This window comes from Glycine max, chromosome 1, assembly GCF_000004515.6.
Source record: "Glycine max cultivar Williams 82 chromosome 1, Glycine_max_v4.0, whole genome shotgun sequence".
Taxonomy (NCBI): domain Eukaryota; kingdom Viridiplantae; phylum Streptophyta; class Magnoliopsida; order Fabales; family Fabaceae; genus Glycine; species Glycine max.
In genome coordinates, this window is record NC_016088.4 from 29,308,212 (window position 1) to 29,380,300 (window position 72,089).

General features: G+C 36.3%; 3 protein-coding genes across 3 annotated transcripts in view; all 3 read left to right on the forward strand.

Moving 5' to 3' along the window:
• Positions 1 to 6,320, forward strand: part of LOC100816562 (phosphatidylinositol 4-phosphate 5-kinase 4) — a 16,921-nt gene extending 10,601 nt beyond the window's left edge. The window contains exon 4 of the mRNA XM_003517865.5: positions 5,640 to 6,320. Within this exon, the coding sequence (XP_003517913.1) occupies positions 5,640 to 5,816 (177 nt within the window). The 3' untranslated portion in view covers positions 5,817 to 6,320. The remainder of the gene's footprint in view (positions 1 to 5,639) is intronic.
• A 24,310-nt stretch (positions 6,321 to 30,630) lies between these two features.
• LOC100788737 (metacaspase-1) lies at positions 30,631 to 36,979 on the forward strand. Its single transcript, XM_003516742.5, has 5 exons — positions 30,631 to 31,291; positions 34,780 to 35,113; positions 36,072 to 36,192; positions 36,272 to 36,502; positions 36,701 to 36,979. Exons 1-5 carry the CDS (start codon positions 30,943 to 30,945, stop codon positions 36,758 to 36,760), a joined length of 1,095 nt encoding a protein of 364 aa, XP_003516790.1. The 5' UTR covers positions 30,631 to 30,942; the 3' UTR covers positions 36,761 to 36,979.
• A 10,948-nt stretch (positions 36,980 to 47,927) lies between these two features.
• KTI1 (Kunitz-type trypsin inhibitor KTI1) lies at positions 47,928 to 48,899 on the forward strand. The gene has a single exon (NM_001250776.3). It carries the CDS (start codon positions 48,145 to 48,147, stop codon positions 48,754 to 48,756), a length of 612 nt encoding a protein of 203 aa, NP_001237705.1. The 5' UTR covers positions 47,928 to 48,144; the 3' UTR covers positions 48,757 to 48,899.
• The last annotated feature ends 23,190 nt before the right edge of the window (positions 48,900 to 72,089 follow it).

Below are 72,089 nucleotides of genomic sequence, written 5' to 3' on the forward strand. Positions count from 1 at the left end.
CTCGGAATTCACAAGGATCCATGTCTACAGTGGCCAAACCAAGTTTCTCTAGAAGTAGGGGAACTCAAACCATTCCTTATGCTGAATATGTCAAGAGGAGTGACGAAGAAAGGTGTTATCATTGTGGAAATGCTTTTGGACCAGGTCACCGCTGTCCCCAAAAAACCATGAGGGTGTTAATCTTGGCTGAGGATGAACAGATAGATGATAATGGAGAGATTTCAAGAATGGAAGAGGAGAACGAACATGAGGAAAAGAGAAAGGAAGCTCCTGATGTGGAATGTCAATGGATGGATTTTTTAGTATGTTCAGCAGGAGGATTGACACAACCTCAAATTATAAAGTTAAAAGGTGAATTGCAAGGGCAAGAAGTGTTGATTTTGATAGACAGCGAAGCAAGTCACAATTTTATATCCAGCAAATTGGTACAAAAATTGGGACTCAAGCGCAAATCAACCAAACCCTATTATGTAAGATTAGGGGATGGGAATATAAAATCCACTCAATGTTGCTGCAAGAACCTGAAGGTGCATCTGGGGCCATATATGATGGAAGGATATTTCTTTTTGTTTAACTTAGGAGGAGTTGACTTGATTCTTGGCGTGGCCTGGCTGGCCACTTTGGGGAAATTAAAGCAAATTGGCAGACCCTAAGCATGTCCTTCATTCATCAAGGACAGAATATGATCATACAAGGAGATCCGGACTGTCCAAGGCAATAACTTCTTCCAAGGCACTTAAGAAAGTTGTCAAGGCAGAAGTAGACATAATGTCTATGCTCTGGGTTGTAGAGAAAAGTAATATAGAAAAGGAAGGACTGACAACAGACCAAACCAGACAATTACAGGGGGTATTATCTGAATTTGCAACAGTTTTTCATGAACCAAAAGGGTTGCCACCACCTAGAGGGATAGATCACCGAATTCCAATTAAAGCCGGGACAGCTCCAGTTAATGTAAGACCTTATCGTTATCATCCCCACTTGCAGAAAAATGAAATAGAAACCCAGGTAGCTGAGATGCTGGCTTCAGGAGTCATTAGACCCAGCAACAGTCCATATTCCAATCCAGTTATCTTGGTGAAGAAGAAGGATGGAAGTTGGAGATTTTGCGTGGGCTACCGGGCTCTAAACAAAGCTACAATACCAGACAAATTCCTCATTCCAGTGATAGAGGAATTGTTGGATGAACTAAGTAGAGCTGTGTATTTCTCCAAAATAGATTTAAGGGCTGGATATCACCAAATAAGAATGCACAAGCTAGACATTCCAAAAACAGCTTTCAAAACTCATCAAGGGCATTACAAATCTCTAGTTATGTCTTGGTTTTCTTTGATGATATTTTGGTTTACAATAAAACATGGGAGGATCATTTAAAGCACTTGAGACAAGTGCTGGTCAGACTATCAGAACACTCTTTCTTTATCAATCAAAAGAAGTGTACTTTTGGAAAAACTAAGATAGGATACCTTGGGCATATTATCTCTAAGGATGGGGTATCAATGGATCCCCAAAAGATTGAAGCCATTCTGCGGTGGCCCTTACCCAAGACTCTTAAAGCTTTGAGAGGGTTTTTGGGACTTACCGGGTACTATAGAAGATTCATTTGCAACTATGGACAAATAGCTCGATCCCTAACTGATTTATTGAAGAAGGAAAATTTCAAGTAGACTAGTAAAAGTACTAAGGCCTTTACCCAGTTGCAGCAGGCTGTCACCATAGCTCCTGTACTATCAATGCCAAATTTCTCAAAAAAATTCTCCATAGAATGTGATGCATCGGGAAAGGGAGTAAGGGTTGTGTTAACTCAAGAAAAAAGGCCTATTGCTTATTTCAGTAAGGCTTTGGCAGATTCAACACTCACTAAATCAGTTTATGAAAAGAAATTGATGGCCCTAGTTCTTGCAATTCAACACTGGAGGCCTTATCTCTTAGGTCAGAAATTCACTGTGTTTACTGATCATAAGTGTCTAAGGTACCTCTTGGAGCAAAGAATAACAACTCAGAACCAACAAAACTGATTGGCAAAATTGTTGGGGTATGAGTTTGAAATTGTGTACAAGGTTGGAGCTTCAAATAGAGTTGCTAATGCATCGTCTAGGAGGGATGAAGATAAAGAACTGCAAGGAATATCAAGGCCCTTCTGGCCTGACATTGCAGAAATTGATGAAGAAGTTAAGAAGGATCCTGTCTTAGCCAAAATTCTAGAGGACTTAAAAGTAGACCCTGACTCACATCCTCAATATACCTTGGAGCATGACAGACTATACTATAAAGGCAAGTTAGTTTTATCACCAGATTCAACATGGATCCCTAAACTCCTCTAGGAATTCCATACTTCTCCTATAGGTGGGCATTCAGGTATCTACAAAACTTATAGAAGGATGGCTCAATCCCTTTTCTGGATTGGCATGAAGGGGACAATCACTAATTTTTAGCAGCCTGTCATGTGTGTCAAAGGAGTAAATATCTGGCTTCTTCTTTAGCAGGGTTACTGCAACCTTTACCCATTCCTAAGGCCATATGGGAAGAAATCAGCATGGATTTCATTGTGGGACTTCCTAAATCAAAAGGCTTTGATGTTGTGCTTGTAGTAGTGGATAGGTTGAGGAAATATGGACATTTCATTTTGACCAAACACCCATATACTGCTAGGTCCATAGCTGAGATTTTTGTTAAAGAAATCATCAGATTACATGGAGTGCCAATCTCTATTATTAGTGACAGGGATCCCACCTTCATGAGTCATTTTTGGCAGGAACTTTTCAGATTACGGGGAACTACTTTGAACATGAGTACAGCCTACCACCTTGAGTCTGATGGACAAACAGAGGTCCTTAACAGAACCTTGGAGACTTATCTCTGGTGTTTTTGTTCCGAGCAGCCAAAATCCTGGACAGGATTCATACCTTGGGCTGAATACTGGTATAATACCAGCTTCCAAGGGGCTGCATGCTGCACACCATTTGAAGTGGTTTATGGGAGGCCACCACCTTCTTTGGCTAGGTTTGTTCCTGGAGAAACACTAGTGGAAGCTGTTGCACAAGACCTCATGGACAGAGATGAGACTTTGAAGTAGCTTAAATTCCATTTATAGAAAGCACAAAATCAGATGGCTCATTATGCAAATGTGCATAGGAAAATCTCTCAAATTCAGCTAGGAGATTGGATTTATCTCAGAATCAGGCCTCATAGACAAATTTCCATGCCTACCAAGATACATCCTAAACTAGCAGCCAAGAATTATGGACCTTATTTGGTATTAAAACAAATTGGAGCTGTAGCCTTCAAATTACAACTTCCAGAGCAGGCTCGGATACACCCAGTATTCCATGTATCCTAGCTTAAGAAGGCAGCAGGGCACCATCTAGTTGAACCTGAACTTCCAACAGAATTGCAGGGCACAACAGAGATTTACCAGCCTTTCCAAATTTTGGGTACTAGAACAGTCAATCTCTCAGGAATAGAAGTCCCCCAGGTGCTGGTCCATTGGCAAGGAAAGCTCCCGGAGGAAGCTACTTGGAAAGACACCTTCTCCATCGGTGTCAACCTTGAGGACAAGGTTGTTTATGAGGAAGGGAGTATTGTTGGGAATGATTTTGGGATGCACTATAACTAGTATAAACCTCTATAGGTTTATTATAGAAGGAAGAAAGGGTCCAATATAGGATATAAAGGGGCAAACACTTGTAATTGACTAACTGATTAGGAGTTTGTTATATCTGTTATTAGTTTGTTATTTAGCTTTTGATAGGAATTTGTTACAGTTTGTTATTAGGTCTGTTAGGAAGTATGTTTTCCTTTATATAGTCCTTTTGTTGTAGATGGGAGGGGATCTTTTTGGAAAATCTTTGTAACTGGGAGTTCCAGTGAGAAAAGGAGAGTGCTCCTTTTGGGGGTAAACTTGTTTACCTTGGTTCTATTGTGTTCTTGGTTCTTTGTTCAATATAGATGAAGTTTAAGTATTCTATTCTTCTGTGAGAGAGAGTTTTCTTTGTTAGGATTTCAGTATTCCAATCTCAGAAGGAGATTCCTAACAAAGAGGAACTCATCTAGACCTCCATGGACTTGAGCTTTCAACAATGGAGGAAGAGAAGAAAGGAAAAGCAAAGAACTCCCTCGCTTTCCTTGGACAGCCAACACACAACTAGCGGGAAAATGGAGATGGGCATGAGAAAAGGGACTTACCTACACCTCCAAGGACTTCAGCTTTCAACAATGGAGGAAGAGAAGAAAGAAAAAGCAAAGAACTCCCTCTCTCTCTCTCTCTCTCTCCTTGGACAGCCAACACACAACAAGAGGCGGGGTTGCTTTCTCTTTTATAGAGGGTCCCCTAGGTTTTTCCCTCTCTTTTTCCTATTCAGACAACCTAAACTTAAGGACTTAAGCTCTCCATTAGTCTCTAATTAATTCTCACTTATAAATTAATTCTAGACTGATAAGTTCATTTATTAATCTCTTCTATTAATCTTGACCTAAAATAATTAAAGTGAATGAGAAATTAATTCTCCTCCTCCTTAATTATTTAAACTAATAGTTTCTCACATCTAGACACATTCATGTTCTAAACTTTCATGTATTAGTCTAAATCTCTCACATTAGCCTAAAAGTCTTTAATTACTAAATTGTCATTAATGAAGAATTCTTACTTTAATTTTCTAAACTGCAGTTGACTTTTGTTGATTGATGGTTTGACCAATGGTTTCTACATCTAAACTACTTATTTCTAGACTTGATACTTACATCTTGGTCACTTAACTGTCTAATGATGGTTCTATCTCTTGTATTCACGATTTCACTAAGAATAATACTACCACACTACATATAAAAAAGCACAATGTATTTCTATACAAAACTTCCTAATGTAAGAAAATTGGGATGTTACACTAGTGGTTGCTGAAACATCAAATACTCCAGCTTAATAAGCACTATTTGCCAATGCATCAGCGTAACTATTTCCTTATCTATGAATATGAGAGATGTTAACTAAAGCAAAACCATTCATCAGAATTTCTAATTGTTGAATATTTTATCTTCTTTGTCTACATGGTGTCCTAGGAATATCAGTCTGGAATGAGTTGAGTCTGTCATTTCTGGTTGCTATGAATTTTATTCCAAAGATTAGGATGATGTCCCAGTTTTTCTCTGTACTAACTTGCTTGGGTAGTATTCTTAATTATGATTATTACATGATTCATTCCATTTGCTTGTTTTAACAATGAGTTATTAGAAATTCAGGTTTTGGTTATCCCTTGCGTTCTGCTTTTGAACTCTGTAATAAAATTACTTCATTTTATATTTAGCCCTTGAGTTTGAGTAGCGAGGAATTGATCATGGTTGAGGTTTAAGGCATAAATATTTGGTGCCATTAGCTTATGTTTCACTTAGAATAGGTATTAGTTAAATATTTATTTCAATTTGAGTCTTTACTCTTTATCTTTGAAATTGCTTGAAGAAAACAAAATTTTATTGAAGTCAAGGATACAGTCTACATGCAGAATTTTGGATGTCTTGTCTTTTGTGCATAAAATTAGCTCAACCTTGTAATGGAGGAGAAGAAAAGAATTGCAGACAGTTAGATATTTTACAGCATTATGAGTCAATTTTCATTATAAAATTGTGTTTATTTGTTTAAAAAATAGGAAGCAAGACAAGCCGCAGAGAAAGCCTATGATATGGCCAAGGTAGATGAAGGGGTGAACAGAGCTGTAGCAGCTTCTAATAGAGCAGCCAATGCAGCTAGAGTAGCTGCTGTAAAAGCTGTGCAAAAACAGAATTATCATGTTAACAGTGAAAGCTTCTCAATTCCTGTTGTGTAAAGAGTATCTCAGCTGCTTTTATATTAGAAGAGAAGCTTGAGATTGTAGAAGAAAGCAGCTTCACTAGGTGGCTACACTAGTTTAAGCAGCTTCATGTCCACAGCAATAGTTGCTTTTGGCATTATGCTTTCTTTGATTTGATCTTTTTGATTATTTTCTCCTAGCACCTTACCATCAGGTAGCTGGCTGAAAAAAAGGCAGATTTGTTATCTATATCTGCTGCGGTCCTTGTATAGAGGGAGGAAGGGTGATGGCTTCCATATGGTGAAAGTATTCTATGGATAACTTTTCATTTTCCCACTTTTTGTAAATTTATTTAAATGCAGGTGTGCAGGTGAAACCTACAACCGGCTACTGTTGTATAATCGCTTGGTAAAATAAGGAGAGGAGGAACGTATACAATAAAACTTTTTTTTTTCCTAACTTAAAAAGTTGTTTGGGTTAGATTTGGGAATGATGTGTTGTAAATTTAATTAACTGAGAAAAACAGTTTACCAGTCTTAATAAATAAGTTCAATGGTACAGATAAATAGTTAAGTACTCTTTATATGGATAATTTTCTACTTGATTGGAAAGTTGGATGTTCTTGATTGTTGATTCTTCTGGGTTGCCTTGAAGCACATCACTAATTTAAGTGTTAAGAGTGTCACACTGTGCTAAGAGAGCATGTCACGAGATAATTGAAATTTTATGAAAAAGGGGTAGTTGTCACCAATTTTATTAGAAGTAAGGAAAAATAGAAAGTTGTGCTTTTGAAAAATAGGTTTTAGAAAACGATTCTAGATTAAAAAAATCTGATTATACATCATAAGAAAGGTAATTGAATTTCATTGTACTTTTAATATATTAATTGAAATTAGTTACATTATAATTAATAATGCAGTTAATTAGTATTATTTTTTTATAAAGCAAACTATAGAAATAAAAGATAAGTTTAAAATATTGTTCAAAACAAATGACTGGTTATATTTTGCCAAGTAATTGAGTTAAATGATAGAATATATGTAAAAATGACCCATAGATAAATAAAATAACTAATTACATATAGATGTTATATGACGATATACATTCCCCAACTGGTACATGAACCCGAGATTATATTTATACTCTTAAGGGGTTTATTTTTTGTAGACCTCAAAATGATTGTTTTGCTCTGGAGGATGGAGGATGGGAATGGGAACACAAACTTTAGGATTTGTTGTGTAAGTAGGATACTGTACATCTTGTACACCCAAATATATCTACTGATTTGGTTCAATACTAATATATAAGTATTATTTGCCTTAAAAAAATGATAATATACATAAAATGAAATAATATTTAAGTTGAGAATTATGATAACAATATTTTAATTTATAGTAAAATTATATACCTTGAAGCAAAAAAATCTATAATATATATCTTTGCGAGGGTTAATAATCTTATATTTAGTTCTGTAATAATAAATCTTAATAGTCTTAATTTTTTAAAATATTATATATTTTATAACATATAGTAAAAATTATTATATAGGTGTTTTATATTAATTGTGTATAATATAAATATTAATACAATTTTAAATGAATTTACCATTTTAATATTATATAATACTAAAATCATATAGTATATATCATTATTAATATATTTAATAAAAAATATAGCTTTATATTTAATGAGAATTTATTCAAATTAATTATAAAATAGATTTAATTTAAAAGGACTCTTCCTTTGATTAAAAAAGTTCTCTTTCTAATTGTTTTATATAATTTTATAAAATAATAATGTTAACAACACATTAAAAAAGGAAAATGTGTATAACAAGATGAATATAAAAATGAAAATGTGTCTAAGAAGAATGGCATAAAAGAAAATGCAATATGCAATGAATAATTTAACTTCTTAAATATAACATACCTTAATAGTATATTAGAAGCTAAAGATATTAAAATGAACAAATTAACTTTTCATGATGATTCCCAAACTCATATATTATAGGTATAAATATTTACATAAAAAGGTATAGATATTAAAAATGTTATAGATTTTGTATTATATAGTCGAAATTACTATGCACATGAGTTTAATATTGATTGTGCTTTAATATAAATATTCATACAACTTTAAATGAGTTTACCATCTCAATAATATATAAATATTAAAACTATATAGTATATATCATTATTAATATATTTAATAACTAAAGTTCACAATTAGCGGAAAATTATTTAAATAATTATAAAATAACTTTATTTTTAAAATACTCTTTATGTGTTTTATATTATTTTTAATTAATAATTTTAACAAACATATTAAAAAAGAAAATTGTACTTGCCAAAATTTGGAGCCGGTTTGATGTCATAGTTGACTGTCGTCAGTGCTTACTCCAGTGATCTTTGGGGGGTGAATCTGTCGGTATCCTCTGCATGAGGAATGGGGAAGGGGTACCTGCAAAAAGGAATTATGAAGCTCAAGTAAGTGTTTGAGTGAGCAGTATACGAGTAAAAGGTTGAGTCAAAGTGAATAAAGAACTTGATTATTTATAGTGATGGGTGGAAACCTTAGATCATTACCTAAGAGGTTGTTGCAACAATAGAACAACCTCATTAGTCAAGTGTAACAACTTCGTAACAAAGTAACTACCTTGACAGCCAGATACTCGCGTATCGGAATCATAACGGCCTGAATACCTAGCCGCGCGATGCTAACGTTGGCTATCTAGAAACATCCGTGCTCAGGGTCCAGGGTTAGGATGGAGGGCTGATGAGGACTACTCAATGCCATGTCAGTTGCAACGTCATTTGTGGACCCTGAACAGTACACAAGCCCCCGCAAGCTCTGAGTCCAATCTGTTGATGAAAGAGATTATCCAGTGTTGAGGGTAGTAACCTTGACAAATTTGACGGTCACAGGCCTAACAAGCCCCCCCAGCCTGGACAAGCATTGTCTGGGCTATGGTTGACAGGTTATCTAGTATGAGCATGATTTATGTCCCTTTAGGTAGAGTCAAGTATTGGAATGTCTTATGAGAAAGTTCTCTGACTTTGACCATTTTGACAGTTAGGCACAACATCTAGAAGAGGCGTTTCGTTTCATCCAAAGTAGGCATGTATTATGCACATGTGTCATTTCTTGACACGTGTTGCTTTGTGAAAGGACACATCTTAAAGATGTGTTACGTGGTTTGTGGGAGTTACATTGTGGCATGAATTTTCAGGGAGTTGTTTCCGCCCCCGTCAGTTTTTGAAAGGTTGTGGTTTCTCTCCTTATTTAAAAGAAATTCATGTTACCAAATTAGGTTTTCACCGTTTTCAATCTTGAGCACCACATTTCGCAATTTATCTCGAGTCATCACTTTAATCTCGCCTTTTGATGACTTCCGACTGCTGTGACTTTTCCATTTCTGGATATTTCCAGGTGTGACACTTTGTGATTTATGAGTTTTCTTCAATTTTTCCTCTTCCTTTTTCGATTGCTACTTCACTCCAGGTACCCCCCCTTTTCCCTACTATGTCTTTTTTTTATTCTGCGTTAGGCATGAGAGGAAGTGACTCTAGGGGTTCTGTTCGACAACCCATGGTAGAGCGGGAAGTGGTTCCCATCGAAGATTCTTCATCGGAAGAGGTTCCTCATGAGGTCTCTGATAATGGGTCCTCCCCTTTTGAGAGGTTGATAAGCTTTGACAATGTGGGTGAGGGTAGTTACGAGCTACACACGGGGATAGAATCTCCCACGGCTCTTACGGAGGATTAACCTTCCCCTGATATGATGATCATGCCCTCACCGGTGTTTACCGTCAGTGCTTAGAGTGTTTCCTAGATGATAGTATTAAGGTGTCCAATCTTCTTGGTACTTGCAAGCTTGGAGATCAAGTTTGTCCTAGTGTTGTCTTCCTTCAGCATGTGATGCATTTCAAAACAATTGAAGTCATTGATAAGAGCCTTGGCGACATGATAGTACCTAAGGAGAATTGTTTCCTAGGTCTGATATTTGTTTGCCACTTGTCCTTGGACTAGTTGTGAGTCGCTATAGCACCTGAGCTTTCTTGCTCCTAGCTCCTTTGCTAATTTTAGGCCTGCTATGAGTGCCTTATACTCATCCTGGTTATTTTATGTTTTAAAATCAAATTTGAGGGTCTGCTCCAAGGTAACATTATTGGGTCCTTCTAGGATGACGTCTGCCCCGCTTCCTTTCATATTAGATGCGCCATCTACATATAAGATCCACCAATCAAGGTTGGGTTGGACATTACCAGTGAACTCTACTAAAAATTCTACCATAAACTGGGATTTCATAGGGCCACGAGGCTTGTATTGTAGGTCAAACTTGGACAACTCTATGGACCATGCTATCATTCTTCCTGTCAGCTTAGGTTTTCTGAGCACTTGCTTGATGGGGTGGTCCGTCTTGACAATGATTTGGTGGCTCTGAAAGTAGGGCCTAAGGCGCCGAGCAGAGGTTATGGGTGTTAGTGCCACTTTCTCAATCATTTGGTATCTCTTTTTAGCATCATGAAGGATGCAAATGACAAAGTAGATGGGTGTTTGGTGCTTTCTATCTTCTTAGATGAGGGTTGAACTAATGGTTTCTTCTACCATTGAAAGGTACAAGAGTAGGGGTGATCCAGGCTTAGGTTGATTTAGAACTTGTGGTGTTGCAATAACTTTCTTGAAAGCTAGGAAAGCTTGTTCACATGCTTTGTCCGATGAGAACGGCTTGATTTTCCTGAGTAGCTTGAAGAAAGGCTTCATTTTTCTATGAGTTTTGGAAGGAACCTGGACAAAGACACCAATCTACCATTCAGCTTCTAGATTTCTTTGACATTGGTAGGACTCTGCATTTCTAATATCGCCATACACTTATCAGGGTTGGCTTTGAAGGTGCATTTTTCAGGGTTGAGGCGCATGTCGAATTTATGAATTTCCCCAAATACTTCCTCCAAATTTGCTACATCTTGGGCCATGCAATATGTCTTGACGACCATGTCGTTCATGTAGACTTTGACGTTCCGACCTATTTGATGCTTGAAGACCTGGTCCATGAGCCTCTAATATGTAGCTCCAACATTTTTGAGTCCAAAAGGCATCACCTTGTGACAGAAGTTGGTGTCTTCAATGATGAAGGTGGTATTTTTCCTCATTTGGGGGGTGCATCCTAATTTGGTTGTACCCTGAGTAAGCATCTAGAAAGCTCAACAGTTGGAAGCCGGACGCATCGTCCACTAGCTTGTCGATGCTAGGTAAGGGATACACGCCTTTGGGATACGCTTTGTTCAGGTTGGTGTATTTTGTGCACATGTGCCATTTTCCATTAGCCTTCCTCACCATGACAATGTTAGCCTAACAAGTCGAGTATTTGACTTCTCTGATGAATTGGGAATTGAGTAGCTTGTCGATCTCTCCCCTAATTGTTTTACGTAGTTCTTCTCCCATCTTCCTTTTCTTTTGTGAGATTTGTTTGGCCTAAGGGCAGACAACCAATTTTTGGCATACAATGCTGGGGTGGATTCTCGGCATGTTAGATGGCTGCCAGGCGAACAAATCTATGTTCCTTCATAGGACTTCAGCTATATGTTTGTGCTCATGGCTAGTGAGGTCTCTGCTGAGCTGAGTACATTTCTTGGGCTTAGGCCCAAGTTGTAGCTTAACAAGCTTTTCTATTGGTTTAGGGCCTTTTTTGACGGTGTTTTCTCGAGGGTTAATGTTGAATGTGTCACCAGGGTTTTGCATGATTGTCTCATAGACGATCAAGGTCCTTATTAGGAATTCTTCGACAATGCTCATGACTTGACTGCTTATAACTTGATTGTTGCTACCACCAAAGAGGGGATGAGGTTTGCCCGATTCTCTGACAGGAGGATAAGAGGCAACCTTCAAGCTCTCTACATAGCATTGTCGGACTTGCTTCTGGTATGCCATGACAGTGACAATTTCTCCCGTCAAGGTAGGGAACTTCATTTTGAGGTGTGGTGTCAAGACTATGGCTCCGAGCTCATTCAATGTTTTCTTGCCAATAAGAGCAAAATAAAAAGTGTCTACATCAACAATTAAATATCTTATTGTGAAACTCCTTGAGAGATTTCCCTAACAAAAGTTGGTCATCAGGTCCACGTAATCTCTAGTTTCCACCCTCTCTCTCTGGCAAAGCCTAAGAGTGGTTTGTAATGTGGTTGAATCATGGTGGGTGAGATTTCAAGCCTTTGAAATGTCTTCCAATAGAGTATGTCTAGGGAACTTCCTTGGTCAATAAGGACTTTGGCCACCATAAAGTTGGTAATGACAATAGAGATGACCATAGGGTCATCCTTGTTGATGGGGTTGTTGCCTTTGAAATCATTGTCAATGAAGGTTATAAGAGGAAGAATTCTCGGCGGCTTGACGTCAACAACGTTGACATCGAGATCTTTGATGGCATGGAGACAATGCTTTTGGGACTGGTTGGATAGTCCTCCATGGGAAAATCCGTCTGCGATAATGTTGATGGCGCCTCTAATCTATTGAGCAGGTTCATCTTCCTGCTCTTGTTAGGGTTGGTGCTCACGTCTTTGTTGGTGATGCCTCAATCTCCCTTTATCCTTTCTTTTGTCTCCCCTTCTATCTTGTCTATGACCTCTTCTTTTGCGATGGTCCTCATTGTGCCCTTCGGGTCGTCCTCCGGCCTAGTTGTTATTGGGTCTTTTCATGAACTGGGCTAGGTAACCTGCTTGTATAAGTTCCTCAATCTTGTCCTTGAGGGCCCAACAGTCTTCGGTGTTGTGACCATGGTTGTGGTGGTACCTACAATGCTTAGTTCTATCCAGACCAGGTCTGGGGGGAGGTACGGGGGGTAATTGTATGGGAACCTCAGCATTGATTGCTTGCTCAAGGATGGTGGCCCAATTTTCCGTCAAGGGTGTATAACATTCATACCTTGGTCCCCTTTGAAGGGTTGACGCTTGTCCAGTTTGTGTCGCTTGTCTGACTTGTGTGGGTTGGTCCTTGCGCTATTTTCTCCTTTCTCGCTCCTTTTTTCCAGCTTGTTGAACTTTGTTTTGGAATCTCTACATTTCTTTCATCTAAATGTAGCCCTTTGCTCGCTCTCGTAACTCGTCCATGTTGCTAAGAGGCTTCTTGCACAAACTGTCTGCAAATTTGCCAAGTTGTAGGGCCAGCAACATAGAATGCAATGCCACCTCTAGATTAAGGTTCCTAATTTGGACAACAAGTTGACCAAATCTATCAATAAATTTAAGGAGTGGTGCGTCGTTTGCCTGGCGTAGACTAGCTAGGGCGGCAAAAGTCACATTGTGCAAACGAATTGTCGCATATTGTGAGCTAAAACGACCGACGAGGGTATTGAAACTCTCAATAGACCGAAGAGGGATTCCTCTATACCACTACAATGTGGCTCCCTTGAAGGACTTAAGGAAGACTTGACATAAGATTGTGTTGTCATTAGTGTAGAGGTTAGCCTGAGTGAGGAACACATCTAGGTGCTCGTCAAGGTCGATGGTCCCGTCATAACACTCCAGGTTGAGTGGTTTCCAACCTAGAGATAGGTCGACCTTCATGATTTGGTCAGTGGAAGTAAGTCATCGAGTCATCTACCGTGTCAGTGTGCATGAAAGTTGTTGTCATCGTCCATGGTATTGCTAGTTTCTCAGGGCTGCGACTCTCCCTGGGTATGTTCGTCAATCATGTGAATAGAGTGCTCGTCTCCTTGGGGACTTCTGATGCGACCTCCAATTCGTCGTGATTGGCCTTCGGTTTTTTGAGTTCTTCCCCATGGCGTTCTTCTATTTCTGTGATGCGGGCTTGGAGTTGTCAAAGTGGATCATTATCCGTCATGGTGGTCGTTAGAGTAGGGTTGGAATTTTATGGGGGTGTCTCTCTCTTGAGTTCGGGTCGTGTGTTGGCCATATGTGCAGGTGGTATTAGAGATAAGGGGAGCAACATGGTGAATAGCCTAAAGGCTAAAGCTTGAAGCTCAAGGAAAAGCGTGAAGAAGTTTTGACTTTTACATGCCTAACTCCCTTGTGTGGTATTTGTATTGGTTGTTATCTTGTGTGTTGCATCTTAGTACATATGATATCTATATTGCATCATGTATCATCATGGTTTGTGTGAAGAAAAGTTTCTAAGTCAGAAACGTTTCTTGAAGAGGCAAAAACTCTCTGTTTAATCGATTACATGGTTGTCGTAATCGATTACAACAAGCTTTATGAAGCTTGAAGAGTTGGGTCTTGTATCATTTTAATCGATTACAGTAGTCTCATAATCGATTGCACTATTGTTTGAGACAATGCCTAATTTATTCAGGAGTCTCTGCTTTAATCGATTACCAATTGGGTTAATCGATTATTTCTCTCACATTTAGTTGTTTAGAAGTGATCAAGAACACTTTAATCGATTACTTAGAGCATCTAGTCGATTACATTTTTCTTGAGTTGTTTCCAGATGTTGGGAATAACACTTTAATCGATTACTTAGATAATCTAATCGATTACTTTGTTGAATTAATCTATTACTTTGTAGATTTAATCGATTATAGGCAGTTATAATTGTTTTCTCTATAAATAATCAACTTGTGTTTACTCAAACATAGATCAACACATCAAGAGAATACTCAACATCTCAAAAATAAACCATCAGCCTCTAAATGAAAAAGAGAAGAGAATAGCTTTATAGTAACTCACAACTTCTTAATCATTTGGTTATGAAGATCTTTTCTTGGAAGTGAGTTGTGTCTTTTGAGTTGAAGAAGAACACCTTCTCATCCAACAAATTTTTTGTGGAAAGATTGATCAGGTTATATGTTACTCATTTTTTTGTGTATGGTTTTACATGGTCTTTTTGGTTATGCATGAATCGCTAAGGGCATGCTAGAATATGGTTTTCTAGTTTGGGCTAAGAGTAGGGTTCTCTTAGGCTTATATTAACAAAGGACCCTAGTGTTGGGTGCCTTAGTCTTTTTTTCTGGGGTGTCAATTGTAGATTGGGTGTGATTGCTTGTAAGGATTCTTGATGGATAGTGAAAATCTAATTCTGGTTTCGGATTAGATAACTGGATTAGCTTCTCTGGCAATAGAGAGTGAAACAGTATAAAAAGATTGTGTCTTTCTTCTCTTGATCTGATCTTTTTCTCTCATTCAAGTATTAATCAAGTTTTTCGTAAAGATTCCAATTTTATATTTGTGAAAGAAAAGATGTTAATGAAGGATCATGTTTAAGGATGGATTGATTACGTTTGATTCATATATGTGTTTTTGATATGATCCGTACAAAAGATTTTTAACTCTAAGTTTTTTTTTTAAAAGGTACATTTTGTTTTGAAAACCAATTCACCCCCTTCTTGGTTTATTGAGTTCCATCATCTTTTTTCAGGTGGTCGTAGGGGGAGTTTTATTGCGGCCCCACGGTGGGCGCCAAATGTACTTTCCAAAATTTGGAGTTTGTCTGACGCCAAAGTTGACTGTCGTTAGTGCTGACTCCGGTGATCTTCGGGGTGTGAATTCGTCGGTATCCTCCGCTTGAGAAATAAGGAATGGGTACCTGCAAAAAGGAACTCCGATGCTCAAGTAAGTGTTTGAGTGAACAGTATACTAGTTAAAATGAATATATAACTTAGTTATTTATAGTGATGGGTGGAAACCTTAGATCGTTACCTAAGAGGTTGTTGCAACTTTATAACAACCTCATTAGTCAGGTGTAATTGCATTGTAATAACTTTGTAATAAAGTACCTACCTTGACAGTTAGATACTTGCATATCATAATCATAATGGCCAAACTACCTAGTTGTACGATGCTAGGGTAGGCTATCTAGAGAACATTCGTGCTTAAGGTCCAAGGCTGACGAGGACTTCTCAATGTCGTGTCACTCGCCACATCACTCGTGGACCTCAGGAAGTACAAAAATGTGTATAAAAAGAAAGATATAAAATAGAAGAGGACCTATCATATGAGAATAATCATCTTATACGAGAATGAGAATGATTAATCTCAACTGTTAGATTAAAATGAATGTTCGAGACAAATATTTTAAACTCAAATTAAAAACTCATTTAGCCATAAAATTCCTCTAAGATTTATCAAACAAAAAAAAATCAAATATCTTAAAGATTTAATTTATCTCAAGATCATCATCACAACCATCACCATCACCATCCCTGCCACCACAATCACCATGATGGTTGCGATAACCACCATCATGATTGTCGTTGTTGCTGTCACCATCATCGGCAAGGATAGTAGTGGCGACAAAAGTGGTGATTATGTTGCTAGTGATGTCGATAGTCATGGTTGCAATCATAGTATTGTTGGTGGTGGTGGTGGCAGTAATGACGATAACAATCATGTTGGTGGTGACAGTGGTAGTCATGGTAGTGGTCATGACAATTGTGGTAGAAATTGCTATGATGGTGGTCGTGGAGATGATAAGTTTGAGATGTTTTAGAACATTATAAATTAAAGTTTTAACATATTTAATTTTTTGTTTGGTAAATCTTATATAGATTTTATACTTAAATGATGTTTTAATTTGAATTTAAAATATTTTAATTTTAACTTTTCATTTTAATTTAATGGTTCAAAATAGTCATTATTATTTTCACATAAGATAATCATTTTCACATGATATATATGTACTCAAAAATAGAAAACGTGTCTAAGAAGAATGGTTTATAAGAAAATGAACTAGTAAAATTTTCTTTTTTATTTATCTCTAAATATAACATGACTTGATAGTGTATATGAGAAGCTAAAATTGACATAAGACAAAACTTTCCATTTAATGATTTTCAAATTTATATTCGATATGTATATCTGCTAACACTTTACTTTTATTTGCAAAATTATTGAATGCTATGTATTAACAAAACATGAAATTATGAAAATCTAACCTGTATTTTTATAAATAAATTTTATTTAAAATTATTCCGCGATTTAGTAAGTTTTCATTATGTAGCAATGAATTGTTTCCGTAGACAAGACTCATTTAAAGATAAAGATAAAAGTACTAATAATTTATCTCTTCCCGTTTACTCTTTCTAACTCCATTTTTAACTTAAATTTGAAAACACTACTAAAAAATATCAATAATTAAAATAACCTTTTATTACTGTAAGATAAAGGGAAATGATACTTATACGAATGCTAGAATACGAATTTGTGCACGAAAAATGTAGATTATTTCCGTCAATATTTTTTATGCTTAAAATTGGTAACTTAATTATAATTAAAAATTTAATTGGATCCATCAATTATTAAAAACTTCAATAAGATCCTCTAATTATTTAAAAATACTACAATTGTATCATACTTAACTCCTAATTAATTAGTTTGAATGACAAAAGTTGTATTAGTAGACATTTTTAAATCGATTGTATTGACCATTAATATAAAAAATATCTATTTACATTGACCATAAATCTTAATAAGGATGTCATTTTTACATCAATTATATTGACAATTAATGTAAAAAAGTCTATTCACAAGTCGTAGACCTTAACAAGGACATCATATTTACATTGATTTAATTGATAATTGATGTAAAAATATTTTATTTTACATCAGTTGTATTGAAAATTAATATCAAAATTTTTATTTCAATCAATCAAACAACAAGATTGACTGAAAGGATATGATTGTAGTATTGTTTAACAATTAGAGGTCTTAATTAAATTTTTTAATAATTAAAAAATCTAATTAAATTTTAATTTTAATTAAGTAACAATTATATAATTAAGTTATTTTTAAATGCTATTTATTTCATAGATTTCATGCTTAATCAATAAAAATTGAACTAGTAGTCTTCGTACCATATAGCAATAGTGATACTTTTATTTTTTAATTAATATATTTACTTAAAAAATAGATAACCGTCTAATTAACCGTTCGTATGTTTCATGCATGCTTTCTTTCACACCAAATAGCACTGTTGTAAGATAAAGGGAAATGATAGTCTGAATGCTACACAACAAATTTGTACACCAAACAATCTAGATGATTTTCTTCAATATTTTTTATGCTTAAAATTGATAACTTAATTATAATTAAAAGTTTAATTGGACCCATCAATTATTAAAAACTTCAAATCCTCCAATTATTTAAAAATACTACAATTGTATCATTTCTGTTGACTTCATTAGTTTGAATGGAAAAAGTTGTATAAATCAGATCCTCCAATTACTATAAAGCGTTTTGCCTTTCTTTTTTCACGTTTGTTTTGGTATGATTCCGTCTAAGTTGACATTTGTTAGGTTTTCATTTGTCTTTGTAGGTATAATGGGCGATTTTGAATGGCGACCCTTGGTGAAGCAACTTGGAATTGCTAGTGAAGACATGCCTTCTCCCCTCACTATCACTCCTGAGTCTTCAGGGGAGGAAGGAGGTCAGGCTAGAGTTGACCCTCCCCGATCTTCTGAAGCTGACGATGATGAAGTTGTCAAGGTTACGCTCGACGTTCTTCCTTCCACAACAACCAAGAGGAAGTGCAATGAAGGGGCTAGAGGGTCCGGTCAGCATAAGAAGTCAAGGGCCCCCTTCAGTCTCCGAGCTTTGAAGGAGGCTACCGAGTTGATGTCCAGTTCAAGTCGCCCTTCCCTTACCAGCTCTCTATGTTCACCTTCAGACCCTTTGACTGTTCAAGCTACTGCTACTACTACGGCTGCTGTTGATCCTTCGACTCTTCCATTTATGCCTATTTAAATGGTTCTTGCTCCTCCTTCTATTGTGCCAGTTATGTTTGCCTCATTGGTTGTTCCTGTTGCTGTTCCGGTTTCCACTCCTTTTTCTTTGGTGCTGCTACTTAGTGTTGGTGTGGCGACGACTAGTGTCTCGTCTCCTCCTCCTTCAGCCTTGCCACCCTCAGCTCCGACCGTCATGCCTTCGACTATGCCTTCTTCTTCTTTGCGTCCAAGTGTTTCGTTGGACTGTGTATATACTTCCCAGGAGGCAAACTCAATGTGAAGCATGGGCTATAGACCTGAGAGAAAAACTCCTACTGACTTTGTGTCCCTTTTTTACCAAAACCTCGTTTGGTCAGTCGGGGTACAAAACTCGACCGATGCTGCGAAGGTCTTCCTTCAACGGACTTTTGCTATCTTGGAGGAAAATGGGCAAAGACATATACAGAGGCTTTGAACAAAATTGAATCTTTAGAGGTTGACGTCATCAAATGGAAGGCTACTGTTCGAACTGTGTTGCAGCCGGAGCGTCCCAAAGTAGCCACTGCCACTGTTGCCCTTGTTGAAGCTGTCAGGTCCAACTACTAGTTGTTGTCTAGAGTCGTCTTGGCTAAATTAGCAAGCACGAGACTGGACAATGAAAAGGTGTTTGAACATTGTCAAGATTTTTTGAAGAAGAGGAATCATTTGGCAAGCAAGGTGGAGCACACTACTGAAGAGAAAGAAAAGCTTATTGTGATAGTGGCCAAATCTGCCAAGGTGATTGCTGATCTCGAAGCTCGACTGAAAGAATTAGAGCTTAATGTGTTCGGCCTCTAGACTAAGCTGAAGAAGTCTGAGCTCAAAGTGGAGAAGGAGAAAGAAGAAAACAAGGAGCTTGAGGATGAGCTCTTAATGTTTTAAAAGGAAGTCATGGAGCAGCACGAGAAAGGGTTCTTTAAGGCCATCAAGCAGGCTAGGTTCTTCATTGAGGGTCTTAACTTAGGTCTTTTTGACCCATTTAGGGATGTGAAGGATGATGAACTACTTGACGAGGAAGAGATTGATGTTGGGGAGGAGGACATCAATGAAGAAGAAAATGATGGGACCAATGTTTAGGTCGTGTTTTCTTTGATTTCTCTTTTGCTTTATTTTGTTGGTTATGTGGTCGTACTGGCCTTGTAACTTTAACAATATTTCTTCTCTTTTAATGCACTTCCTTTTTATCGTTTCGATTAACTTGCTATGTCACGATTTTACTTGCATGTTGTCATCTTGTCTTGTCACCATGTGTGGACTTTAATAAGAGTGATCCTTCATGGTAGGCACGATCTTTCCTTACTTTATGGGTTTGTATGAAATAGGGAATGAGATAATGTATGATCATCTTAAGTTTGATTTCAACATGGTTGAAGGTCTTGCTAATCAACTTGGTGATGTTCCCTTTTTGCTTTGCAGAGCTTCTTACCCTAAGCCATAAGGATTTACTTAGGTAGTACATTAAGCAAACAAGTGTTCAAGGGAATGAGTATACCAAGAATGTGTCTTAGGTTCGTGTATAGATGAAACTTCATAACAATGAAGCTCACCAAGGGTGGACCTTGGGTTTGTCGAGCCTCTAGAGATTTAACCAGGGATGCGTTCATCTTGGGTTTGGTGAGACTCACCAAGGACAAACCTTGGGTTTGATGAGCCTTGAAGATTCGACCAGGGACATGTTCGTCCTGGGTTTGATGAGACTCAAAAAGGATGAACCTTGGGTTTGGCAACTCTTTGGAGATTCGACAAGACTCACCAAGGGTGGACCATGGGTTTTACAAGCCTTGGAGATTTGACAAGACTCACCCAGGGCGGACCTTAGGTTTGACGAGCCTTGGAGATTCGACTAGGGATGCGTTCATTCTAGATTTGGCGAGATTCACCAGGATGGACCTTGGGTTTGATGAGCCTTTAAAGATTCAACAAGACTCACCAAGGGCGGACTTTGCGTTTGACGAGCCTTTGTGAATTCAGTATATGCGCAAGGAAAATAATAAAGACTTAAGGGAAAGGGATTTTTATTTAATTTAATCATTTGAGTACAAGTCTGCTCCATTCCTCGGTGTGCCTCATTAAAACCTCTTAAGCCAAAACCTTGATTTTTCTCTTTTGGGAAAAAAGACTTGAGTAGGAAAAAGAGTACAACACATGTCTTTGTTGTAGATAAACTAAAATAGAATTATAGATGAGTAGGATTCCATGTTCTTGGAATTGCTTTTCCATCTAGTTCTTGTAGTTTCTATGCTTCGTTGTCTAAACTTGCCACGACCCTGAATGAGCCTTCCCAATTGGTCCCTAGCTTTCCTGTTCGTGGGTCCTTCCTTGCTTCACCTTGGACTCGCCACACTAGGTCACCAGGTTGAAAGGCTCAAGGTTTGACCTTGGTATTGTATCTTCTTGATTCTCGGAGCTTGGTGGCCTCTTCCTTGATTCTGGCCATCTCTTGGACTTCGTCCTTCATCTCTAATCCCCCTCATCATATTTTCTTCGTTCTATTGTGCCTAGCTAAACAACCTTGTTGTTGATGGTTCCTTAAGTTTGACAAGGATCGTGACATCTGTGTCGTATGTAAGGCGAAAAGGGGTCTCGTTGGTTGTCGTCTAGAGTGAACAGTGATAAGCCTGAAGTATGTTGGGGAGTTTCTCCTTCCATAGACCCTTGGACTTGTCAAGTCTTGTGTGTAGTGCTTTCAAGATAACCCTATTTGTGAACTCCACCTGGCTGTTTATCTGGGGATGTTCGACAAAAGTCACAAGGTGCTTGACTCCTAGCCTTCACAGGAATTCTTTATAGGTTTGAACTTTGAATTGGGTATCATTGTCAATGACAATGGTGTAAGGAAGACCATATTTTCATATGAGGTGTTTCTAGGTAAACTTCTCTACCTTGCTGGCTCAAATTTCTTGCAATGGCCTTGCCTCGATCTACTTAGTGAAATAGTCAATGGAAACCAACAAGAACTTGACTTGCCTTAGGGCTTTTGGCAATGGTCCTATTATGTTCATCCCCTAGATGGTAAAAGGCCAAGGGTAGCTCAAGCTATGGAGGTCGTTTGCACCTCCTCATGAAGTTGAGAGTGTCTGCCTTGAGTGTCGGCCAATAGTAGCTGACGCGCACTACCTTGGTTGCCAAGGAGCGTCCTGCTAGTTGTTATTCATGAGTTATTATTGTATTGGAAATTTGCAAGAAAATAGCAACGTGCCCCAAATTTATGGTTCTTTTGTGGAAATTGTATATATTTTCTTTCTTGTGTGATTTTATAGAGTAGAAACTCCATTTTTGTGACCTAATGTTGATTTCAACTCAGTTTGTAGGCCAAAGAAGAGAAGGTGCAAAAAGCTGCTAATGAACTTGCTTAGCGAGGCAAATTGGACATGTGATCTCAATAACTTAAGAGGGGGTGAATTAAGTTTTAAAATTTCCCACTAACAAACTTTTAACCCCCTTCTAAATGATAGGTTCAGAATGCAGAAGAAGAAGCAACAATCAATTTAATAATGTTCTTTAAACATGCAAGACAAAATTGATTGCAATAACATAAATGAGATAAGGGAAGAGAGAAATGCAAACTTGATTTATACTGGTTCGGCCACTTCCCGTGCCTACGTCTAGTCCTCAAGCAACCCACTTGAGATTTTCCACTATCTTTGTAAAAATCCTTTTTACAACTTCTGAACACCCAAGGAATCCCTTTCCCTTGTGTTCAGGAAACTCACAATTCAAGAGACGACCAATCTCTTGATTACAATTGACTTTCTAAGAAGAACGGAAAGATTTCTCTCCTTTAGAGTGGATAATACAATTTGAAGTTCATGGATGAACTCTAAATAGATTTGCAAGTGTTTGCCCAAGAGTTGTTGAGAGAGCATTTGACAATGAAGTTCTCTTGGAATATCTCTCTCTTGCTTTTTGAAATCTGACACACATATATATAGGCCCTTCGTGCCTTTGCAAAATGGTTTGAATAGATGTGTCTTTTCAAAATGCTTTTTCTGAATTTTATTTTACTGGTAATCAATTACAGGTTTCTAGTAATTGATTACACAATTATATTTTGAAGTGTCATAACTTTTGAATTTGAATTTCAAGAGTTTCGTTGCTAGTAATTGATTACAAACATCTGGTAATCGATTATAAGTTCAAAATTCAAATTCAAAACCCTTTTTAACAGCTATTTTTCAAAATTTTCTTCTGGTAATCGATTACGCTGCCTAGTAATTGATTACCAGAGCCTTGGATGTCTTGGAAACACTTTGTTTTGAGGCAAGGCTTGATCTTGAGTTAATCTTGAAGCAAGGCTTTGTTTGTTGAAGCAACCTTGTATTAATCTTGAAGCAATGCTTATCCTTTGAAGCAACCACCTTGTTTGATTCTTCTTTGACATCATCAAAATCATGTATTTATACATTCACATTAGTGAGGCAGCCAACTCGCTTAGCGGATGCAAAACCCTAGAAGAGGCTAAATCAAAGGTTTGTGCACTCAGCGCGCAGCCAGCCCGTCCAGCAAGGATGTTGTCTCCTCTCGCGCTTAGTGCGCCCAAGCTTGCTTAATGGATTTTCACTTACTCTTGCTCAGCGAGACATGCTCCCTAAGCGAGCCTTCGTGTGCTGAGAAGTCCAAGAGCCTTTAAAACACTGAGATTGGCTAGCCAAGCATTTACTATGTGAAAAACAGAGAGAAATAGGGCTGAGAGGCTAGAGAGGAATAGGGCTGAAAGGCTAGAACCTCTTTGTTGGGGAGTAGACTATTGAAACTCTTGATGTAATGTTCTAACTATCTATTTAATGTTATTTTCTGGTGTTCTTTGCTTCTATCTATACTTATTTTACATGCTTGTGGCTTGATCACCCATTTGTATGTGTTATTAGGCTTTTTAGTGTTGGAAAATACTTTAAAACCTTTGAACTTGATAGAGCAAGCTAGAAATTTGTATGTCTAAGAATGGAGTGCAGTAATCTAGTATATTTTACACTGTATGCTTAGTGCAACTCTTTTAGAACAAGTTTGTTGAGGAATCAAGAACAAAAGCTAAGAGAGTTAGACTCATTCATGTGAGGAATTATGGTCTGAGTATTTTCTCGGTGTAAGAACATTAGGATAACGTTAAATAGAGAAAAACCATTTTATACGGCAAGAGAAATTTCAGTAGGAAACTCCCCAACGCTTTTATCTTGATATTTGTCGCATTTTACAGCTTTCGAATAGTTTACTTTTGTCTAAATAGTTAATATTGCAGAAAACTTAGTTCACCACTTAATCTTTACCTTATTTCAAAGTTAAGAAGTGTTTGCATATTGAATATACATAGTCTAGGCGAAACAAATTTCCTGTGGATACGATACTCAGTCTTACCATTTTATATACTACTTGTGTGAATCGGTACACTTGCCGACCACCTGAACACGTCCCCCAATATGAAGGCCACATATTCCTTCATGCAACTCTTTTATGACATAGTTTGCTTGTTGGTTGTTCAGGCACTTAAGCAAGGGTGTTTTCAACCCTCTTTTGAATAGTTCGTTGTCAAGGATGATATAGTAACTAGCCTTTCTTTTCAGGCATTGGGTTTCATTTTTCATTTGGTGGTAACACCCCCTGAATTAAGAAATTCTTATAGGGGGTCATCTAGTCTAGTTCCTCCACTTTTTCGACCATGACCTCCTTGGTCTCTCTGGTTGGTGCTTGGAGTGCGTCTTGGATGATGGTCTTGAGGTGTCCAGTCTTTTTAGTGCTTGCCAACTTGGAGAGCAAGTATGCCATAGTGTTGCTTTCCATTGGTATGTGGTACATCTCGAAACAATCAAAATCATTTACAAGGGTCTTTAGGGCATGATAGTATCTAAGCAGCACTGCCTCCTTGGCTTGATATCTGTTTGCAACCTGTCCCTGGACAAGTTGTAAGTCACCATAACACCTGAGTTTCCTTGCTCCAACTTCTTTTTCCAATTTTAGGCTTGCTATGAGTGCTTCAGATGCAACCTGGTTGTTTGATGCCCCCCTAAAATTAAATTTGAGGGCCCACTCCAAAGTAATATTGTTGGCCCTTTCAAGGATTATGTCTTCCTCACTTCCCTGCATGTTGGACACATTGTCCACATAAAGATTCCACTAGTCTGGTGGCTTGGATATTGCCAACAAAATTTGCTAGAAAGTCTGCCATGAACTGAGTTTTCATAGGGCCACGAGGCTCATATTAGAGATTAAATTATGACAGGTCTACGGACCACACTACCATTCTTCCTGCCAGCCCAGGCTTACACTACCATTCTTCCTACCAGCCCAGGCTTTCTTAACACTTGCTTGATGGGGTGGTCCATCATGACAATGATTTGGTGACTCTGAAAGTATGGCATGAGGCATCGAGCAGAGGTTATGAGTGTCAGTGCTACCTTCTCAGTCATCTAGTATCGTTTCACATCATGAAGGACACAACTAATGAAATAGATGGGTATGTGATGTTTTCCGTCTTCCTGGATGAGGTTTGAGCATATGGTCTCCTTAGCTACTGAAAGATAAAGGAGCAGGGGTGCTCCTGGCTTTGGTCAACTTAGGACTGGTGGTGTGACAATAGTTTTCTTAAATGTTAAGAAAGCTTGCTCACAAACCTTGTCCCATAGGAATGGTTTTGTTTTCCTAAGCAGACTGTACAATGGCCTAGCCTTCTTTGCTAGCTTTGGCCAGCCAGGTCACAAATTTGACCTCTCTGATAAATTGAGCCTTGAGTAACTTGTCAATCTCTTCTCAGATTGCCTTTCGTTGCTCTTCTCCTATCTTTCTCTTATTTTGTGAGACTAGTTTTGCTTGAGGACAGATGACCAATTTGTGGCATATGATGCTAAGATGGATACCTGGCATATCATATGGTTGTCATGCGAATAAATCCATATTCCTTTGTAGGACATCAGTTATATGTCTGTATTCGTGACTAGTGATGTCCCTGCCATGATGAGTGCATTGTCCAATTTTGGGTCCACATCGCAGCCTGACGAGCTCTTCGATTGGTTTTGGGCCTCTGTTGATAGTTTCATCATGCGGGTCTACGTCGACTATGTCTTCTTGATTCCTCCTAGTTGTTTCATAAATAGTCAAGGTTTTTATTGGGGATTCTTCATCCACGCTCATGACTTGATTGCTGCTGCCATAGTTGTGAAACCTGGCCTGGTCATTGACCCAGTCGAGGTAGTGGGTCAGTGGTCTAACCAGTGGGCCAATAATTAGCCCAATTTGACCCGGTATATATTAAAAATTCAAAATTATATATGTATCTATTATATATAAGTATATAATTAACATTATTCGAGTAAGAAAAGTTCATCCATACTCCAAAATCCAAAATAACAATTGATAATAATGAGACATCAAAATGACGTCATAGAAGTGGTCCATTTTTTTTGTAAGATCGGTAGGGTTGGACCAGTCCAATCGGGATTCGGTACCTAACCGGTTGGGTTTGGATGGGTCATCTTGGGTCAATTGCGTAACTATTCAATAGTGGAACCGGTCCAGTTAGCCACTGGGTTCCGATTGGACCGGTCCGACCGGCCGGACCGAATTGGGTTTCACAACTATGGTCATTGCCACTAGAGGTAGGATGAGGCTGGCCTGACTCTTTGATGGGAGGATAAGGAGCCACCTTCAAGCTTTCAGTGTAGCACTATCGGTCATGCTGCTGGTCTGCCTTGATGGTTACAATTTCTCCTGTCAAGGTCGGGAACTTGATCATGAGGTGTGATGTAGAGACAATGACTCCAAGCTCATTTAATGTTTTCCTGCCAATCAAAGCAAAATAAAAAGTATTTGCATCAACAATTAAGTACCTTACAGTAAAACTCCGTGAGAGCTTTCCTTGACCAAAGGTGGTCATTAGGTCTACATAATTTATGGTTTCCACTCTCTCTCCAGCCAAACCATGGAGTGGTCCATAGTGCGGTAGAATTATGTCAGGTGAGATTTCAAGCCTTTGAAATGTCTTCTAATAAAGTATATCTGTGGAACTGCCTTGGTTGATAAGGACCTTAGACACCATGAAATTGGCAATGACAATGGAGACGACCTTACAGTCATCCTAGTTGATGGGGTTGATGCCTTTGAAATCTCTATCGGTGAATGTTATGGGAAGAAGGCTTCTTGGTGACTGTATGTTGATGCAATTGATGTCAATATCTCTTATGGCATGGAGATGATGCTTTCGAGACTGGCTAGACAACCCTCCATAAGAAAATCCGTTTGCAATGGTGTTGATTACACCTCTAATCTGTCCAGGGAGTTTGTCTTCTTACTCTTGCTAAGGTTGATGTGACGCCCTTCCTAGTGACGCCTCTGTCTCTCTCTTTCTCCTCTGTTTGGTCCCTCCTTCTATCAGCATCTCGACTCCTACAATGGTCATCCTAGTTCCACCCGGACTTGCCTCCAGCTCAGTTGTCATCAGGCTTTTTTACTAACTCGGCTAGGTATTTGGCTTGTATGAGTTCCTCTATCTTGTCTTTGAGGGCCCAATAGTCTTCAGTATTGTGGCCATGATTGCAATGGTATCTATATTGCTTGGTTCCGTCCAACTCAGGTCTTGGAGGAGGTATGGGGGTAACTGTATGGATACCTCTACGTTGAAGGCTTCTTCAAGGATGATGGCTCAATTTGTTGTCAATGGTGTGTAACGCTCGTACCTTGGTGCCCTCAGAAGAGGCTAACATTTGTCTGGTTTGTGTTGCTTATCTGACTTGTGTGAGTCGGTCCTTGTGCTACTTTTGCCTTTCTCCTTTTTTTGTCCAACCTATCGAACTTCGTTTCTGAACCTCGATATTTCTTCCATCTAAATGTAACCCTTAGCTCGTTCCTATAACTCATCCATGCTGCTGGGAGGTTTCTTGCACAGATTGTCGGCGAACTTGCCACGTTGTAGGGCCAATAGCATGGAATGAAATGCCACCTCAGGATTGAGATTCCTGATTTGGATAATGATTTTATTGAACCTGTTCATAAATTTGAGAAGTGACTCATCGTTTTCCTAGTGTAAACTAGCCAAGACTGCAGATGTCAGCTGGTGTGATCGGCTCATTGCATACTGGGAACTAAAGTGTTCAACAAGGGTGTCAAAGTTGTCAATGGACCAGGGAGGGAGTCCTCTATACAATGTCAATGTCGCGCCTTTAAGGGACAATGGGAAGACTCAACACATGATTGTGTCGTCATTGGTGTAGAGATTAGCCTGGGTGAGGAACACTTTGTTAGTCGTCTTATACGAGTAACTTTTGTATAGAAAACTTTTACATAATGTATATATTTTCCCTAATTTATGGTTTTTTGTAGGATTGTAAATAAATTTTGCTTTGTTTTTATCTATGCTTAGTAGAAGCCTTTCTTATGAATTTAATGTAAATTTCACCTCAATTTCAGGTAAAAAGGAGAAAATTATGAAGGTGCAAAAGTTGCTATCTCGCTAAGCCTGAACCATGCGCTTAGTGAGACCAAACCGCTAAGCGAGACAGCAGTGCCTTTTCGACTGAGGATAAGCCTAAAGAGAGTTCTTCCATGTCAGCATGCGCCCAACGTGTATGTAGCTCGCTAAGCGAGACGGTTGTCTCTTCTGCGCTAAGTGCGAGATTAGCGCTAAGCCAAATCTCACTTACTCGCGCTTAGAGCGAGAATGGCGCTAAGCGCGCCTTCGCGGACAGGAAGCCCTTTTTTAAAGCCTGATTTGCGGAGATTGAAAGGAGGCGAAAATAGAGAGTGCTGAATAGCTGTCAGAGCTTGAATAGTGAAATACACAGAGGCAAAAAACAGAGCAAGGAAGCCAAGTTTTGATCTTTTAGGAAGATTTGTGAGTTTTTGAGTGATTGTGAGATTCCTAGAGGTGGAGGAGACATCCCCATTCCTTTGTAAGCAAGTGATTTCTCCTAATTCCTCTTCTTCATTGTAAAAGGAGCTTCCTTGCTATGGAAGGCTAAACTCTCAGCTGGGGATTCTTGCTGAGTAATTGATGTAAACTCTTTCCCTATCTAATTAAGGTTGTTTTATGTGTTCATTGTTTCTATCAGTACTTTATTATTGCATGCTTGTGGCTTGATCACCCATATGTGTGTGCTGTTAGGGGCTTTAGCATTGAAAGATGTATTGTCTCCTTAGAACTTGATAGAGCAGGATTAGGTTACCGTATGTCTAGACACGGAGTGCGGTGATTTAGTTTTTATTATGTTGTGATCATAAAGCTGTTCAATTAAGCTAAGTTCAACAAGAGACATCTACGAGCGAAGTTTAATTAGAATTAGGCTAAACTCACGAGACATCGGTGTTTAGTACTTGAGCCTTCAGCATAGAACACAGAAACATCTTTAATTACATCAATTTGCTCAGTAAGAGGACCCAAGGCCTTTAGATATCTATCTTCACACTTACTTGCTCACGTTTATTGCTTTGTAATTAGAATAGAACATACTTTTATTTTCATTCACAATCATGATTTTTGTTTGCAAATGCCTGCTTATTGAACAAACCTTTACCAAATGAACAAGTTCCCTGAGTTCGATACTCGGTTCACACCGTTTTAATTATTTACTTGACGACCCGGTGTACTTGCCGGTAGATTTCGCATCCACACAAACAAGTAGTATCCCGAAGCGAAACACACATCCAGGTGTTCATCTGGATCAGTAGTTCTGTCATAAAGCTCCAGGTTGAGTGTTTTCCAACCTAAAGGCAAGTCGGCCTCCATGATGTGAACGACAAAAGGGTGTCATCGAGTCGTCCGTCCTTCATGGCGATGTGCATGCAAGATATTGTTGTCATCCAGGGTATTGTTGGTTTGACGGGGATGCGATTTGCCCTGGGTGCGCTCGTTGATTGTGTGGGCAGAGTGTTCGTCTCCTTGGGTGTGTCTCACACGAGCCTCCAACTTGTCGTGGTCGACTTTTAATTTGCTAAGTTCCTCTTCATTGCGGCATTCCATCTCTGAGATGGGGGCTTGAAGTTGACGGAGACCACCATTGTCCGTCATGGTCATTGGAGGAGGATTGGAATTTTTTGGGAGTGGCTCTCGCTGAAGCGTGTGCTAACCATGAATGCGGGTGGCCGTGGGAGTAGTTTTATCACAACCGTGGTGGGCATCAAATGTACTTACATAAATCTGGAGCAGATTGACGTCAAGGTTGACCGTCATCAAGTTCCACGATCTCCTACGTCGGATTTGTAGGTGTCCTCTGACGCTCAAGTAAGTATGTTAGTGAGTTGAGAATGAGATGTAAAATGAAGGTAGAACCTGATATTTATAACGTTGGATGGGAGCCCTGAGTCCTTGATTGTTAGGGTTGTTATAGTAGCGTAACAACCCTATAGATAATTCACTATTACTAGATAAGTGGGTACCTGCAATTTGAAAAGCGGATAATAACATTATTATTAAAATTCAAATATACCAACAGCTTATCGGCCCAAAAGCCTGGCTGCTCAGCGAGTAGTATCTATGTTCCTATATTATGGTTGATGGGGAGGACTGACGTGTATATTTTAATGCCACGTCTCTTGCCATATCAATTTGTGGACCTCGAATAATACAAATGTCCTTTTCACATCAATTGAATTGACGATTGATGTAAAGTGATCTTTTTACATCGGTTGTTGACAACTAATATAAACATGTCTATTAACATTGGTCGCAAACCTTAGCAAGGACATCATATTTACATCAATTTCATTGATAACTTATGTAAAAATATCTTGTTTTATGTTGGTTGTATTAAAAACTGATGTCAAAATTTTTATTTCCTTCAATGAAACAACGAAATTAACGAAATATGATTGTAGCATTTTTTTTAACAATTTGAGAATCTAATTAAACTTTTCATTAATTAAGAGATCCAATTGAATTTTTAATTTTAATCAAGCACCGATAATATAATTAAGCCATTTTTTAAAGTAATAAAATTTCTTAAATTTCATGATTAGTCAATAAAAACTGAACTAATAATCTTCATACCATATACTAATACTTATATTTTTGTTTTTTGGATTAATATATTTTTCTTAAAAGTAAATAGTAGTCTAATTAACTGGTCGTATGTTACATGCATGCATTCTTTGCACCAAATAACACGGCTGTAAGATAAAATGTACTTTTAATTCCCGGAAAGCATATAAAATGCAGTTTCAACTCCCGAAAAGTGACCGAATGTGACACCATAAGCCATCACCAAGGTCAAACCCATCTTCGAATCATATTTCCCGGAGTACATACGCGTAGCCCCTTTCACGGTCTCCTTCACCTAATACCCAATATCTTACTATTCAAACAAATATTGAAAACACGCTTTTGCGTTCGATTTATTTCCTCTGTAGTATTCTTATTCTCCCCAAAACCTCTGCTAGTTTTGTTTTGCTTCAACATCATCTTCTTCCTCCTCATCCTTCACATTCAAGAAATCCCAATTCTACCCTTACCCTCTGCCCTAATTTACAATCCAAACCCAACCCAACGATGTACAGCAACATGCTGGTGAACTGCTCCAACTGCCGCACCCCTCTGCAGTTGCCACTTGGCGCGGGATCCATCCGCTGCGCCCTCTGCCACGCCATCACCCTCATCGGCGACCCACGCGCCCTCCCTCCTCAGCCCCCGGCTGCCACCCACGCGTCTCCGCCCTCCCCCTACAGCCCCGCGCCGCCCCCGCCCAACCCCCACGGCCGCAAGAAGGCCGTCATCGTCGGCATCTCCTACCGCTTCTCCCGCCACGAGCTCAAGGGTTGCATCAACGACGCCAAATGCATGAAGTACCTCCTCATCAACAAGTTCAGCTTTCCAGAATCTTCCATCATCATGCTCACGGGTACGTCCCTCGTCTTTCTTTCGCTTCGAACGCTGTGTTGGAGATCCCACATTAAAGTACACAAGTGGGGAATAACCCTCACCTTACTTTACGAGCCTATTTTGTATGGTTTTGTTAGGGCTAGACACAGATTCTAAGATTCTGTTTTCTTCTCGAGAAAGTAACCCACAGAATGCCAGGAATTGGGATTTTTCTTAAGAGTGGATTTTGTTCATATCAATAATTCAGGTTTTAGTAATTTTTATCGGTTAATTTGTTTTAATTATTTAATTCGATTAGGTATTAGTTTAGGATAAAACTTAAATGCAGTTCTTTAAATAAATGTTTATCTTTCAATCATAGAAAGTGCATTTATTTATTCTCTTGCTCAAAATCTCTGCTAACAGTATTCATCCACTCCAATTTTGATGTCGTTTTTATTAATAGAGGGACTAAATTGATGTCTACTTTCATTACGGAACTGAATAGGTGTCTACTTTTGTTCAATCTTGCATGACTTCTGGATCTTCGTCACGTTTTGAATTGCATATCCAATGTACTTTTTTAACTAGACATTAAAATAATATTATTTTTACTGTTCATACTTCATAGAGTTCTGACGTCTGATTTATCAGATCTGTGATGTTTTCTTTTAATACTTTGTGCTGATACAATACTCATATCCATCGTTATCTAGTTCTCAATTTGATGCTTTAAACAATTTGCCTTAGGTTGCCAACCTACAGTACATAGTTACAGTAGCTTTTAAGAAAACTTGTTATCAGAAATTCATATATGGTTGTTATGAATAAAATAAAAAATGAGTTAATTACATAGTTTTGAAGAATGAAAAAATTGGATACATCTCTCTTCCTTTTATAGAAGTTACAATACCACTTATCTGCTTGTATATGTGATTTGAGTGATTTTACCTTATGGTGTGTTATGAAGTTCTGATTTCTTGATTATTATTTATATAAAACAAGAAAATATAAAATGTAAATGCATGCTTTTTCTCTCATTTTTCTCCTTTTCATCCAAATGTTGAAGAGTTAAATTCACTTATGTCACATACTTGATTTTTCGTGAAAGAGGAGGGTTAAATAATAGTATTGTCATCAACACCTTTTTTATGTTTCTATCAAAAGCTTTAGGGAGGAGGAGGGGGATGAGGAAGAGATGATTCCTGTGCTAAATTCTATAATAATATTACTCTTTAACGTAGAAGATAGGTGGTGTAACTTTAACAACATATGGTAGTATGTATACTGGATAATCACAGTAGTATCTGACTCTGACCTGAAATCCATGTGCATCTGTTATCTTCATTCTTGGTTTGATTGGTTCAGACAACAGTCATGCCATCTCACTAACCAACACTTGTGTTGTGCCATTGAGAACTTGGGCAAAATCTTTTACTTGTTTCAATTTTACATACATTTACACTTATAACAATTAAGTATTTAAGTCAGTCCTTTGCAGTTTCCTGCTTCTCAAATACAATTTTAAGTAGTTGGCTTCATTCATCTTTATGCATGTCAATCAATCCAAGACAGGTGCACAGTGGCCAACGTCGAAACCACTATAGCGGGATAATGGATAGTAGGTTAGCCACTATACTGAAGTTTATGAATACAAATTAGATTATTTAAATTATACACTTAAAAATGCTTAAAAAATAAAAATTCTCAAAATTAAAGACATTCTTAGTTAATAGTAAATAACCATAGTCCTTAGCTACCCAGTCAATAATGAAACCTCCCAATTTTTTACAACTTTGAATTGTTTATCTGAACACAACACAGGAATAATAAAAAATTGAAGAAAACAAATAGACATGCTAAGAAAGGAAAGAAAAGAACTGAGCAGAAGAGGCTAGTGGGTTGGCCTAAAAGGCTGCCGGAGTACTGAGGGTTGGTCAGAAACACATAAGAGAGCTGTGGGTTATACAGTTTGTGTTGAATAAAAGAGCTGTGGGGAAATTGCGGAATTATCTCAAAAAGATTGGATGAACAACAGACAATCAGGTGGCAAAGAAGGTTCTTTAACCCCCTTGTTACCAATCAAGGTCACTAATACTATAGCTGCTAATTGGTATGATTTGGGGTATGAGGTGCTCCACAAAATCACAACGTGATGTCTTTCGTATAGTGGACCAAGGCCATGATGCAAAATGATGCGGCAATTGTGGCACTATTGTATGCAACTAATAACCATGTTTCCATGTAATTATATCTTTCATCAACTGTCCAACATATTTTCATTGTGCATTTATACAAGATAGAATGTGAAGCTCAAAATAGATAAAAGATATGACAGGAAATTTTAGTAATCACTCATTGGATTTGGAGATTGGTAAACTATTTAGATGCATGCTATGTTTTCATTTTCTATAAATCCTAAAGGTACATAGAAGAAAAAAACACATGTCAAAGCACTTTTAACTTGTTGAAACAGATTGTGTTGTAGAAATTGTGTGCTAGGATTTGCTTCATCTCTTATTTATAGTGTGATTACATGGATAACTTCCACCCTAATCATGAGCAAACAATAAGCAATTATCTTGAACATGGTGGAAATGTTAGTATTGCAAACATAAATGACAATATTTTAACACTTTTCTTCAAGTTGAATTTTAATAGGTTCTCTTCTAGTCATCTTACAGATAAGCACACTTAAAAGAAATAATTTAATAATGCATTACGGGCATCATAGACTAGAGCCAGAAGATAACTAAATGAGGCATCCTGAATAATGCTTGACAGTATCTGGAAAGATAATTTTCTAAAATGAGCATTGCTAGAACAATAACCTGACAAGATGCCTAGAATGGCTGACAGCTTGAAGTTCTTGATTGGAATTTTGCATGACCAAGAAGGAAGGGACTTAGACATAACTTGAAATATGGGGTGTAGAAATTTGTTGGCAAACAATCATACACAGATAGACCCTAACCTCTCCAAATTCATCCAATGCAGCAAGAATAGCCATAAGACTGTATGTCTATCTAGGTACAGAGGTTGTCACTGATATCATATTTACTAGTTTACATTGTAAATTACAATCAACCAAAAAGCAACCCAGAGCAAATTAGTTGTTAACTTACTGGTTAATCACTTCCTCACAAAGACCGATCATGATAAATACAATTTATTAAATGTAATTTTCAAACATAACTTATGATTATATTGAAGTTCACCTTGCTATAGAACATTATTTGTCTCCTCCAAAGTAAGAAAGTGTAAAAATTGAGGAAGGCGTATTCACCCATGGTTGAATTAAAGTACATTGAAAACTTAATCCACTTAAATCAAGAATAGATACATCCTTTCTCACTTTACATACGTTTTTACTTTAGTGGGGCCAAATCCAATATTAAAATTTGACATGCAATGCTTATTTCTAAAGAATATGGAAGACTTAATTATGCTATGCTACTTTTGTTGGAAAAAAAAAGAAATTCATAAAGCATATATACTAGTACTCATCATTTGAATTTCAAAATGCAGAAGAAGAAGATCCCCATGGCCCCAAATTTCCAACCAAGCACAACATCAGGATGGCAATGTATTGGCTTGCACAAGGATGTCAACCTGGAGACTCCCTGGTTTTTCATTATTCTGGTCATGGATCACAGCAAAGGAACTATAGTGGTGATGAAGCTGATGGATATGATGAAACTCTATGTCCCCTTGATTTTGAAACACAGGGTATGATTGTAGATGATGAGATCAATGCAGCACTTGTCAGACCTATTCCTCATGGAGCTAAGCTACATGCACTAATTGATGCCTGCCATAGTGGCACTGTTCTAGATTTGCCATTTCTTTGCAGAATGAACAGGTTACCTTCTAAAGATAGTCTGTTATAGTTTCTGCATGGTTTAACTTTATGGATTTTGGCTCTGTTGACTTTTAGCATTGTGATGGTCAATGAAAAATTCTTAACTTTGCATTGACACTTCATCTAAAGGAAAACATATCTTCTGATAAAAAATAGAGTTAAGTCTTCAGGAGTACTTTTAAACCCTTCTTATTATGTTTTCATAATAATATTTTTATGTACTTTTTTATTTAATACTTTATAAGTATAATGAGGATTAATAGCACGTATGAGAATATTGAGATGAGTGTAGCAAATATTGTATGCCAGAGAAAGTTGGAGTGTCACCGAGTAGAAACTCAAAGAACCTTAGGTGGTTTGGTTATGTGAAAAGGAAGATTGACAAGATCTGACGGTGTCTGTCCATTGAACTACCTGCGGGATAAAGCCTATTTTTTGTTATTTTAGTCTTCTTTGCTTACTTGCATATATTCCTTGATAAATAGAGTCCAACATGGGAGAAGAATTTAGATGAAGGAAACTAAAATATGTATTTTGCATGTTCTTTCTTTCTTTCTTTCTTTTTCCTGGGTGTTTTATAAATATAGTTTTCACTTTATTTCCATAGATCATGTGTAGTTCTGTCATCTGTGGTAACTTGATAGAAACACCAGAGAAAATAAGATGGAAACTAGAGAAAAGCTGAGAAAGAACCAGAAGAACAGAACTTCATTGATAAACAGAACAGAATTCTCCTTAAGGGTTTCCCCTTCACAAAGGATCTCTCTCTTCACCTGCACAATCTATTAAATTCAAGAATACTTCCCTCTAATCTGATTTCCCCTATTTATAACCAGTCTCTTCTAACTAGTCAAACAAATAGACTAATAGACTAACTGACAGGCTGTCCTTATTATTGACTCTCATTATAAACCCTAACTTACCTTTTATTCACACTTTGTTTATATCTATGTAACAGGAGTGGGCAATATGTATGGGAGGACCATCGCCCTAGATCTGGTGTATGGAAGGGATCTAGTGGTGGAGACATTATCTGCTTCAGTGGATGCGATGATCATCAAACTTCAGCTGATACATCTGTAAGTTTCAGCAAATTCAAATTGATTTGTCTCTTGACTGTCTTTTGTCTGAACATATGATCATTATCCCTGTAAACAGGCTCTATCGAAGATTACATCGACTGGGGCAATGACATTTTGCTTCATCCAAGCCATAGAGGGTGGTCATGGGGCTACCTATGGCAGCATTCTTACTGCAATGCGTACTGCCATCAGAAATGTTGGCAGTGGTGGTGGCGGCAGCGCTATTGGGGGTGGTGATGTCGTAACATCCCTTCTCTCCATGCTTTTGACCGGAGGTAGTCTCAGCGGCGTCGGTGGACTGAGACAGGTAATATAGTTAGATTTGACACTCATATTACAAAAGTTTTGACTGTTTTATTTATATCAGTTGCTCGATGATCCGAACTCATTAGTTCTTGTATACCAACTATAACAGTGCCTTCTCTGTTTGTGTCCACTTTGTTTTCCTACTGTTAAACTGACTTCTGCTATTGTTTTTCCTACCTATTTCCTTTTGTTTCAACAGGAACCACAGTTAACAGCTTGCGAAGCATTTGATGTGCATAGAAAACCTTTTTCATTATGATATTACTATTACTCAATATTCTTTATTCTACAATTTGTTTTCCTCGGCTCTGCCCCTGTACACGACTAAATTGATTAATTAATGTATTATAAAGTAGAGAGTATCCTTTTTTTTCTGAAATCACTGAGGATGTGTTTGGATGAATTTATGTCTACCCTTGAGATTGTGACATGCTCTTATAATAATGACTTTGGTTGCTGCTGCAATCGTTGGATTAAATGCTGATTCGACTCAGATTTGAATTCCACATAAGAGGTGAGCATCTTACCCCTGGATAAATTAGGTGTGCTTGTGACCTCAAATTTACTACGTGAAAAGTGTCAATAATGGCTTGAAATTGATGGTCTCGTATTGATGATACATTATGTGCATAAGTTTGATGTAATTACTTGTATAGTATTTTTTTGGAACAACAAATCTTGGGACTTGATTTGATAAAAGGTATAAAATAGAAACTAATTTGATTTTGATTTTTTATTAAGTTCTGTGCACTTAATGATTGACTCTAGTATGATTGGGTTTAGTGATTTTTTTTAAGTGTAGTTTAAGTGTTTTAAATTGACAATTTTTCCTTGCACCCGTCGTATATTTTATAATAGGAGTATTACGATATGTTAATTTAATATTGTAAATTTCATCCATTTAATTTTATATTTTAGTAATTCCAAATGCGTTATTGAGCTGTTCTGGATTTATATGAAAGATTGCATCTGAGACAAATGTCCGTGCAAATAAATTGTTAATGTGCATCAAATATTAAGTGTTGCATAAATGAAAGCTATTCATTTAGGTTGCTTTGGTGCATACGACTGTATAGGGAGTTGACGATAATTTTAAAGTTAAATGTTATTTTTGGTTCATTATATTTTAATGTTTTTTTTTTAAACTTTGGTACACTAAATTTTAAAATTTATATTTTGATCCTTTATATTTTCAACAGTTTTATTTTGGTATATTAAATTTTAAATTTTTTATTTTAGCTTTTTATGTTTTCTAAAATTTTGTTTTGGTTTTTATTTTATTTTTGGTTAAAAACGTTATTGCTTTGTTTATGTTTCAAACTTTGAAATAATTATTTTAAATATTATTTTACTTATATTTAATGCTCTGACAAAATTAACAAAATTGATGAAGTACTAACGTTTTTAATAAAGAAAATTAAAATGAAACTTTTAAAAATAGAAAGGATTAAAATAAAATTTTTAAGATTTAATATTTGAGAATGAAATAATACTAAAATATAATAGATAAAAAGTTACATTTAGATTAATTTTAAATACTAAGTAAAAAACTGATTAACGGAATTACTATTGTGTTACAATATGAATTGGAGTTTGAAACGATGTGTTACCATGAACAATTTCAAATTGAATTGACATAACCGTTATTCTGAAAATGAGAAAAAAAATTATTAAAAATTATATACTTTGTTGGAAAAGAAATATGTTTTGGGTAATCATAGATCTTAGTTTGTTAGTAAATTTTATATTCTTATGATTTTTGTTTTAAAATAAATTATTTTATTAATAGTTAAAATAAATAGTGTAATGATTAAAATAAATAGTATAGTACAGTACCACAGAAAATAGTACTACTATAATAGTAAAATAGGCATTAAGTACAGAACTTTATTAAAGTATTCAGGATAAAAAAAAATAACAATCTTTTTTTGACAATAAATAAATTGCAATCTTATAAGCTTATGATTTTTTTTTTTTTACAAAAATCTTATTAGCTTATATTTATGAAAAATGTTACTAGTGAGATAAATTTATTTATCAAATGCATTAAAAAATATCAATCAAACACTACTATTTTAGTTAAAGATACTTATAGTCTAATTAAATAAGATATACGTCAGCCAATAAGAAAAAGGCACAATTTAGTCGAATAATTTTTTTTAAGCTAGTTAGTCGAAATAATTGGAGCACATTATAATATCTTCAAATTTTATGTTACATCTAAAATAAAAGCATGGTCATGCTAATAAATAACTCCACTTGTGAATACCTTCATTTTAATTGAAGCATCCAATCATAAATAAATAAATTAAAAAAAAGTTGCAAGGTAGAATCTTATCCAAAATGAGATTTATCTTAAAAGGTGATAATATATTATCTATTTTTTAAAAATTTATAATTTTGATTCTCTTGTAATTTCAAATTTATAATTTTGGATCTCCTATTTCTAAATCAAGAGAAAAAAAAATCATTGTGAATTAAGGGTTACACCTAATTGGGTCACTTTTTCACAAATTGATGAAGATGCTTTGAGGCTAATTTGAAGAATCATTTTCGGAAATCCAATATGACAAGAAGCATTCATGGACTGAGTTGATCAATTTTGGTGGACTATTAATATTGATCTGATTAGATAATAACTAAGTCTAATTTTTGTCATTTTATTTGTAATTTTTGTACCATTTTTTTGGCCGAATCTTCTGGTGACTTTTCATTTTCTCTTAGCCTTACTAGATGCTTTCTAGAATGCTTAAAAGTCATTTAGTGGCTAGTGAAAATTTATTTTCGTGTTTATTGTCATTTAGTGGCTAGTGAAAATTTATTGTCATTTTATTGTCATTTAGGGGCATGCAATTATCAATGCATTTGTAAATGCATATTAGTGGGAATTTATTATAGTATTTCAAGATTAGCATATAAATAGGAAACTCTTGTATTATACAAAGGCAGAATTTAAAGATTAATGAAATTTGATAGTTTCTCTATTGTGAGAGTTTTTCCTTTGTTCTTGGTTAAGAACTCGATAGTATTGGTTCAGCAGGTCATAGTTAGAGTCACGCTTCTTTTGATAACTTTGGTTCTACGAACAAGTTGCGGTTAGGGTCAAGTTCCTTTTTTACTTGTTTTCAAGATGATCTATCATTTGGTACACGAGCTTCGGCTTTTGAAATTAGGTGTTATCTATCATTTGTGTTTTCTTTCTTCTGGTGTGTTTCCTCCTTTGTTTGTTCTTTGTCTTTTGTTTAATTCTATTATTGATTCATCTTCCTTTGTTCTATTTCTTTGAGTCTATCTTTCTTTTTTGAATTCTATCTTGTATCAATAGCTTTTTTTTTCTCTTTTTATATATATTATCAAAAAAAATTGTGAAAAAAAATCTTGAGGAAAAAAAAGTAGAAAAAAAGAAAAAAAAACTCTGGACAGTTTTAAATTTTTTTACAATTTGAAAAAAAATCCAGAAAAATAACAATGTATGACTATTGGTTTTATTTTCTTCTTGTTCTATCGATCTTCCTTTGGTTTTATTCTCCTCGTCCTCTATTTGTTTTATGTTTGTTCTTATTCACTAAAGTTTTCATTGATCCCTTGTTGTGTCTTGTCGTGTATAAACAACCCCAAATGTTCTTACTTTAGAGAAGTTGAGTGGTAAAAGGCAAGAGTGGTAAGACTATTAGAGGGAAATAGCCAAAAAGAGTGAAACACAAGTGAATTTTTTTTAGTGTAAACACGTGAGAGAGTGTTTGTGTGAGGATATTTATTTGTCCATTTATGATCACTTCTAATACAATTCTTGTAGTAATTTTAATCATGAGTGGAGAAGAAGGAGTGGATCTCAAGTTATTTGTTAAAGCAAACAATTTCAAGAAGTCATGGAAGAAGGCGAAGAGGTGAACTAAGAAGAGATAATCATTTGGGGAGCCTTAAGATGACAATCCCTATGTTTCAAGGTAAAAACGATCCTGAGTTGTATTTAGAGTGGAAGAGAAAGGTTGAACATGTGTTTGATTGCCATAATTATTCTGAGGAAAAAAAGGTAAAAATTTTGCTTGAGCATTTTTATTGGCCTAGCATGAAGCATGATGTGCAACCTATTTGTGACAAGTGCATATCATGTAAACAAGCAAAATCTAAAGTGACGCCCCATGGTTTCTATACACCTTTGTCTGTGCCTAATCACCCTTGGACTAATGTTTCAATGGATTTTGTGTTAGGACTACCTCAGTCTCAAGGTGGTAAAGGCAATATATTTGTTGTTATGGATAGGTTTGTTGGACAAGTGGCCTCAATAACTTAAGAAGGGGGGTAAATTAAGTTTCAAAATTTCTCACTAACAAACTTTTAACCCCCTTCTAAATGATAGGCTCAAAATATAGAAGAAAAAACAACAATAAATTTAATAATGTTCTTTAAACATACAAGACAAAATTGATTGCAATAACATAAATGAGATAAGGGAAGAAAGAAATGCAAACTCAATTTATACTAGTTCGGCTACTTCCTGTGCCTACGTCCAATCCTCAAGCAACCCACTTGAGATTTTCCACTATCTCTGTAAATCCTTTACAGACTTTGAACACACCTTGGGATCCCTCACCCTTGTGTTCAAAGATTCTCCAAGAGACAACCCGTCTCTTGATTCCAATTCTCACAATCCAAGAGACAACCAGTCTCTTGATTACAACTGACTTTCTGAGATGATCAGAAAAATTTCTCTCCTTTAGAGTGGATGATACAAATTGAAGTTCCTAGAGGAATTTCTCTCTTTTAGAGATGATAATACAATTTGAAGTTCCTGGATGAATTCTCAATAGATTTGTAAGTTTTTGCCCAAGAGTTGTTGAGAGAGCATTTGGCAATTAAGTTCTCTTAAAATATCTCTCTCTTGCTTTTCGAAGTCAGACATGTTGGATCGAGTGGCCTCAGAATAATTAAGAAGGGGGGGGGGGGGTTGAATTAATTATTCCTAAACCTTTACTAATTAAAAAATTACTCTTTTAAGGCTTTTACTTTTGTTGTTAAGAGAATATGGAGTAGAAGAGAAACTTAACAGAAATTAAAAGCGGAAATTAAAATGCACAGCGGAAAGTAAAAGAGTAGGGAAGAAGGAAACAAACACACAAGAGTTTTTATACTGGTTCGGCAATAACCCGTGCCTACCTCCAGTCCCCAAGCGACCTGCGGTCCTTGGGATTTCTTTCAACCTTGTAAAAATCCTTTTACAAGCAAAGATCCACAAGGGATGTACCCTCCCTTGTTCTCTTTGAAACCCTAGTGGATGTACCCTCCACTAGAACTGATCCACAAGAGATGTACCCTCTCTTGTTCTCAGTCAAACCCAAGTAGATGTACCCTCTACTTATACCACAAAGGATGTACCCTCCAATGTGTTATGACAAAGATCTCAGGCTGTTACACATTTGATACTTTGTGAATGGGGATACAAAATAATTCTCAGGCGGTTAAACCTTTGAACGTTTTTGTATTAGGGAATGGGAAGAATCAAAAGAATTCTCAGACTGTGTCGTTTTGAATTCTTGGACAAGGGAGAAGGGAGACACAAAAGAATTAAGGCGGTTAGTCCCTTGTTCTTTTGGAAAAGAGAGAAGAGGGACACAAAAAGAATTCAGGCGGTTAGTCCTTGGCGAATTCTTTTTGGCAAAGGGAGAAGAGAATGAAAAAGATGAATAGCACAAATTTTCAAGGTTTAGAAAACCAGAAAACTTCAGAAAGCTTTTAGTACAAAGAAGAAGAAGAAATTCAAAGAGATTCAAGGCTTGTAAAGGATTGTATAAGATTAATTGGAAAAGTAAAACAAAGCCTTGCTTTTATAGACTCTTCATGTCTGGTCAAGAAGGCCATTCAGAAGAGTTATAACTTTTTAGAAAAACTTAAAACCCATTTGAAAAAGTCAAAACCTTTTTGAAGAATTACATCTTTTGATTTTTCAGAAACAGTCACTGGTAATCGATTACCAAATAAGTGTAATCGATTACACAAAACTTTTGAGTGAAACAATGTGACTCTTCACTTTTAAATTTGAATTTCAACGTTCAAGGACACTGGTAATCGATTACCAAAACATTGTAATCGATTACAGCCTTTTGAAAATATTTGGAACGTTGTAAATTCAATTTGAAAACTTTTTCAAACTCATTTTGCTACTGGTAATCGATTACAACAATATGGTAATCGATTACCAGAGAGTAAAAACTCTTTGGTAAAGGTTTTATCAAAAACTCATGTGCTATTCAAAGTTTTGAAAAAACTTTTTAATAATTATCTTGATTGAGTCTTTTCTTCATTCTTGAATCTTGATCTTGATTCTTGAGATCTTGAGTCTTGATTCTTGATTCTTGATTCTTGATTCTAGGCTTTCTTCTTGAGTCTTGAATTCTCCTTGATTCTTGAACTCTTGACCTGTTCTTGATTCACTTGAGATGTTCTTTGATTCACTTGAGTTGTTCTTTGATCTTTTGAGCTTTTTGTTCATCACCTTTGTCATCATCTTTTGTTGTCATCATCATTGTTGATTCATCATGAAGCTTTGCTTCCACAAGACACACATATATATAGGCCCTTCGTGCCATTTCAAAATGGTTTGAAGAGATGTGTCTTTTCAAAAAGTTTTTTCAGAAATTCTTCACTGGTAATCGATTACAGGTTTCTAGTAATCGATTACACAGTTATATTTTGAAGGGTCATGACTTTTCAAATTGAATTTCAAGAGTTCTATTGTTGGTAATCAATTACACATCAATGGTAATCGATTACAACTTTTAAATTCAAATTTCAAAACCCTTCTAAGAGTTGATTTTTCAAAATTGTCTTCTGGTAATCGATTACACTGCCTGGTAATCGATTACCAGAGCCTTGATCTCTTGGAAACACTTTGTTTTGAGGCAAAAGCTTGATCTTGAATTAATCTTGAAGCAATGCTTGTTTGTTGAAGCAACCTTGTATTAATCTTGAAGCAATGCTTAACCTTTGAATGTTTGTTGAAGTAATCTTCAAAGCAACCTTGTTTGATTATTCTTTGGCGTCATTAAAATCATGTATTCATACATTCACAAGGTTTAGTAAAATGGTGCATTGTATTGCATGTTCCAAAATCAATTATGCAACACATATTGCTGATCTTTTCTTTAAAGAAGTAGTGTGCTTGCAAGGATTGCCAAAAACAATAGAAGTGATAGAGATTTGAAGTTCCTAAGTCATTTTTGGAGAACTTCGTGGAATAAGCTGGGAACAAAACTCTTGTTTTCCACTATTGCACATCCTCAAACGAATGGACAGACAGAAGTAGTAAATAGGACACTTACCACTTTGTTGTGTACTATCATTCAAAAAATTTGAAAAACTTGGAGAAATGCTTGCCACATGTTGAGTTTGCTTATAATAGGTCTGTTCAGTCTACTACTTCTTATTCTCCTTTTGATGTTGTGTATGGCTTTAATCCTTTGACTCCTTTGGAAATCTTAACTTTGCCTTCTAATGAGTATGCTAATTTTGATGGTAAGATAAAGGTAGATGCTATCAAGGAGTTACATGCAAAAGTTCAAGCCAATATAGAGAAGAAGAATGAATAATATGCAAAGCAAGCAAAAAATGGGTCACGTCAGAGTTATTTTTGAACTAGGAGATTGGGTATGGGTTCATATGAGGAAGGAAAGGTTTCCTACTTAAAGAAAGTCCAAGTTGCAACCAAGAGGAGATGAGCCTTTTCAAGTTTTAGAAAAGATAAATGACAATGCTTACAAGTTGGACTTGCCAAGAGAATATGGTAACATAAGTATTACCTTTAATGTGACTGGTCTATCTTTATTTGATGTAGGTAACATATCAGATTCAAGGATGAATCCTTTCAAAGAGGGAGGAAATGATAGAGGTGCAACCATCCTGTCTAATGATCCTTTACATGGGATTGGAGGTCCTATGATAGGTTCAAAGACTAAGAGGATGAAACAAGCATTGTAAGGCCTGATTCTAAGGATCAAAGAGAAAGAAGACCTATGAATTAAAGATTGCACCAAATTGAGTCACTTTCCTACAAATTGATGAAGATGCTTTGAGGCCAACTTGAAGAATCACTTTGGGAAGCCCAATTTACAAGACAAGAAGTATCCATGGGCTGAGTTGATCAATTTTGGTGGACTATTAATATTGGATTGATTAGATAATGACCAAGTTCAATTTTTGTCATTTTATTTGTAATTTTCATACTATTTTTTTGGTTGAATTTTCTGGTGACTTTCCATTTTCTCTTAGCCTTACTAAATGCTTTCTAGAATGCTCAATGTCATTTAGTGGCTAGTGGAAATTTATTTTCATGTTGATAGTCATTTATTCATTTAGTGGCATTTGGTAAATTCATATTAGTGGAAATTTATTATAGCATTTCAAGATTAGCCTGTAAATAGAGAACTCTTGTATTCTCCAAAGGCAGAATTTGAAAATTAATGAAATTTGAGAGTTTCTCTATTGTGAGAGTTTTTCAAGTGTTGGTTCTACATGTTCCAGTTAGGGTCACACTCCGTTTGATAACTTTGGTTCTATCGATTGTTATGTCAAATTCATTTTTTTTATATGTAAGTGTTCTCTCCTATAAGTATGATACTAAATATTTAATATGTAATTAAAAATATAATTAATCTTTTTACACAATTTTAATCTAATTATATTTAATATGATACTAAATATTTTAAAAAATGATATATATATATATATATTAAATATTATTAAATACAAAAATACAAAATACAAAATACAAATCTAAGACGGTTTTCATCGAAAAATTGTCTTAGAGTTGTAATATTCTAAGATGGTTTTTACCTGAAAAACCGTCTTAGAATGTCACAATTCTAAGACGATTTTAATTGATAACCGATGTTGATATTTTAGGTCCTATTTGGATAAATTTTTCTATAAATACAATTTTTAAGGCAAAAAAAATCACAAAAGTCCAGTTTCAGCAAATTAAATCCTGGATTTCATATTTCTTAAAATTCCACATTTTACAAAAACAACATATACCCAAGCAAAACGTTGAGTAGAACTTGAAGAAGTTAAGAAGAATAAGTCTTAACATGCAAAAAAAACAATAGATTGCCTCTTGGAACATACTTAGAGATTACTAGTTTCTCATCCTTTTTGAAATGATAAGCTAAAAGGGTCAATATATTGCAGTGTTTAAGCTTTGTACGCTTCTTCATCTCTGCATCAAAATCATCTTTCTCCGGAACATTCATTTCTCTAGTCCTCTTAACCACCACTGCCACTTCATTATCCATCACGACCTTGTAAGAAGATCCAAAGCTTCCATTTCCGTGACCGCTCTCATCAAATCAGACAACCCAAACACACCCTTCTCATCTCACAATTAAAAATACAACTAGTGAGACAAGAAACACACTTGCTACTATATATGCCGAATATCAATTGCCAAATAAATTCAAGTACCAAATAGAATTTGAAAACTAACAACTAAAGAGTTAAGGAATCCCAAAATGACAGTGGGGACACCCTGAACATCGTACTCGTTCGCCAGTTCATTTTTTTATGGTGGCCTCGACCTTGGCGAGAATAATGTCGTCAGGCTTGAGCTCGATAGAGGCAGTAGCGTACTCTGGTGCGAAGGCCTCGCAGTGGCCACACTAGGGAGCGTAGATCTCGACCATGACGAAGAGGTTGTTCTCGACGACAGTGGTGAAGTTGTGCTCCTTCAAAATGATGATGTCCTTGTCGTCCACCTTGGGCTCGTTGTACGCCTCCTCCGACGAGTGGTTGAAGTTGGCAAAGTCGTCGAAGTCATCATCGTCGCTGTTGTCATCCTCAAGGAAGGCGAGATCTTCGTCGTGGAGTGATGAGAAGAGAAGAAGAGTGGCGAGAGAGAGAAAAAAACAAATAGCTTGACAGTGGAGGGGGTGACAAAGGCAATGAGGCGTGTCAGGGGGGAGAACCCTAATTCAAAGAGGGTGTGAGTGAGTGGGGTGAGACGACGCAACTGAAATACAAAAATTAAACCCTAACATAACCATCTTTGAATTCTAGTTATAATTATAAAATTGTCACTGCGTTCAAAACGACAATGGTTTTGGGACAACTATCATTAATCGTGCATTGTAAAAAGGTGTGTTTTTAGTAGTGGACCCTCGATAAATTGACTGTGATGATTGTTACATGTTGTTAAGTCTCACCTATAAGAAAAAAACTAAACATATATATAGATCCCAATTTTGGGGTCAGGTGTATAGATGAAAAAAAGAAACAAATAGACAAATAAAAAAATAAAAGAAAAAAAATTGATAGATGTGAGAAATGATGAGAAGAGAAGTGCAAATAACACACTCTTTCTAACATTATTTTACTATTGATTAAAATTTATTGAAAATTACTATATAATATAAAAAGTGAAACTAGTTAAACTATAGTCAATAATTGAGAATATTTAAAAATTTAGAAAATACATTACTTATATTTCTTAAAATAAAAAATATAAATAAAAATAGAAAAAATGGAGTAAAATGAGATAGAAGAGAAGTTAGGTTTATAAATACATTAGTTCCGCCTACAATATATTTAAATTAGCTAGATTAATGCAGTAAATTTTTGGCATTTACTTGATTTTATTTTCTTTAAAAGCATTCTTTGTATTCTTCACTGATGGTTTTTTTTCTTCATCTGCATTATGAATTAAATCATTTACTTTGTGTCACAATTGCATTTAGCGAGGTCATGCATTGGTTAGACCGACGGTGTATTATGTCATGACTTAGGTCTTGAAGGTTGTTGGTTACTTATTATGGTCCATGGGTACACGCGTTGGTTAGATTCGATAGGCAAATTTTGTGAACGATAGAAATTTATCTTTATTAAATAAACCACACTATATATATATATATATATATATATATATATATATATATATATATTAATTCGTAATTTCTTTTCTGTCTTTCATTTTGATTTTCTTTTATGGCTTTTATCTTTAAAAATTTTCCCCTTCTTTAAAATTTACAACACTTTATAATCACAATAAAATAAAATAATTTAAAATATTACATAAATAATAACACAAATATTTATAAATCTGAAATGACATAAAATAACATTATAATCACAAAAAGTATTTAATAAAAATAAAATTACATAAATAAAATATTGTGAAAACTAAGTAAAAGGTATCATGCACGTAATCATATGAAAATAGCTTTAGAAAAAATATCAAGGCAAGTACCGCACGTACGATAAATGAAAAAAGATTAAAAAGAAATATAATAAATAATAATACTAAATTAATGGTGAATAAAATACTAAAAAAATAAATTTATAATTAAATAATATGTATTACAAACACAAATAAGAAATAATAGTACATAATATTATAATAAATAGTAGTATATAACATATCATAAATATGTTTAAAATAATGATAAAATATTGAGTTTCTTTTAGTGGAACTATTTGTCAAAATGTGAACACCTGGATATGAAAAGGCATCTTAGGTAGATGATATGATGCGATAGAACGTAAAAGAAAAATGAGAAATGTTGATGAGAGGTTAAAAATACCCTTCATAACAAGCACACATCTATAAGTAGTCTTATTCACCCAACAACGTTGCTTATTCACGCAACTAAATAAGAAATGAAGAGTACTATCTTCTTTGCTCTCTTTCTAGTTTGTGCCTTCACCATCTCATACCTGCCTTCAGCCACCGCTCAGTTCGTGCTCGACACTGATGATGATCCTCTTCAAAACGGTGGCACATACTATATGTTGCCAGTTATGAGAGGAAAGGGCGGTGGAATAGAAGTAGATTCAACTGGAAAAGAAATATGCCCTCTCACTGTTGTGCAATCACCCAATGAGCTCGATAAGGGGATTGGACTAGTCTTTACATCTCCATTACATGCCCTTTTTATCGCCGAAGGCTATCCTTTGAGCATTAAGTTTGGTTCATTTGCAGTTATAACGCTGTGTGCCGGCATGCCTACTGAGTGGGCTATTGTGGAGAGAGAGGGTCTACAAGCTGTTAAACTTGCTGCACGCGATACAGTAGATGGTTGGTTTAATATTGAGAGAGTTTCCCGTGAATACAATGACTATAAGCTTGTGTTCTGTCCACAGCAAGCTGAAGATAACAAATGCGAGGATATTGGGATTCAGATCGACGATGATGGAATCAGGCGTTTAGTGCTGTCTAAGAACAAACCATTAGTGGTTCAGTTTCAGAAATTTAGATCATCAACTGCATGAAGCGTGAAAAATCACGTGCTTTCTTGTTAAGAGAGACAAGTGTACGTAAGACTAAATAAATGCTTTGGCTAATAATAAATTGGTTACAGACTAAATAAAATAATCAAAGCTTATGCCTTCCCCCAAAGGCTGAATGCAAAAAATTGGCTCTTCCTCAGTATTTTATCCACTTTAGTAGTATAATTACTTTGACAAGTGTACGTAAGACTAAATAAATGCTTTGGCTTGTAATAAATTGGTTACAGACTAAATAAAATAATCAAAGCTTATGCCTTCCCCCAAAGGCTGAATGCAAAAAATTGGCTCTTCCTCAGTATTTTATCCACTTTAGTAGTATAATTACTTTGACAAGTGTACGTAAGACTAAATAAATGCTTTGGCTTGTAATAAATTGGTTACAGACTAAATAAAATAATCAAAGCTTATGCCTTCCCCCAAAGGCGCGCTGAATGCAAAAAATTGGCTCTTCCTCAGTATTTTATCCACTTTAGTAGTATAATTACTTTTTCATCTTTATTTAGGGTTTCATCATATCTCAAAATAACCAATCTAAATTGTTTTTCTACACATTGATGCAAAGGATTAAACTTTTCTCCACACTTAAAACACAACACTTTATGTCTTCTCTTCATCACTTTTTGTTATATTAGATGATGCAAGCCTCTTTATTTTTTTTAGAATTCAAATCTTGTTCTGTATTACTCACTATGGCATTGTATAGAAGAGGACCTGTTATGATTATTTACAGAATTTACAAAACTTGATCCATAATTGTTTTTATTTTTCCCATTGTTCCAACCTTCATGTGATTTAGGAGCACCTAGTGTGGAGTCCTATCTTGATGAAATGACACTTTTTGCAAGCTTATTGCACTATCTTGTTGCAGATTATTACCCCTATATTTGCTGTTGTTTATGTGCGATTCCGCCAACACTTCTTTAATGTCTGTTGCCAATTTCATGGATTGACGATGAAATTAGGAATGAAAAATATGAATTCGGAATTTAAGCTCCGGTTGACGTCCACCAAAGAATTGTAACCTAAATATTGATCTTTTTTAATAATAGTTGTACTCAAGAGGGTAAAATATACTTTTAGTTTTTTAAGTTTTATTTAGATTCAATTTGATCATTTATTTATTAAAAAATTTATTTTAGTCTTTTTATCTTTTAAATTTAGTTTAATTTGATTTTTCCCTAAATCATAATCGTTTTTTTTTATTCTAGACCACACACTTTTGAACCCTTATTTTTTTTTTACTAATTTACTAGACGTGAAACTTTTCTTATTAGATTCACGTACACAAAAATATAGAAATCAATTTATGTTTATACCAAAAAGGGACATAAACATGATAAAAATCATGGGAAAAGTGAATTCAACGAACAACTAGAAAATTAAAAATATAATACCATATATTGCCTTAGTTGCTTGTGGCATTCCTTTTTCCCGTGATTTTTGTGATATTTATTATGAATCTTCTTGATCTGAACATCAATTAGATTCTATAGTTTTCATTTAAGTGAATCTAATGAGATAAAATTAAATCCCATAATATTAGTCAAATAAAGGTTCAAAATGTGTCCCAAAATGGAAGGATGATCATTGTTTGGAAAGGATCAAATTAATTGAACCAATTTTAAAAGATAAAATATCAAATTGAATTTTTTAAACGATAAATAACCAAATTGAATTTAAATGAAAACATAAATGATTAAAAGTATATTTTAGGCAAAATTTAAAAAATGAAAAAATTATATAAGTGTATTCTCTCATTTTTGGCCATTTCACAATCACCCTTAAACAACAGAGTCACCCTTTCAACCTTCTCCATAAGCCTTTCCAAAATAGTCATGGCATGCTTCCACTTTAAACCTGTAACCACCCTTAGTGTTGGCATCTCAATGGTCCACACTCTATGGCACTTTACTCAACCTCATTGTTAGTCACAACCCTCTATAGGTAGCTTTTTTTCAGGCATCAACAATCAACTCGAATACCACTTGTAATGTCCAACTACTTTCAGGAATAATGAATGTTCTCATAAACCAACATGAGTCTTCAACGTGCTTTTTTCTTGCTCAAAAGCTTCCTTGAAAACATCCTAGGAGGTCACTCATCTCGAAATTGATCCAAGTCAAGCACGCTTAATTATGAAATTCTTAAGTGATGAGCTACCAAAAAATATGTGCAGATTGTAATTATAGGCAGTACTAACTAATTTCTATAAGTCATCCTAAATTGTACAGTCTTATACCTGTACAGTTTTTGGACCTCTCTCTTTTCGATGCGTATTTAATTCATGTATGTGACCTTTCTGTTGAAAGCCTACTAGGAGTCACTCCTTGTCTATGCCTCATTTCTTAGGTACTGACAATCACACCCCGTCACTGTCAGCACCTGATATGTTACAAAACCACTTGGGATCAAGCAACAAACGACACCCAACTCGGTTAAACTCAATAGTCATGTCCAATTCACATGCCAATGCTATCAAACCTACATTAAATTTCATAGACCATCTATTTTTTTGTTAAAGAAATTTCTTTTCCAATTGTTTCAAATTTAAAAGTTTATCCAAATTTTTCAAATTTAATAAAATTTGATGGTGACTCTAACTAAATTAAAATTTCTTTTCTTTTAACATCTTCTAGTGTGATTTTACTCTTGAAAACAAGTATAACTTCACATTGCTTATGTTATTATCTATGGAAATGAAAGAATCAAATTCCATATATACTACAAAAACTCAACACTACTACGTGAAATACATTATTCATCACTACTTGTTGTTAAACAACTGCTGGGCAAAGTGTCATGGTGGAAATTTCACAATTATATGCAAGTTAATTGTCAACATCAGTTCTATAGGAACCATTGTTAGATTTGATTTTTAACATTGATTCTTCATGAACAAACGTTAAACTATAGTTTTCTATATCGATTCAATGAATAATCGATGTAGGATTCGCTTCTAAAAGTTAACCACAACATGTTACATTTGACAATCTTCACATTTGTTGCTATCATCTCGTGTCACCACCCCTCTCTCTTAAAACACTAATGCCTCCCCCACCTCAAGAGACCACCCTGGGCCAACGCCTCGTACCACCTCTTGATCTATCTTGAAACCTCAAGTGTGCTGCCTTCTTGTACCAGATTATGCCACCACCATGTACCAGATCATGCCACCATCACCTCTTCATACCATATTACATCACTACCATCTCCTCATACCATATTGCACCACCACTACATTGGTATGTTTCCCTTCTTCTCTCCATTTGGTTGATTCGTTGTTTGGTTGTCATTGTTAGAAAGCGAAGCTCTTGAGAAATTTTCGTTGAATTTGTTAATATGTTGCTAATTATGGTTGGTTGGTTGCCTATTATTATTAGAATGATTAGCAATATAATGTAAATGGAGCTATCTGATAGGTGTTGTGTTTGTTGTAATTGGTCATACCCTTATTATGGTATATGGGATAGTGCCAAAAATAGAAGAGATTTCGCTAGATTTTCATGTGGTATTAGCGTTTATTTTGGGTCCTACTTGTGAGGTTTGTATGTTTTATTGCTTTAACTATGTTATAATCTTGTTTGATGTTGATAAATGTGGAGTTAGGGTTTCTTTTTGGGTCTCGCCTATGGGTTTGTATGATTTAGTGCAATGTTTTTATTAGGAGAAATGACTAAGTTCATTCTAAGTAATCTTCTACTACAACAGGTTTTGTAGTGCCTTGCTTTGTTCAACCTTGTTCATGATAATCTCATTGAAGAAAATTGATCAACCTTTAGAAGCCTATGAAAAGTTAGGAAGAACCATAAAAACAACCTTATAACACGAGGAAAGGCATAAATGATATGCAACACACAAAAAAAGAAATTTTAGTTTTAAAAAAATCCAAAATTTATGGCCTGTCATGTTTTGCATGTTCACTGTGTGGCATTTAACTATCATGCATGGACCTTTATTTAATTATCAAGGAGGATGGTAGTGAAATACAAATTGAAAACTCATTAAAGTGATAGAAATGATGTTACTAACATGAAGATGTATGCATGTCTACACTTTGACCAACGACCTTCATGTACCCTATCTTTAACCATTTTTCATGCAATGAATTCATAATTCTTGATTTCACTCCCATCATGATTGACACCCAGAGTAAAACCAACTCATGATAGCTAAATAGCACACAATATACATGTTGGGCATGATAAGCCTTAAAATTGCTTTAGGACCATTTTAGAGTTAAAATTGATTTCTTGTGTGTTGCATATCATTTTATGGCCTTTTCGTGTTACAAGATTGGTTTTATAGTTCCTCATAGTTTTTTAGGCTTTAAAGGTTGATCAATTTTCTTCCATGAACGTATCATAAAGGAAGTAGAAAAAATAAGGTCACTAAATAATGTACAACAAAAGAAGCTTACGCAAAAGAAACTTTATCTTTTCTCTTGAGTAAATTTCTTTTGTTTGCTTGTTGTTTTCCTTTATGACAATTTTATTCTCTTTCCTATTAACTTGACTTATGAGGATAAATCAAAATCAAATTCTGTCTCTACATCATCTTCATCTCCAAGTTGCAAATTTTGAATGGTACACAAAACTAAGCAAAGGCTACCTCACTAATTGTATGCACTTGGAGACTCTCTTATATTATTTATTGATAATTGTGTAATTATTTCTTTGGTCTAGATAATACATTATTTTATCATTGCATTGAAAGATTTTTCACATTAAAAATCTTTGTCTCTTGTGAGGTTTTGTTTTATAATTTTATTAATAACTTTTAGTTCGAAATATATGATTCGTATGAACCTAAAGCTGACAACATATAAGTTATGGTATATAAAAAACATACTTACATGATTAAAAGTTGGGACGGTGAATCTTAAATAGAATGTCAATTTTTTTAATAAAGAACACACATTGTACAGTGATTTTAGTGACAATTAATGTAGAGAATCATATTTTATTTTGGTTATTACCAAAATTGATGTAAGAAGTGGCTTGACACATAAAATGTGTCATTTTCTGCATTGGGTTCCAGAGGAACCTATGTAGAATTTGCAGATTCTGCATCACTTATAACAAATGTAGAATCTTAATTCCCGCATTTAACATCATGTCAAAAAACTTTGGTTCTGAAATCAATGGAGTATGCCTTCTAGAATTGATTTTAAATTTTTTTGCCTATAGTAGTTTAAGAAACAAAGATGAAAGACATAGCAACTTGGGAGAGGAGGAGGAAAAAAGATTAAAAAAACGATTACTAACTTAGATTTGAATAGTCTATTGACTTATCTGATACCTTCCCCACATATAGTAAATAAATGAGAAAGATAAATTTGCTATTAGTCACTGACCCTACAGCAAGGTCTTTGTGGAGTTAAACTCGATTCTCCGCATCATCTTGTTCGACAGGTAAACTCAGTTGTGCTCGTTAGTTGAGTGTGAATTAGAAATAAGGACAAAGGAGTGATGACATAAGACACAGACAAGCGATGGGCAGGATGTGATCTAAAGAAAGTGGAGTAAGAGACAAAGAAGATATGTTTATTTAGATAGATAGATAAAGAAGGGATTCTTAAACCATCAATTATAAAGAAATGAGTGGGTTTACAGAGGAGGTGAGAGTTGGAGGATAGAATGAGAAATAAGGAGAGAAAATTAAATAAATAGGTATATGGAGAAAGTCACCAGAAGATTAAGATAAGTGAATTGTAGAAGATTAATTTGTGGAAAGAGAAGGCATTAAAAATTGCTATAAAAAATTAAGGTATGCGTAATTTAAAAAAAACATGCATAAAAAATATTAGAAATTTAAATTCAACAGATTGAGAATAAACGCAAAGTGCAAATTTATTTTAATTATTTATAAATTTAAAATAGTGTGATTTAAAATATTTACATTTTTCCTATTTTAAGCAAGTTTTTAAAGAGTAAAATAAAAGTCAAACATTTAATTTATATGATGGTGCACCATCATATAATGATGATTAGTTTGCAATGTTTTTACGATTTGTTGAATCTCACATATCAGGAAAAAGCTTAATATGCATCCTAATTTTGAGGTGTATATAGGTGAAAGAAAGAGAGAAAAAAAAGAAGAAAAGAAGATAGATGTGAGAAATGATGAGAAGCGTAGTTAACTTTAACATTCTGACACATAAAAAATACGAAGAGAAATAAAGTTAAAATGAGAGAAAAGAATTTAGGTGTATAAATATATCAACCCGACCTTCAATATATTTAAACTTGCTTGGTTGAAGAAATATACTTTTGGCTTTGCCTGTATTTTATTTTCCTTAAAAGCTTTCTTTGTTCTGTGTTCTCCATTAGTTTTTTTTTTTTTTTTTCAACTAGTGAATTGAATCATTTGCTTTGTGTCACCACGACATTTAACAAGTACATGCATTGGTGAGATATGACAGTCTATTATGTCATGACTTAAGTTTTCAGGGTTTGTTAGGTTACTTATTCTGGTCCATGGGTACGTACATGCACGGGATAGATTTGTTGGCCAATTTTGTTTTCAACGATAGAAAACTATTTTTTTAAAATAAACTACACTTTATATAATATACATAGGACAAATATTTTAAATGTTTAATTATTTATTTAATCTTTATAGCTTCATTATTTGTATTTTTTAATTTTATAGTTTTAAAGTATTTTTTTAGTTACTATAATTTACATTTTAATTCTCTTTTAGTTTAGTTTTTCTAATTTGAAAGTGATTTTTTTAATTATTATAATTTGTATTTTAATTCTCTTTTAGTTCCTATAGTTTGAAAGTGGTCTTTTTAATTTTTTTTTATTTTATATTTTAATTCACTTTTAGTTCTTATCATAAAAATATGAGTAATATTATCAATTACAATTAACTATAAATATATTAATAAATAATTCGTAACTAATTTATTATAAGATAATTTATAATAAAAAATAGTTGATAATTTATAATTAATTTGTAATTAATTATTTTTATATATTTTTTGTAATAAGAACTAAAAAGTAATTAAAATATAAATTATAAGGACTAAAAAAACTATTTTTAAACTATAGGCTAAAAAAGAATTAAAATACAAACTATAAGGACTAAAAAAATCACTTTTAAACTATAAGAACTATAAAAGAATTAAAATATAAACTATAGGGACTAAAAACACCACTTTTAAACTATAAAAATTAAAATGTACGAATCGTGAAACTATAAATATCAAATGAGTAATTTAAACCATTTTAAATAATAATGGAACTGCTTGGTAAGAAGTGAACATGTGGATATACATAACTCAAGACATTGTTATATTTTTTTATTTTACTTCCTTTCATAGCTGGTCTTTTTAAATAGTAATTAATTATACATAAATTTCTAGTGTTTAATCCTCATTTACCTTTCTTTTTTAATCCGAAACTCTCTTTATAACCAGCGGCACATCTTTAAGTTGTCTAGATTCTTGCAATGTTGCTTATTCACGCAACTGAAATAAGAAAGCCTTCCACAGCCACGCGCCTAATTAAGAAATGAAGAGTAACACTACGGCTGAGAAAAAAAAAATCCAAATATAAAAAATCAATTCATATGGAATCCAATCTAATCCACTTTAAATCCATTTAAATATTTTGGTTTCATATTCAAATCAATTTTTTTTGGATTTCAAATGCAATCCAATTAATTGGATATGGATTGATATTGTTTGAAATTTTAAATCCAATACAATTTTTTGGACGATTATGGTTAGTTTTTTTAGCTAACTTGAGTAAAGGCTATTTCTTGGTCGATGTCATCTAGAGTTATTTGGCCGATGTCAACTTATGATGTTTTCAAGCCATCATCGGTTGAGACTGTTTTTTGATTAATGTCAGTAAGGATTTTTTTTTTTGTGGCTAAAATTGGTCAAGACTATTTTTTGGCCAATGTCATCTAAAGTTTTTTTGGTTAGCATCAGTCAAAGCTATTTGTTGGTCGATGTCAGCTAGGGTTTTATTGCTGATGTCTGTCGAGATTATTTTTTGGTCGACGTCAAGTAGGTTTTTCGGCCGACATCGGCTAGGAATTTTTTGGTCCATGTCAAACCAGACTATTTTTTTGTCTACATCGGCTACAATTGTTTTGGCCAACATTAGCCGAAAAACATCATCAACCAACATCAGTCAAAAAAACTCTAGCTGATGTCAATCAAAATGTTTTCCCAATTAACGTCGATCGAAAAACCCTAGTTGATGTCAACAAAAAAATTCCTAGTCAAGGTTGACCAAAAGAAATAGTCATGGCCGATATTGACCAATAAACCCTAGTTGACATTAACAAAAAAATAGTTTTAGCCAATGTCACTAAAAAACCTAGCCAACATTGATCAATAAATAGTCCTGGCTGATGTTGGCCAAAAAGAAACCTTACCAATGTTGGCCACAAAAACCCTAACTATTGTCAGCCAAAAAATAGTCATGGTTGAAGCTGATCGAAAATTCCCTAATTGATGTCGATCGAAAAATACCACTGACCAACATTGACTAAAAACCCTAGCCAACCTCAACCAAAAAATAATCCTGCCTAAGATTGACCAAAAACATCCTTGACCGATGTCCACTGACAATGCACTAATTGATGTCAGCCAAAAAATAATCCTGGTTAACATCGGTCTAAAAGTGTTTGGGTCGATGTTGGCTGATATTACCTTGGTGAGGTAGGATGAAAATACCTAAACCAAGATCAATCAAAAATAGTCTTAACCAAGGTCGGTTGAAAATAGCTCTTAAAAAGGCAAGTGCTAAATTTTCAGTTTTTAGCGTTTAATTACTAAAATCTGTAAAAAAAATAAAAAAAAATCCTTATAACATTTAAGTTAATATAGATTGGATATGACCAAATCCATATTCACAAAAATGGACTAGATCTTGAAGCCAAATTCTTTTTTTAAAAAATTGGATATAGATTTAAGATCCAATCCATTCAAGTAGATATGGATTGGATTCTTAAAAATTCAATCCATGTCTACCCCTAAGTAGCACGTTGTTTGCCCTCTTTCTACTTTCTGCCATCACCTCATACCTACCTTTAGCTACTTGAACTTGTGCTCGATGATGGAGGTGAAGAGATTCAAAATGGTGGCACATATTATCTATTGGCAGATTTGCCAAGAATAATAGAACGACTTTGTTGGACGGCGGAATAGAAGGAGCTGGAACAGGAAATAAGACTTGCTCTCTCACTGTTGTGCATATTAGAAAATTTTACTATTATGTGTAATTTATTTGAGTTTATCATACATGAAAATTAAGATTCAGGGATCATCGATAACATAGTTCTCACTACTATAATATTTTGTAATTTCTATAAGAAATTTAGAGAACCTACCCGCATCCATAATGCACTTTAGAATTTCTTGGTTGATATTTCTCCCTTCTCTGCCTTCCTTTCCTAGGTCTCTAGGATGGTGTACAAACCCAAGTGAAAGACGAAAATTTCATAGAGAAGAGAGAAGTTATCTCTTTTCTAAAACAAACTTTCATAACTTCCTCCATAACTCCCTTTTCAAAATCCTTTTTTCTTTAATGTCAATATTACCCTTAATGAAGTGAGAAGAGAGAGAATTAATTTTAATAAAACCAAAATAATCCCCAATAACTTTAATACATTTAAGTTTAATAACCATCACATTAATTTTAATAAAACTAAAATAATCCAATGTTGTTCATCCTTGCTCCAGGTCATTAAGACTAAATTGACCAAAGATTTAATTTCAAAATCCAGTACAATAACTTGAAAATCTTGGCAGCAAACACAAGGTTCGACCTCCTCACACTTTTGCAGAGCCATTGAGAGGATAGGTGTAGGGAAGAGAGAAAAATTAAAGATGTAATAAGTTAGGAAAAGAAAGACATGAAGAAAAATAGGATGGAAGAGGAAGTATGTGACTGAGTGTATGTTTATAGCGTCATGTCTGAGTGTCAATTGCTATTTTCGTGTGCTAGCTATTGACTAACTATATAGATTGTATGAAGGATTTGTGAATTTATAATTATATTTAGTGCATAAATTACATGGAAATATACTCTTTTTAGATTTGTGTATTTGCAGATGATGTTGTAGAAAATTTAGAGGTGACTGCTGGAGTTACAAGAATTGGGGACTATGAACTTTTCTTGTGCTTGAGATTAGGCATAACACCTTACCTTGTATGGAATGGATCAAAGATTTCTCACTTCTAATTTAACATGGTGGAGTAGGTTAAGGATTCAAAATTTTATTTAATTTATTAATTTTTTTTATACTCTTGTGATTATATTAATGCATGTTGCTTGTTTCTAGGATCATAATGAGATTCCTAACAAACCCTAAAGTTGTGCTTACTAAATTAAGAGAGATCAAGAAGAAAATAAGACGTAGGATTGGTTTAAGAATATGGACACACTACTAGAAAATAGTCTGTTAACATCGATTATTTTCCACTTTCAACATCGGTTTTTAACCGATGGATGTTGAAACCACCGACGTTTACATTATCAATGCTAACATCGAATTTAAAAAAAACCGATGTTAATATACACTACACGACATCGGTTTTTAAGTATAGTACGGAATGTAAAAAAAACAAAAACTACAAAAACAACATCGATTTTAGTCAAAACCGATGTTGAATTGTGTATTTTGAAGCATTTTCTATATCGATTATGGAAAAACTAATGTAGAAAGTGCCTTTACAACATCAGTTTTTGACAAAACGGATGTTAAATGTGATTACGACATCAATTTTAGTGAAAACTGATGTAGAAAATGCCTTTTACATCAATTTTAGACCAACCAATGTTGTTTTTTTGCAAAAAAATTAATATTTTGTCTATTTTTACAATGAACCAAGCAAAATCAATTTATAAAAAATATATAAATTTTAAATTAAAATATTATTTTCATTACAATATCACATTACTTACAATCTCATAATATTAATCTAGAAACAAATTTAAATGATAGTTATCAAACTGTAAGGTATAAATATTACTCATTCTCAACTTACTCAAATATATATCCTACCACAAAATAAGTAAAAAACTAGATTTTTTGCATTTGAAAAACAAACAACTTTTTCTCTTTGTCAAGATACAGAAAATAGGAGACAAGATATAGTGCATTATCATATAATATATTAGCTCCCTAATAATGTATCAATTTAGAACAAAAGTAGAATTCAAGCTATGATGCAATCTTACCCCGTAAGGGCATTGGATAGAAGACTCCAAGTAGATTGGGCCAGAGATCCAAGGAAAGGCCCTAGGGTTCTCATGAGCCTTAGGGTAGATTTCAAGCCCATGGGCTAAGTATGAGCCTGTTTATCTTTGTAAATATTAGAATAGGTTTTTCCTTCGTTTGAGCCTTGTATTTTGGCCATTCTAGCAGTATAGGGTTTTAGCCTTGTATTTTGAGGCATTTTGAGTAGTTTTTGTAGTAGGGACTTTTTTGTATTTTCATGTATTTTGTCATGGGGGTGAGCTTAGCTATTATAGGGAGTGTGTAGCTAAGATCTAGCTTCTCATCTCAAGAAGGTGAGCTTAGCTATTAGAGAGGTGTGTGTAGCTAAGCTCTAGCTTCTTTAGGAATCTTCTCAAGGAAGCTTCTCAAGGAGGTGAGCTTAGTTATGAGAGGGGTGTGTGTAGCTAAGCTCTAGCTTCTCAAGGAAGTTTTCTCAAAGAAGCTTCTCAAGGAAGTTTTCTCAAGAAAGCTTCTCAAGGAAGCTACCTAGTCTATAAATAGAAGCATGTGTAACACTTGTTGTAACTTTGATGAATGAGAGTCTTGTGAGACACAACTCAATGTTCAACTTCTCTCCCTTTTTCTTCCTTCAATTTCGTGCACCCCCCTTTCTCTTTCTCTCCCTCTTTCTTTTCCTCCATTGAAGCATCCTCTCCAAGCTTCTTATCCAAGGTTCATCATGGTGGTGAAGCTCTTTCTTCCATGGCTTATTCCCTAGTGGATGGCACCTCTTCTCACCTCTTCTCCTTTGTCTTCCGCTGCATCTCCATGGTGGAAAATCACCATTAAAGGACCTCATTGAAGCTCAAAGATCCAGCCTCCATAGAAGCCCCACAAGCAAGCTTCCATCAAGCTATATATCAACATTTCTTTGATAGTAGGATGCTCCTATACATTCAAGAATAACATCAACACTATGTTTTAATCTCATGTCCTATGTTGCTCTAGTTTTAAATCAAACCTATAACACAACTTCATATCGTGTAGTGTCCCATGCAAACATAATGCTAGCCTACCAGTGAAACCAACAAAGGAAACACGCAAAGTAAAATTAAAATTTACCTGACATTATTGTTGTTCTAGACGCAACTTTTCTGAATTTGCCATGTCATACTCTCCATTTTCCAAATTCCTTTGATCTGGTCTTAACCTAGAATCAATAGGTGGCAGCTTTTCGTATGTATGCATAAATAGAAGTGATAATAAATATTGAGCACAAGCACTCACATTGCTTGTGATAATCCTAAAGGAGGACCAAAGAATTGGCTTATATAAGATATACACCACTACAAAAAGCGGCTTTTTACGATGCGTATACTAAGACGGTTGTACATAACCGTCTTAGAATACGGTGTGGTGGAAATTTTGTAATAAAGGGAATTTTTTTTGTCTTTAACGTCGCACTTTCTAAGGCAGTTATGAACGATCGTCTTAGAATGTCCCTTGGTGGAAAAATTGTAATTACAATTACTTAAGACAATGACGGTTTTTACGCAGGACCGTCTTTGTATAGGGTCTTAAATAATTGCGCGTACCCTAGGTAGCCACGAAGACAAAGTTTACTTTGTTACGCCACCCCCTCTCCTCCGTTGTCTTACGACGCTATCCTTGACAAGGGTTGTCTCCGTCAAAGTCAGCCTTATCAAAATAGTGTCTCAGCTCCCTCATACCCATTTGTAAGGTCAGCAGGCATCGAATGTGTGTCTGACCGTGCATCTGTACATCTTAGCTTGATATACAGGTAATGTGATGAAATCCTCAGTCTATTAATGGTTTAAGGTATGAAACAAGGGTTTTGAATGGGTTTTAATGAATGGGTTTTACAGACTTCCATCTAGTTTTGAATCTCCTGCACCTGAATACTCAGCGAGGACGAAAAGGCTACACAAAATTCTTACTTTAAGGTAACCTCGATAGCTTGGTTAACTTTATTGTTCTTTGGATTGAAATTTTTAGTTTTATTGTTAGCAACCTTGCCATTAGACCAAGTTAGTGTTTTCGTTGGCATTTTCAGTTGGTTGTGCTGCAGTAGAAAATTGAGCATTTTGAATTTGGTGTGTTTTGGTTGGCATTTTGAATTTGGTGTGTTTTGGTTGGCATTTTCAATTGTCGTCCTTTTGTTTTCATATTTGGAAACTGAAAAAGAAAATTGAGCGTACTTTACTTTAGACTAATATATTAGGATGCATTATGGTTGCGGGCAGGGCAAAACTAAAAAGGAATTTACATTGCCATGACCAGCCAAGTAGTTTCTTATTCAGACAATATTACTAAACAAATGAGAATAATGTTGTGACTTCAAGAAACTACACAGATTTATTTCATACACTTGACCAGGAATTCTCTAGAATTTTCCATTTTAGCTTGATATTGATGTTGAAACTCAACAACATGAATACAATCTGAAATCGGTCCAAACTTAAAATCATTTATAAAAAAATAAAAGTTGAGAATGATTAATGAATGGGGGTTGTCATAATGTCTTCCCCTATGGAAAGATCTTCTACAATCTCTATTAATATGTGGAAATTGCTCTTCACAATAATTATCTAAAAAATCTAGTTCTCTCTCAGCAACATTGGAAATTCTATAGCTCTTGTTTAGAAACTTAAAGTCGCATTCACCAAAATCATGAATGCAATTTCTGTCTATAAAATGGGATTTTCGATCCATTCTTTTCCTTTGAGTATACCTCTCTTCATCAGTAAAAGATGAGTGTTTTGGAGGAAACTACCTTGACTCCTTCTAGGAGCAAGGACTTAGGTCATCAGAAAAGTACTCACAACCAAGATAATACCAATCTCTATCTCTGTCCTCACTATTTACAAATCGAGGGTTTGGTTCAAAAAAAATAATCTTTGTCTCTAGGATCTGGCCCTCATAAAGAAAAATTCCATAGTTACCTGGGGGTAGTGGCACGGGAGAAAATCCCTATTGTGCATTCTACTTGGAAAGATGCCCCTGAATGTCTAAAAAATAATATATGGGATGACATATTGGTAAGTGTAGTTAAGTAATGAGTTAGGTATTTTTTATGTTTAATTTAGGTGCAAATCTTTGAAATGAAATAATTGTTTGAAAACTATTTATTATTTTAGGGTAAATTTGACATCCATGAAGGAACATCTGCGAAGAAGGTCATGTCCACGGTTGCGACCAGATGGAGGCAATTTAAGTCGTCCCTCACCACTAGATATGTATACTCTGAGAAAGACAATGAACATAACCATGATCCATCTGGTAAGTATGGTTTCGATTGAGAAACATGGGAAAAATTTGCAAAGACTCGATAGACCCCTACTTGGTAGGTTTGAATTGAATTGTTTTTACATTACATTTTTGTTAGGTAAATTTTGTTAAAGTCATTATTTACTGGATAGTATTTGTAAATGCGGACAGGGAACACATAAAAAAGCACAAGAAATACAAAAATTCAATGACTCTCCCCACTTACTTTCTCGTGGAGGGTACGATCTTCTTGAAAAAAAATTGATGGCCGAGAAAACAAAGGCAAGACTGCATGAAGCTGAGTTTACTGAAAATACAGATAGAGTCGTTGACCCTTCATCCCCCATTTCAAGACATGTCAAGTGGAAGATGGCTAGAATAAAGCAACATGGCCAAATGACATCTACAGCAACTCAATAAATCTCTGACAAAAATTGTAAGTTCAATTGATGACACTATTTGAAGTTTAAATAATCCTTTGTCCAGTAACACTTCTTATCCGTTTTTGTGTCGTTGTCACAGGATGAATTACAGGAATAAACAACACAGGGAACTTTTGTCCCACATGGTCATTGTCGCAACCTACCCTTCGGCGGGAGGGCGACGTGTGACTCGCGGGATGCGTGTTCCACGAAAGGAATACGCGCGGAGTCGCCACCAACGTTTATTTGAGGAAAACGTCGGAAAAACCGGAAAAGACGCGATCTACGAACTTTTAAGTGAAAGGTTCGGGAGTTGTATTTACGCACGGGGAAGGTATTAGCACCCCACACGTCCGTCACAAGGGACGACAGCCTTTAATCAAATGTGCAAACATGACTTTGATTTTTATGTTCCCTTTTATGTCCTTATATCCTTTATACCCTTTTTATATTTTTCCTTTTTTGTGGTCGACAAGGGTGTTTCCCTTTGCTCCTACGTATTCCTCAATTTGCGATGAGAAAATCAGACCTACGTAGTTCTTTCTTATCTAGTGATTCTCTTTTTACTTAAGAGGTGATCATTTTAAGGCGTTGGACCTTGAAAATGATCCATTTTACTTAGTAAGAAATTGAAATGACAAACTTCAAAAACCTATTTTTTATGGACGAGCTTGACTAGGTGAGTTGATTTTAGCCTTAGTTTCACTTTAGTTATTAGTCAATTCGATTAAGAAGGAGAAATCCCAAAGAGAAAACGTCCGATTGATTTTCCGCTTTATTTTACTAAAAGATGTTTTTTGATTATTATATTATTTTTTACCTCCTTTTTTTGATTTCCAACGTGGTTATGGCACGACCGAACGGTCGGAATTTATTTTAACCGAAGTTAATGGATAATACAATTCAAACGATCGGTGGAAATTTATTTTATTTTTAGGTTAAGCGAGAAATGACTTAAATAAAATGGCTTAAGCACGTCAAAAGGGGGTATAAAAAGTAAATGAAATGAGAATAAAAATACACGAAACACAATGTGGACCACCACGGGTACATAGAATGAATCGAAAAGCTTGGTTCGAGGTACTTACCCGTTGAAGATCGAAGAACGATGAAGAACGAATGAAGAACGTCGAAGAACGGTCGAAACCTTTGCGAAATTCCTTATAGAAACGTTACGGAAACGTTTCGGAAGCGCCTCGGCTTAGATTTTCTTTACGGAAACAATTTTTCCAATCAAATTCGAAAGAGAGAGAAGTGCCTAAGGGGCTGAACCCTTTTCTTCTTCACTTCCTCCCCTATTTATAGCAAAATAGGGGAGATGGTTGCCGCCCAGCTCGCCCAGGCGAGCCAGGTTGCTTTCTCCAGAAGAAACAGCCTTCTGGAGGAATCTTCTGGAGGGCCCAAGTGGGCCTGGTTGCTATTTGCACCCCCATTTTTACTAAGTACACCTCCTCTGCATTTTTTTGGTGATTCTTTTTTCGTAAAGTTACGGAAACTTACGAATTTCGTAACGATACTTGTTTTCTTTCCGTTATGTTACGGAACCTTGCGGATTACATAATCATCCCCTTTTTGACTTACGGAATGTTACGGAACCTCACTAATTATGCAACGATGCTTCCATTGGATTTCCGGTGTGTCACGGAACCTTTACGGATTGTGCATCAATATTTTCTTTTGTTTTTTTCGGCATGTCCCGGAATTTCACAAATCGCCTAATTTCACAAGGACCAAACAAAGGTCGCATGTCATCAAGCAAAGGTCCCCGGACGAAATTAGGGTATGACAGTTGCCCCTCTTTACTTGTCTTTTATTGGAGATAAAAGGAAAGTAAAGATAAGACACTAATTTCGTTCCTCTCGATTGACGAGAGTCGCGGGTGACCATAAAATTTCCGCATGCAAATGACTTGTTGTTCCCGGGGGAACAAAAGGTGCAGAAAACGATGTCAGTCTCTGCATGCTATCAAGCGTTCTATCTTACAGATAACAAAAGAATGTTTATACGGATAACCACTCGGGTATTTCCGCCCGTCAGCGTGACTCAAAAGTCAGTAAGACAAATCTTGTGAGCGCGGAAGATGATGTAAATCTCCGCATGTCATCGGGCCCGCCGCCTCTGGATGACAAAAAGGTGCAGAATGACCAAATTTTGTCTCTGCGCGCCATCGGACACGACTGTATCTGAATGGCAAAGGGGTGCGGAATGACCAAATTTTGTCTCCGCATGTCATCGGGCCCGCCGCCTCTGGATGACAAAGGGTGCAGAATGACCAAATTTTGTCTCTGTGCGCCATCGGACACGACTGTGTTTGAATGGCAAAGGGGTGCGGAATGACCAAATTTTGTCTCCGCATGTCATCGGGCCCGCCGCCTCTGGATGACAAAGGGTGCAGAATGACCAAATTTTGTCTCTGCGCGCCATCGGACACGACTGTGTCTGAATGGCAAAGGGGTGCGGAATGACCAAATTTTGTCTCCGCATGTCATCGGGCCCGCCGCCTCTGGATGACAAAGGGTGCAGAATGACCAAATTTTGTCTCTGCGCGCCATCGGACACGATTGTGTCTGAATGGCAAAGGGGTGCGGAATGACCAAATTTTGTCTCCGCATGTCATCGGGCCCGCCGCCTCTGGATGACAAAGGGTGCAGAATGACCAAATTTTGTCTCTGCGCGCCATCGGACACGACTGTGTCTGAATGGCAAAGGGGTGCGGAATGACCAAATTTTGTCTCCGCATGTCACATGACCTCAGGGTCAGTATGACAGATCTTGTGGGGCGGCCGACAAAAGCAAGGGTCTTGCTCCTACGTATCCTCCAATGAGGAACTCAGACCTACGTAGTTCTAGATAACTTGTGAGACTTGAAAAAGTCTCCACCGGAAGATGTTGACATCTCCGGAAAGGGCGCAGATGACCATATTGGCCTCTGCTCATCAATCACACTTGGGGTCATTGAATGACGAGGTGCGGATAACCGTAAGGTGTCTCCGTGGGCTACCAGCTCTTGGGTCATGACAACAAAAGGTGGTGTGGTCGACAAAAGCGAGGCTCTTGCTCCTACGTATCCTCCAATGAGGAACTCAGACCTACGTAGTTCTTGATAACTTGTGAGACTTGAAAAAGTCTCGGTGTTTTCTCCACTAAAATGCAAACATGCTTTAGCAAAGAGACAAATATTCCAACCGATTTAGAGCAACATATGCTTCTTGAGTGAAAAACAATGCGTCTACCGGGGAAAGAGAGTATGCTGATGAAATTTTCTCATAACCATAAATGAGATTTTGGATGTTTAGCATTTCATTTCTAAATGACCATTTAGAGGAAACACTGGGTTCAACAAAAATAGAAGAAATCCACTCAAAGTGTATCAATCTCGCACAGGTAAGTGTTTCATCCTAATTCCGAACCATAGATATGTCATGACTTGACTTTGCAAATTATTTCCTATCAAATCAAAAATTACATGCGTGATCATGGACCAATAGGACTTCCCTTGGGAATGGGTTCTGTCGCAACCTACCCTTCGGCGGGAGGGCGACGCGAGACTCGCGGGATGCGTGTTCCACGAAAGGAATACACGCGGAGTCGCCACCAACGTTTATTTGAGGAAAACGTCGGAAAAACCGGAAAAGACGCGATCTACGAACTTTTTAGTGAAAGGTTCGGGAGTTGTATTTACGCACGGGGAAGGTATTAGCACCCCACACGCCCGTCCCAAGGGACGACAGCCTTTAATCGAATGTGCAAACATGACTTTGATTTTTATGTTCCCTTTTATGTTCTTATATCCTTTATACCCTTTTTATATTTTTCCCTTTTTGTGGTCGACAAGGGTGTTTCCCTTTGCTCCTACGTATTCCTCAATTTGCGATGAGGAAATCAGATCTACGTAGTTCTTTCGGAACAAAGTGTTTGGTTTAAGTTTGTTTTTTGTCTTTTTTGCAAAATATGTTTTTTATTTGAACAAAAGGTCATTTAAGGTGTTGGACCATTAAACGGTCTTTTGATTTTGAAAGGAGAGAAACGTTAAGGCATTGGACCATTAACGATCTCTTGTTTTTGAAAGGAGAGAAACGTTAAGGCATTGGACCATTAACGATCTCTTGTTTTTGAAAGGAGAGAAACGTTAAGGCATTTGGACCATTAACGATCTCTTGGGGTGGTCGATAAAAGCGGGGCTTTTGCTCCTACGTATCCTCAATGAGGAACTCAGACCTACGTAGTTCTTTTTACTTTAAGAGGTGATCATTTTAAGGCATTGGACCTTAAAAATGATCCATTTTACTTAGTGAGAAATGGAAATGACAAACTTCAAAAGCCTATTTTTGTGGACGAGCTTGACTAGGCGAGTTGATTTTAGCCTTTAGTTTCACTTTAGTTATTAATCAATTCGATTAAGAATGAGAAATCCCAAAGAGAAAATGTCCGATTGATTTTCCGCTTTATTTTACTAAAAGATGTTTTTTTTATTATTATATTATTTTTACCTCTGTTTTTGATTTCCAACGTGGTTACGGCACGACCGAACGGTCGGAATTGATTTTAACCGAAGTTAATGGATAATACAATTCAAACGTTCGGTGGAAATTTATTTTATTTTTAAGTTAAGCGAGAAATGACTTAAGTAAAATGGCTTAAGCACGTCAACAGGGGGTATAAAAAGTAAACAAAACGAGAATAAAAATGCACGAAACACAATGTGGACCACTATGGGTACATAGAATGAATCGAAAAGCTTGGTTCGAGGTACTTACCCGTTGAAGATCGAAGGACGATGAAGAACGAATGAAGAACGTCGAAGAACGGTTGAAACCTTTGCAAAATACTTCACGGAAAACGTTACGGAAACGTTTCAGAAGCGCCTCGGCTTAGATTTTCTTCACGGAAATAATTTTTCCAAGCAAATTCGAAAGAGAGAGAAGTGCCAAAGGGGCTGAAGCCCTTCCTTCTTGCCTTCCTCCCCTATTTATAGCAAAATAGGGGAGGTGGTTGCCGCCCAGCTCGCCCAGGCGAGCTCAGCTCGCCCAAGCGAGTAGGGTTGCTTCCTCCAGAAGCAACCGCCTTCTGGAGGAATATTCCAGAGGGCCCAAGTGGGCCTGGGTGCTATTTGCACCCCCATTTTTACTAAGTACACCCCCTCTGCTGTTTTTTGGTGATTCTTTTTTCGTAAAGTTACGGAAACTTACGAATTTCGTAACGATACTTGTTTTCTTTCCGTAATGTTACGGAACCTTGCGGATTACATAATCATCCCCTTTTTGACTTACGGAATGTTACGGAACCTCACTTAATTATGCAACGATGCTTCCATTTGATTTCCGGTGTGTCACGGAAACTTACGGATTGTGCATCAATATTTTTTTGGTTTTTCGGCATGTCCTGGAATTTCACAAATTGCCTAATGATGGGTGCCAAGCACCTCACGAGGACCAAAGAATGGTCGCACGTCATCGAGCAAAGGTCCCCGGACGAAATTAGGGTATGACAGTTGCCCCTCTTTACTTGTCTTTTATTGGAGATAAAAGGAAAGTAAAGATAAGACACTAATTTCGTTCCTCTCGATTTGGCGAGAGTCGCGGGGGACCATAAAATCTCCACATGCAAATGACTTGTTGTTCCCAAAATTTCACAAATTGCCTAATGATGGGTGCCAAGCACCTCACAAGGACCAAAGAATGGTCGCATGTCATCAAGCAAAGGTCCCCGAAAATCAGTGTATGACACTAATTTCGCTCCTCTCGGTTGACGAAAGTCGCGGATGACCATGACTTGTCGTTCCTAGAATTTCACAAATTGCCTAATGATGGATGCCAAGCATCTCACAAGGACCAAAGAATGGTCGCATGTCATCAAGCAAAGGTCCCCGAAAATTAGTGTATGACACTAATTTGGCTTCTCTCGGTTGACGAGAGTCGCGGGCGACCATGAAATTTCCGCATGTAAATGACTTGTTGTTCCCGGAGAAACAAAAGGTGCAGAAGACTATGTCAGCCTCTGCATGCTATCAAGCGTTCTGTCTTACAGATAGCAAAAGAATGTTTATACGGATAACCACTCGGGTATTTCCGCGTATCATCGGGCCCGCCGCCTCTGGATGATACAAGGGTGCAGAATGACCAAACTTGGTCTCTGCTTGTCATCGGGCCCGCCGCCTCTGGATGACAAAAGGGTGCGAATAACTGTAAGGTATCTCCGCGTATCATCGGGCCCGCCGCCTCTGGATGATACAAGGGTGCAGAATGACCAAACTTGGTCTCTGCTTGTCATCGGGCCCGCCGCCTCTGGATGACAAAAGGGTGCGAATAACCGTAAGGTATCTCCGCGTATCATCGGGCCCGCCGCCTCTGGATGACAAAAGGGTGCGGATAACCGTAAGGTATCTCCGCGTATCATCGGGCCCGCCGCCTCTGGATGATACAAGGGTGCAGAATGACCAAACTTGGTCTCTGCTTGTCATCGGGCCCGCCGCCTCTGGATGACAAAAGGGTGCGGATAACCGTAAGGTATCTCCGCGTATCATCGGGCCCGCCGCCTCTGGATGATACAAGGGTGCAGAATGACCAAACTTGGTCTCTGCTTGTCATCGGGCCCGCCGCCTCTGGATGACAAAAGGGTGCGGATAACCGTAAGGTATCTCCGCGTATCATCGGGCCCGCCGCCTCTGGATGATACAAGGGTGCAGAATGACCAAACTTGGTCTCTGCTTGTCATCGGGCCCGCCGCCTCTGGATGACAAAAGGGTGCGGATAACCGTAAGGTATCTCCGCGTATCATCGGGCCCGCCGCCTCTGGATGATACAAGGGTTCACGTCACATGACCTCAGGGTCAGTATGACAAAGATTATGGGGCGGCCGACAAAAGCAAGGCTCTTGCTCCTACGTATCCTCTAATGAGGAATTCAGACCTACGTAGTTCTTGATAACTTGTGAGACTTGAAAAGTCTCCATCGGAAAATGCTGACATCTCCGGAAATGGCGCAGATGACCATATTGGTCTCTGCTCGTGAATCACACTTGGGGTCACTGAATGACGAGGTGCGGATAACCGTAAGGTGTCTCCGCGGGCTACCAGCTCTTGAGTCATGGCAACAAAAGGCGGTGTGGTCGACAAAAGCGAGGCTCTTGCTCCTACGTATCCTCCAATGAGGAACTCAGACCTACGTAGTTCTGGATAACTCGTGAGACTTGAAAAAGTCTCGGTGTTTTCTCCACTAAAATGCAAACATGCTTTAGCAAAGAGACAAATATTCCAACTAATTTAGAGCAGCATATGCTTTTTTGAGTGAAAAACAATGCGTCTACCGGGGAAGGAGAGTCTGCTGATGAAATCTCCCATAACCATAAATGAGATTTTGGATGTTAGCATTTCGTTTCTAAATGACCATTTAGAGGAAACACTGGGTTCGACAAAAATAGAAGAAATCCACTCAAAGTGTATCAATCTCGCACAGGTAAGTGTTTCATCCTAATTCCGAACCATAGATATGTCATGACTTGACTTTGCAAATCATTTCCTATCAAATCAAAAATTACACGCGTGATCATGGATCAATAGGGCTTCCCTTGGGAATGGGTTCTTTTGGTGGTTTCTTCTTTCGGCTTTTGTGTGTTTTTGGCTTTTGATTTTTCTGGCTTTTTCTTTTTCTGTTTTTTTTTGTTTAGTGCGGGGCGAAAAAAGGTCGCTAGCGCACGAGATTTTGGTTGGTAATCAAAGGGAGAAGACCATTTTAGGTCGTGGTTCCCTTTCCTTCTTCTTGTTCATTTGGTGACAATTCTGTACTGTTCAGATATTGTCTGATCCAAAGACCTCTCTGCACATTTCTTCTGGTTTCTTTGACCAGGAGCTTCCTTCTTTTTTACTTTCTCCCATTCTTTGGTTGGGAATTTTCTTTCTTTTCTTTTTTCTTTCTCCCACTCTTTGATTGGGAATTTCCTTTCTTTTCTTTTTTCTCTTTCTCCCACTCTTTGATTGGGAATTTCCTTTCCTTCCTTTTTTGCTTTCTCTTTGATTGGGAATTTCCTTTCCTTCGTTTTTTGCTTTCTCTTTGATTGGAAATTTCCTTTCCTTTTTTTTTTTTTGCTTCCGAGGATAAGGTTTATGGTGAGTCAGGATTTTGGCTCAAGGCTTGTAGAATGGCTAGACATGATACATGTCAGGGTTTGGTTTGGTTCAAGGATAAAAAGGGATGCCCCACATTATTTCCATGACACAAAATGCAAAAATGATGATTTGGAAACTTTATGCAAAACTGGTCGTGCATGCACCTATGCGGACACTCAAGTGTCAAATTTTTATGGTCATGTGATGCTAGGGCTCAGGATTCATTTCCTCTATTTTAAATCAACCCAATGTTTCCGAAATATGTTCTTTTATCAATTTGTGCATTCATCCGAGTCCATTTCGGGCGTTTGGGAAAA

Coding starts and splice junctions, on each gene's coding strand:
- LOC100788737 (XM_003516742.5), top strand. CDS start 30,943: ATGTACAGCAACATGCTGGTGAACTGCTCCAACTGCCGCACCCCTCTG. Junction 36,193..36,271: donor AAACTTCAGCTGATACATCT/GTAAGTTTCAGC, acceptor CCCTGTAAACAG/GCTCTATCGAAGATTACATC. Junction 36,503..36,700: donor GCGTCGGTGGACTGAGACAG/GTAATATAGTTA, acceptor TTGTTTCAACAG/GAACCACAGTTAACAGCTTG.
- KTI1 (NM_001250776.3), top strand. CDS start 48,145: ATGAAGAGTACTATCTTCTTTGCTCTCTTTCTAGTTTGTGCCTTCACC.